Below are 72089 nucleotides of genomic sequence, written 5' to 3'. Positions count from 1 at the left end.
AACAACACAAGAGAAGACTCTATACATGGACATCACCAGATGGTCAACACCAAAATCAGATTGATTACATTCTTTGCAGCCAAAGATGGAGAAGCTCTATACACTCAGCAAAAACAAGACCAGGAGCTGACTGTGGCTCAGACCATGAACTCCTTATTGCCAAATTTAGACTTAAATTGAAGAAAGTAGGGAAAACCACTAGGCCATTCAGGTATGACCTAAATCAAATCCCTTATGATTATACAGTGGAAGTGAGAAATAGATTTAAGGGCCTAGATCTGATAGACAGAGTGCCTGATGAACTATGGAATGAGGTTCATGACATTGTACAGGAGACAGGGATCAAGACAATCCCCATGGAAAAGAAATGCAAAAAAAGCAAAATGGCTGTCTGGGGAGGCCTTACAAATAGCTGTGAAAAGAAGAGAAGTGAAAAGCAAAGGAGAAAAGGAAAGATATAAACATCTGAATGCAGAGTTCCAAAGAATAGCAAGAAGAGAAAAGAAAGCCTTCTTCAGCGATCAGTGCAAAGAAATAGAGGAAAACAACAGAATGGGAAAGACTAGGGATCTCGTCAAGAAAATCAGAGATACCAAAGGAGCATTTCATGCAAAGATGAGATCTATAAAGGACAGAAATGGTATGGACCTAACAGAAGCAGAAGATATTAAGAAGAGATGGCAAGAATACACAGAAAAACTGTACAAAAAAGATCTTCAAAATCCAGATAAACATGATGGTGTGATCACTGACCTAGAGCCAGACATCCTGGAATGTGAAGTCAAGTGGGCCTTAGAAAGCATCACTATGAACAAAGCTAGTGGAGGTGATGGAATTCCAGTTGAGCTATTCCATCCTGAAGGATGATGCTGTGAAAATGCTGCACTCAATATGCCAGCAAATTTGGAAAACTCAGCAGTGGCCACAGGACTGGAAAAGGTCAGTTTTCATTCCAACCCCAAAGAAAGGCAATGCCAAAGAATGCTCAAACTACCGCACAATTGCACTCATTTCACATGCTAGTAAAGTAATGCTCAAAATTCTCCAAGCCAGGCTTCAGCAATATGTGAACCATGAACTTCCTGATGTTCAAGCTGGTTTTAGAAAAGGCAGAGGAACCAGAGATCAAATTGCCAACATCCGCTGGATAATGGAAAAAGCAAGAGAGTTCCAGAAAAACATCTATTATCTGCTTTATTGACTATGCCAAAGCCTTTGGCTGTGTGGATCACAATAAACTGTGGAAAATTCTTCAAGAGATGGAAATACCAGACCACCTGACCTGTCTCTTGAGAAACCTGTATGCAGGTCAGGAAGCAACAGTTAGAATTGGACTTGGAACAACAGACTGTTTCCAAGTAGGAAAAGGAGTACATCAAGACTGTGTATTGTCACCCTTTTAATTGAACTTCTATGCAGAGTACATCGTGAGAAATGTTGGGCATGGTGAAGCACAAGCTAGAATCAAGATTGCCGGGAGAAATATCAATAACCTCAGATATGCAGATGACACCACCCTTATGGCAGAAAGTGAAAAGGAACTGAAAAGTCTCTCGATGAAAGTGAAAGAGGTGAGTGAAAAAAAGTTGGCTTAAAGCTCAACATTCAGAAAACGAAGATCATGGCATCCGGTTCCATCACTTTTGGGAAATAGATGGGGAAACAGTGGAAACCATGTCAGACTTTATATTTTTGGGCTCCAAAATCACTGCAGATGGTGACTGCAGCCGTGAAATTAAAAGACGCTTACTCCTTGGAAGGAAAGTTATGACCAACCTAGATAGCATATTGAAAAGCAGAGACATTACTTTGCCAACAAAGTTCCGTCTAGTCAAGGCCATGGTTTTTCCTGTGGTCATGTATGGATGTGAGAATTGGACTGAGAAAAAGGCTGAGTGCCGAAGAATTGATGCTTTTGAACTGTGGTATTGGAAAAGACTCTTGAGAGTCCCTTGGACTGCAAAGAGATCCAACCAGTCCATTCTGAAGGAGATCAGTCCTGGGTGTTCTTTGGAAGGAATGATGCTAAAGCTGAAACTCCAGTACTTTGGCCACCTCATGTGAAGAGTTGACTGATTGGAAAAGACTCTGATGCTGGGAGGGATTGGAGGAAGGAGAAGAAGGGGACGACAGAGGATGAGATGGCTGGATGGCATCACTGACTGGATGGATGTGAGTCTGAATGAACTCTGGGAGTTGGTGATGGACAGGGAGGCCTGGCATGCTGCGATTCATGGGGTCACAAAGAGTCGGATATGACTGAGCAACTTAACTGACTGACTGACATATTATGACAAGTGTAAATATAAATACAATAGATCCTTATTTAATACAAATGAAAGAGACGTGACCAATTCTCATATAAAAATGTTCTTTAAGCATAGATAAGCTTACAAAAATTATTAGAGGTAACAATACAAACGTATATTTATGTAAATTATCTTCTTTTGATAAGCAATAAACTATATTGTACCTTATTTATAATGTGTATTTTGTGATGGAAGTTGTGTTAATATTATGATGGAAATATTTACAGTCACTAATGTTTAATATTTTTTCCCTGGTATGTCCATGTTAAGTCAGTTTACTTGTGTCCGATTTTGTGAGCCTATGGACTGTAGCATGCCAGGCTCCTGCATCATGGGATTCTCCAGTCAAGAATACACAAGCGAGATGCCATGCCATCCTCCAGGGGATCTTGCTGACTCAGGGATCAAACCTGCCTCTCTTATGTCTCCTGGATTGGCAGGTGGGTTCTTTACCACTAGCACCAACTGGGAAGCTCTAATCCCCTGATACAGCTCCTCAAAATATTTTACAACCTTGTTTTCCTCAAAAATCCAACTGTCCCCTGTTTTCTCTCACCTTCTGTACATAATTGTACTGCCAAAAATACTGATTCATCATAGAAAAATGTCTGAGAAACCCTGAATTAATATTGCGTCTTTTCATATTGTCTTCCTTTTTTCACTCACCCTAAATGTAAAGACCTTTTACTCATTTATCTTTACTATATTCTGTGTTACTCTTTTTTTAAGGCTCTATCTTCAAATGCATATTCAGATTTTCTCTCTTCATGGTCTTTAGAAAAATATCTGAGTACTTGCTTCCTTGTATGCAAGAGACTGGCCTTGTATAGTCCTCTCCTAAGTAGTATCAAGCTTGGCCTGGGTAACCAATAACATTAAGTGAAAGTACTAGTGTGTCACTACTAATATTAAGCTATGATAGAATGTGCCTTCCATTTTGAATGCACTCTCATTTACCCTCGCTTTGTCTCAGAGAACTTGCTAGAGGAAGCCAGCTGCCATGGAGGCACTCATGTGATGAGGATCTGAAGCCTCTTCCCTGAAGCAACTGAGTGAACTTGGAAGCTGATACTGCAGCCCCGCAGCTGACTGCTTGACTGTTACCTCATGATAGACCCTGAACTAGAAGCATCCAGCTATGCTACTCTAGAATTCCTGACACATAGAAAGTATGTGAGATAATAAATGTTTGCTGTTTTAAGCTGCTAAATTTTGAGATAATTTGATAAGCAGAATATGTAACAAATGCAATCCCCAAATGACTCTATATGTTAACTTATTTATGGACTCTCCTCTGTTTCATCGGTTTATTTTTCTCTCTTTGCACCACTACTACACTGAATAATTGTCATAGTTTCAAAATAAATATTTCTATCTCATAGTGTGAGTACTTAAATGTTGTTGTTGTTCTTTGAGACTGCCTTGGCTCTTTCTGGTCATTAAAATGCACACGGGCATACATACACACACAGGTCCACAGTGATTCAGATTGGGGTTTAATTGAATCTGTAGATCAACCAGGGAGAATTGACATTTTCATAATACTAAATATTCCAAACCCATGAACACTCTTCAATATTTATCAATACTATTCAGTGCTATACACTGCAGAGATCTTACACATTTTCATTTAACTTAAAGTTTGTGATGTTGTGTGTTGTGTGCTGTGCTTAGTCACTCAGTTGTGTCTGACTCTTTGTGACCCCATGGACTGTAGTCCACCAGTCTCCTCTGTCTGTGGGGATTCTCCAGGCAAGAATACTGGCTTGGGTAGCCATTCCTTTCTCCAGGGGATCTTCCCGAGACAGTGTGTGAACCTGGCTACCGTCTGAGCCACTAGGGAAGCTTACACGGTAAAGAATCTGCTTGCAATGCAGGATACCTGGGTTTGACCCCTGGATCGGGACCATCCCTTGGAATAGGGAATGGCTACCCACTCCAGTTTTCTTGCCTGGAGAATCCCATGGATAGAGGAGCCTTGTAGGCTACAGTCCATGTGGTTAGAAAGAGTCGCACTGGAATGAGTGACTAAAGTTTTTGATGTTACAGAAATAAAAATACACCAGATTTTTTCTATTGTTTATTGGAAATACAAGTGTATTCTGTTACCTTAGTAATATTATTAATAATTCTAATAACTTTTCTTGTAAGTTCCCTTGGGTTTCCTCTATCACCGTCACATTTTCTGTGAAAAGTGACACTTTTATTTTTTCATTTCAAATTATTATTCCTTTTATTTCTTTATGGCACTGCCAAGACCTTTGTTCAATGTGGAATAGAGGTAGTTATATTACATATCAATCTATTTCCTTTTATAACTGTTATGTCTTCAACCTCAGAGGGGACTCTTTCAACCCATATATAGGGTTGCTTGATATAATTCTTTTTTTTTTTTTTTGGTAGATCTTCTTAATCAGATTAAAGATATTGCCTTTTATTTTTACTTTTATGAGAATTTTCAATCATTACTGAATGTTCAGTTTTGTCAAATAATTTTTCTGAATCTATTGAAATTATCATATAAAGGATCTTTCTCTTTCCTTTCCCTATATATAGTAATGCATTTCAGTGGTTGATGTTTAAAATTCTATATTTTCCAAACAGTTTCATAAAAACCCAAACATACAGAAAAGGTGAGATAATTTTACAGGGAACACATATATTAACAGCAACCACATCTTGTGATTGTTAAGATTTTTCTACAATTGTGCCATCACATAATTATCCATCTCTCCATGCACCAATCCATATTTTAAAAAAATTTTACTAAACGCTCAACCAATCCTGAACCAAATTCCCCTTGGTTTTGTATGTTATCTTTTGTTTTTCAATATTTCTGGGAAGACATCACTATTTTGTTAGATACTTAGAGCCATCTTTGGAAATCATCTGTATATTTTCTTTTCTTTTTGTACTGTCCTTTGTCAGGTTTTTGTATGCCAAGTATATTAACCTCATAAAATGAATCACCAAGCATTTCTCTTTTTCCTTGTTGAGAAACTTTCTTTAGTGAGGAAAGTTTACGTAAGATTCTAGGATTCAAATCTTTTTTAAATTTGGGGGACAAGTCAGTAATATAGTTAGCTGACACTAGAATTTTCTTTCCAGGAACGTTTTCACATGGATTCAATTAATTTAATAAATATAACTATTTAGAGTTTCTATTCTTTGTTTTGTTTTGTTTTTTTTAGTTTTAATAGGTTATGTTTTTCAAAATATTTGTCCTTTTCTAAATCATCAGCTTTAATGGAAGGAAGTTATTCATCATTTATTTCTTTTGAATTTTTAATGTCTGAAGTATAGTGATACTACCATTTTCTTTCTTGTTTATAATTTGTGCTTTCTTTATTTGTTCTTGACTGGTCATACTATAATTTTGTCAATTGTTTTAAGGAAAAAATATTGGAATTGTTCTTTTGTTACCTTTTGTCTTCCATGTTTTTGATTTCTGCTCTTATTTCCTTCTTCTATTTATTAGGTTTGAGTCACCATTTTAAAATTCATTTATTAAGGAGTTTTGTTTCTAATAAGTGTATTTAAAACTATTAACTTTTCCTCTTAGCACTGCTTTAAATGTATTCTATGGGTCTTGACATGTTCCATTACAGTAATCCAATGCAAAATACTAATTTCCTTTCTGATTTCTTCCTTGAAAAATGGCCTATTTTAAGCTGTACTGCTTAATTCCCAAATAGTTTGATATGATTTTGTTTCTTGTTGTTATTGTTCTTTATATCTAATGATTATTAAAAATATTCTGAATCATTTTATATTTATTAGGCTTTCATTATTATTCATCTTACTGGCTGTTTTGGTAAATATCTCATGTAAATTTCAAAGAATATGTATTCTGTTATGTTGGGGTAAAATACTCTTTAAAATAACTAAGTATTTTCAATATTCTGGGAGGTGGGTCATAGAGGATCCTGCTGTGATGTATGTCAGAGAGTGTTTTGCCTATGTTCTCCTCTAGGAGTTTTATAGTTTCTGGTCTTACATTTAGATCTTTAATCCATTTTGAGTTTATTTTTTGTGTATGGTGTTAGAAAGTGGTCTAGTTTCATTCTTTTACAAGTGGTTGACCAGTTTTCCCAGCACCACTTGTTAAAGAGATTGTCTTTAATCCATTGTATATTCTTGCCTCCTTTGTCAAAGGTAAGGTGTCCATATGTGCGTGGATTTATCTCTGGGCTTTCTATTTTATTCCATTGATCTATATTTCTGTCTTTGTGCCAGTACCATACTGTCTTGATAACTGTGGCTTTGTAGTAGAGCCTGAAGTCAGGTAGGTTGATTCCTCCAGTTCCATTCTTTCTCAAGATCGCTTTGGCTATTCAAGGTTTTTTTGTTTTTCCATACAAATTGTGAAATTATTTGTTCTAGCTCTGTGAAGAATACTGTTGGTAGCTTGATAGGGATTGTGTTGAATCTATAAATTGCTTTGGGTAGTATACTCATTTTCACTATATTGATTCTTCCAATTCATGAACATGGTATATTTCTCCATCTATTAGTGTCCTCTTTGTCTTATGGACTCTGTGGGAGAGGGAGAGGGTGGGAAGATTTGGGAGAATGACATTGAAACATGTAAAATATCATGTAAGAAACGAGTTGCCAGTCCAGGTTCGATACACAATACTGGATGCTTGGGGCTAGTGCACTGGGATGACCAAGAGGGATGGTATGGTGAGGGAGGAGGGAGGAGGGTTCAGGATGGGGAACACATGTATACCTGTGGCAGATTCATTTTGATATTTGGCAAAACTAATACAATTATGTAAAGTTTAAAAATAAAATAAAATTTATAAAATAAAAAAATAAATAAAATAAAATAACTAAGTAAAGTTAGTTAATTATCTAATTGCTTTTTTTAAACAACTTCTGTAATCTCATTATTTTCTGTTTATTTGCACTTGAAGCAATATTTAAATACATTTCTCAGATTTTGGATTTGAGCTCATTGCATCATACAGTAAATTTCCACTGGCTATACAATTTTACATATGGTAATGTACATGTTTTATTGGATTTATGCTGTCTTCCTCTACTTATATGCATTTTTGCTTGATATATTTTGAAGCTATAGCATTTGATTGAGCTAGATTTAGAAATGCATAACTTTTTCTAGTAGAATGATCTTCTTACCACTTCAAAATATTTCCTTTAGTCTCCATTAATAATACTTTCCTTGAAGTCAATTTTAATAACAGCATAACTTCAACTAATGCTTGTTTTGTTGGTAAATTCAAGGGATTAGATTAAATAGATTCAAGGGATTAGATAAAAGATTTAAGGTATTAGATCTGATAGACAGAGTGCCTGATAAACTATGGACAGAAGTTCCTGACATTGTACAGGAGGCAGTGATAAAAACCATCCCCAAGAAAAAGAAATGCAAAGGGCAAAATGGTGATCTGAGGAAGCCTTACAAATAGCTGTGAAAAGAAGAGAAGCAAAAGGTAAAGGAGAAAAGGAAAGATATACCCATTTGAATGGAGAGTTCCAAAGAATAGCAAGGAGAGATAAGAAGGCCTTTCTCAGGTATCAAGGCAAAGAAATAGAGGGAAACAATAGAATTAGAGATACCAAGTGAACATTTCATGCAAAGATGGGCACAATAAAGGACAGAAATGGTATGGACCTAACAGAGCAGAAAATGTTAAGAAGAGGTGGAGGGAATAACATAGAAAAACTATACAAAAAAGATCTTCACGACCCAGATAGTCACAATGGCAGGATCACTCACCTAGAGCCAGACAGCTGGAATGTGAAGTCAAGTGGGTCTTAGGAAGCATCACTATGAATAAAGCTAGTGGACATGATGGAATTCCAGTTCAGCTATTTCAAATCTTAAAAGATGATGCTATGAAAGTGCTGCACTCAATATGCCAGCAAATTTGGAAAACTCAGCAGTCGCCACAGGACTGGAAAAGGTCTGTTTTCATTCCAGTCCCAAAGAAAGACAATGCCAAAGAATGCTCAAACTAAGATTGCAACTGCACTCATCTCACACACTAGCAAAGTAATGCTCAAAATTCTCCAAACTAGGCTTCAACAGAACTTGAACCGTGAACTTCCAGATGTTCAAGCTGGATTTAGAAAAGGCAGAGGAACCAGAGATCAAATTGCCAACATCTGCTGGATCATTGAAAAAGCAAGAGAGTTCCAGAAAAACATCAACTTCTGCTTTATTGAGTATACCAAAGCCTTTGACTGTGTGGGTCACAATAAACAGTGGAAAATTCTGAAAGAGATGTGAATACCAGGCCACCTGATCTGCCTCCTGAGAAATCTGTATGCAAGTCAAGAAAAAACGGTTAGAACTGGACATGGAACAACAGACTGGTTCCAAATCGGGAAAGGAGTATGTCAAGGCTGTATATTGTCACCCTGCTTATTTAACTTATATGCAGAGTACATCATGAGAAACGCTGGGCATGGTGAAGCACAAGCTGGAATCAAGATTGTGAGGAGAAATATCAATAACCTGAGATATGCAGATGACTCCACTATTATGGCAGAAAGCAAAGAGGAACTAAAAAGCCTCTTGATGAAAGTGAAAGAGGTGGGTGAAAATGTTGACTTAAAACCCAATATTCAGAAAACTAAGATTATGACATCCAGTCCCATCATTTCATGGCAAATAGATGGGGAGAAAATGGAAACAGTGACAGATTTATTTTCTTGGGGCTCCAAAATCACTGCAGATGGTGACTGCAGCCATGAAATTAAAAGACGTTTGTTCCTTGGAAGAGAAGTTATGACCAACCTAGACAGCATATTAAAAAGCAGAGACATTACTTTGCCAACAAAGGTCTGTCTAGTCAAAGCTTTGGTTTTTCTTGTAGTCATGTATAGATGTGAGAATTGGACTATAAAGAAAGCTGATTGCTGAAGAATTGATGCTTTTGAACTATGGTGTTGGAGAAGACTCTTGAGAGTACCTTGGACTGCAAGGAGATCCAATCAGTCCATCCTAAAGGAAATCAGTCCTGAATATCCATTGGAAGAACTGATGCTGAAGCTGAAACTCCAATACTTTGGCCACCTGATGTGAAGAACTGACTCATTGAAAACGACCTTGATGCTGGGAAAGATTGAAGGCGGGAGAGAAGGGGATGGCAGAGGATGAGATGGTTGGATGGCATCACCAACTCAATGGACATGGGTTTGAGTAAGCTCTGGGAGTTGCTGGTGGACAGGGAAGCCTGGCGTGCTGCAGTTCATGGGGTCGCAAAGAGTCAGACAAGTGAATGACTGAACTGAACTGAATTGATCTTTGCATTATTGCTTCCAAGTCTATACTTTTACTTATATTTTAATTTGCACAGCATATTACTCTTATAGTTGTGTATTTTCATTTCTTATTTAAATTTGTCCGTGTATTTCCTCTTTGTATAATTCTTCAATCCTTCCTGAATGTGAGTTTCCTGCTGATAGTATTTTTCTCTGTGTTTAGTATTTCTTTTAGTAAAGCTATGCTGAAAACAAATGTTCTCAGTTTTTGTTGCTGTGTTCTGTTTTTTGGTCTGAAAACACCTTATTTTGTCACCTTTATTAAAACTGTATTTTCCCTGGGAATGGTCTCTTGATTGGATTTTCCAGCTCCCTTAATATAACATTCAATTTGGTCTGCTGCAAGCAAAAATATACAAAACAAAACAGCAAACAAAAACTAAACTAAATAAAAATCACCAAAAATCCCTCCCAATTTTAAATTTTCCATCACATATTTCTCCTTATTCTCTTCTTTACCAGAAACTGGAAGCTTTACCTATTTCCAAAATTACCTTTCTCATCCTTGTCTTTCTCCTTTCCTACATTCCTTGCTTTCTTTACAAAATCCTTTATTAATATTTATTTTTGACTGCTTAGTATACATATATCCCTGTTTTCTAGTAATAATATTCTTATTCTCTTTTATAGAATCCTCTTTCTTTTGAAAATAACTTGGATGGGATGTCAATCAAAATGAATCACCTTCTCTCCACCCAGGATGCCTACATAATCCAATCAAGGCCAAACTTTTTTTTATTTTTTTTGAAATATGAATCTTGAACTAGTTGCCTAAAGACTGAAAATGATTAGAATCGATTCTTCCTGATGATGATACATTATAAAAACATTATAATTGTCCTTGTGGCCTTGATATTTCCTACTTTTTTTCCCCTCAAGCTAATTCCTGTAAGTAAGTAGAAGAATAAAAACAATATAGTTTCCATTGGTAAGGTGTACTATAGAATTTAATTAACAAGTGAATATAGAGGAGTTTCTTTAAAAGAACAACCAACAGGTTGATGGGATTTTAGTCCATGATATTTGAAGACTAGGCAAAATATTTAGGACATCAAGATCAGAACCCAAAACTGCTGTCTTCTGAAAAGGTACTCCCTTTTGCATGTTTATATACTCAATCCAAAGATGGAAAAGAAACTGATTCAAATTTTTAATATCTATATTTACTTATTTTTTTCCAGAAAGCAAACAGATTTCTAGATGTAAAGAAACATTATTATTACTAATAACAGTGAATTTATTGGTTCCTTATACTCCATTCACTTCTTTTGGGTAACAGAATGAGAGCCAGATGGCTGGGCATAAGTATAAAGGGGTATATTTTAAAATTATGAATCTGGAATTTATATAAAAACTACTGGTGATCTGCTTTACCCCATCCTGTGAATGGGAGGGAAACCTTATCTCCCTAATATATTCTCTCTGAAGAGAAGTCAGTTCCTAGCTTGCAAATCTTTTGAACATAAATGAATCACTTCTGGTTTTATTATGTTTTGAAATGTATACCTATGGCTCCAGGTAGTGATATATCTATCTCTCTAGAGGCCTCTATCTATAATATTAACCTTTTAGCCTCCAAATATTTTCCTTTACTGCAGGTTCCAGTTTTCCATGTTCAGAAATTTCTAATTATGCAAAAACATTAAAACATTTTCTCTACAGTTGCACAGTTACTGCTGTTTTGCCATAAACAAGAGATTACATTCAGCTAGAGGTTGATTAAAGAGAGAGCAGGCTCCATATTACTATATTCATTCAAACATGAGGTCAAGACGATCATTTAGAAGACAAGTTATAAAGCTATAATGGGGATTCAAGCCTCTAACATATCATCAGGATATGGCAAGAAAACAGAATGGCACACTCAAATAGGGATACTGCCAACACTTTTATGAATAAACTCTTTGCAAAAGCATGGTTAAATCAAAGAAAAGCTAATAAGAAATGGTAGAGCATCTTGGGGCTAAGAACAATGGTGAGCCATAACCAACCTGAAGTTGAAGGAGAAAGGGGAATGATGGGTTGCCAGAACTCAGGGATCTCTATCCCTCCCTCTGTGGGAGAAGGTCACACAACAGGAAATAAGGCCTGATATGGAGAGCATATTGATGGTTTCAAATTGTGGTGTTGGAGAAGACTCTTGAGAGTCCCTTGGACAGCAAGGAGATCAAACCAGTCAATCCTAAAGGAAATCAACCCTGAATATTCATTGGAAGGACTGATGCTGAAGCTGAAGCTCCCCTACTATGGCCACCTGATGTGAAGAGCCAACTCATTGGAAAAGACCCTGATGTTGGGAAAGATGGAAGGCAGGAAGAAACGGGGGAGACAGAGGATGAGCTGGTTGAACAGCATCACTGACTGACTGGACATGAGTTGAACAAACTCTGGGAGAGAGTGAAGGACAGAAAAGCCTGGCATGCTGCAGTCCATGGAGTCACAAAGAGCCAGACATGACGTAGCAACTGATTGACAACTGAACAACAATGGAGAGCATGACCACTGCAACCTCCTGTAGCCTGATAGAGAGAAAGCTGGGGAGATAAATACCTTGACTGTTCTCTGATACCCTCAGCCTCCCAGCTTCAGCCTTCTGCTGGTGATCTTCATATGTCTAACTCATCAGGAGACCAGAAGACAAGAGAGCCCAATTAACTGAATCCACAAAGACCACCAACACATTCCATGCACAGACTCTTCTGGTAAGTGAATAAGGCACCGAGTATGCAGCCCAAACACTTCTAGGAACATGTAAACTTAACCCTAAAAGTCTCTGATTCTTTGAAAGATTACTCCTAATACATTCTTTCAAGAATAGTCTCACAGCCTGAAAGAAACACTTGAAGAATGGATGATCAATTGCTATATAGAAATGGATATTTAGAAGTCAACCATTAAATACAAATTGATATGACTTAATGGCAAAGGTTAAATAAATCTTTTCTAGTGGAGAAAGCTAAGCTTTACTTGTTCCTGGTTCCTTTGACCCATACGTGCTATTCTGAATTCATCAGTATAGACCATCAGCCAGTTTGCTTTCAGTACTTTTCTTATCTCAGGCAGACATTTCAAGAGTCAGGGATCCATACCATCTGGGCCAGATGAAAGGAGACCCAGTGCTGGGTGCCAAGACCATACTGCTGACACTACATTATGAAACATCTCACTCTTTCCCTCTGAGGCTTCACTGAAAAGACTTCACAGACAGTACCATATGTCAGTGAGAACTGAAAAATCTAGTCAAGAGTTTGGAGAAGCAAAGTGAAAAAGCTACTAGTTTCTCATGTTATTTTGTTTCAAATCTATACTCTACCAGTGATAGGTATAGCTGATCTAAAAATGCTTTTATCTGTCATTTTTTGTTTCATTTCAAATTTTGACTGGCAGTCAATAGTAATGCAATCCAAATATGCAAAGCAATTTTATGCTGCCTTCTCTCATAAATTAAAATGTTCCATTAACTAAACAAATTCTCAATGGCATAAATCAGCCCACACTAAGTAAATCACAGTTAGTGAAAACCAAATTGTAATTCCATAAAAGTGATTAAGTGCTGGCAAGACATACTGAGATATATTATCTGTGGTGGAAAGCATGATTATTTAATATCTATATGTTGTATTTTAGAGTGGCTAATTTCCTCCATGATAGGTATTTTTTACTGGAAATATTTAAAGAAAAATATATGTCACATAAAATTTTGTATTTTGTTCTTGCTTTGGAATGTTTTGTCATTGCCTCTTTATTAGAGTGTACTTTGAAATATAGCTGATGATTGGTTTACAATTTTGAAAACCAATAATGGATAATATATTTACCCTAAAATGTAAATAACCTTCCTGTAAGTAGAGTCAATCATTTCTAAATTTCAACATTTATTCTCTTGAATGTGTCATGAACACTATTGTATATGTTATGAACACTACTGGACTGCTTTCAGTTATTCTTTTTCCCCCCTAATCAGTTTGCTAACTACATAAAGCCTGGGGATTTTATAAATTAATATGTGAAGGTGGTGAATTTATATTTAATAGATTCTAAAAAATATTTATACAATCACTATGTTAGATGTAAAACACAACAGCAAATAATTATAAAATACTTCTCTGTGCAAAGCATTAAATTTGTTTACTTTTGATGAACTTTAACAAATTTGTCACATAGGGTATTTAAATATCAACCTAAGTAATCTCCTTGTTTCCATGTTTAACATAAATATTTTATTCTTTACAAAACAATCCAAGCAATCAAGTTTTAAAGAAATGTAGATGAGGTCATAGTATTCTTCACTCAAAATCCTCTAATGGTGGTCCATTTAAATTAACACAAAAGAGAGAATCTTTATAATGCTACATCCTTCCTGCTTTCCTCAAGGCTCATCCACTCCTATTCTCACATTTGCTCAGTGTGCTTCTTATGCACTCAATGTTTACTAAAAAAAATCACACATAACAGACATGTTTACCTTTCTGTACCTCTGACCCATTCTTCAATACTCTGCAAGCAGAAATGAACACATTAACCAGGATAGCACCAAATCCAAACTGTAGACAGCCATTCTGAGAGAGTTTTAGAATTGGCTCCAGATTTTTCAGGCTATTAAATTGTAAGGCACAACATGAGATTTGTCATCTGTTAAACTCTTCATTACCCAGGGTCATATTGTTGGGGGAGTGTGTAGTTTCCTCTGTTCTGTCTCATTGCAACAAAAATTTGAAGTGATGGGCCAGTGTTACAGCCCTCAGATGGACCAGTGTTAAAGCTCAGTTTTATCTAGAAAATAAACAAAATACATCCTCAAGGCATGAGGGCATGTCAACCCAAAAGATGCAAAGAGAAGAGAGGCCCCTGGCCCAATTTTGGCTCTTCTTCTTACATGCTTTTTTCTCTTCCCCTGGGCCTGCCTTATGTAAATTGGGCTAGCCAGGAGTGCTGTTTGTTCTACCCGAGGTGCTCACTCTGGTCCTTGGACCTTCCTTTGTTCTACATTTATGGGCTTTTCTCTTCCTCGTCTTTTAGCCACTGCCATTCTGGACTCCTTTTTCCTATTCTAATTACCTAACATCCCTCCCTCAAGAGATGGGAGGCGCAATTCTTTGGGAATAGGGGTATCGAGGTCTTTCTGGCTACTTCCTGCTGAACTGGGATAACGAGGGGTATTGGGCCTCCACTTCTTGTTAATCTCATGCCTCAGAGTCCTTATATCGTTATATTCTTATATCCTTATATCGGTGTCCATCTAAGGGTGACACCCATATTTTCTGTGGTCAACTGTAGTTTTAAATATCCTTTTTGAACTGGCACTGCATGTTGTAGCTTGTTGACCTGGGCAGAGACAAAATGGGTTAGACAATTGATAATACATGGAGCAATCATAAGCAGCATCAATATGGTGATAACAGGGACTAGTAGGGGCATTCAATTCAGTCGTTCTTTCGTGTCCGATTCTTTGTGACCCCATGAATTTTAACACACCAGGACTCTCTGTCCATCACCAACTCCCGGAGTTTACCCAAACTCATGTCCATCGAGTCGGTGATGCCATCCAGCTATCTCATCCTCTGTCTTCCCCTTTTCCTCCTGTCCCCCAATCCCTCCCAGAATCAGGGTCTTTTCCAATGAGTCAACTCTTTGATGAGGTGGCCAAAATACTGGAGTTTCAGCTTTAGTATCATTCCTTCAAAGAACACCCAGGACTGATCTCCTTCAGAATGTACTGGTTGGATCTCTTTGCAGTCCAAGGGACTCTCAAGAGTCTTCTCCAACACCAAAGTTCAAAAGCATCAATTCTTTGGCGCTCAGCTTTCTTCACAGTCCAACTTTCACATCCATACACGACCAGTGGAAAAACCATAGCCTTGACTAGACGGACCTTTGTTGGCAAAGTAATGTCTCTGCTTTTGAATATGCTATCTAGGTTGGTCATAACTTTCCTTCCAAGGAGTAAGTGTCTTTTAATTTCATGGCTGCAATCACCATTTGCAGTGATTTTAGAGCCCAGAAAAATAAATGTCTGACACTGTTTTCACTGTTTCCCCATCTATTTCCCATGAAGTGATGGGACCAGATGCCATGATCTTCATTTTCTGAATGTTGAGCTTTAAGCCAACTTTTTCACTCTCCACTTTCACTTTCATCAAGAGGCTTTTTAGTTCCTCTTCACTTTCTGCCATAAGGGTGGTGTCATCTGCATATCTGAGGTTACTGATATTTCTCCTGGCAATCTTGATTCCAGCTTATACTTTTTCCAGCCCAGCCTTTCTCATGATGTACTCTGCATATAAGTTAAATAAACAGGGTGACAATATATAGCCTTTACGTACTCCTTTTCCTATTTGGAAACAGTCTGTTGTTCCATGTCCAGTTCTAGCTGTTGTTTCCTTATCTGCATATAGGTTTCTCAAGAGGCAGGTCAGGTGGTCTGGTATTCCCATCTCTTTCAGAATTTTCCACAGTTTATTGTGATCCACACAGTCAAAGGCTTTGGCATAGTCAATAAAGCAGATAATAGGTGTTTTTCTGGAACTCTCTTGCTTTTTTCATGATCCAGTCGATGTTGGAAATTTGATCTCTGGTTCCTCTGCCTTTTCTAAAACCAACTACAACATCTGGAAGTTCATTGTTCACGTACTGCTGAAGCCTGGCTTGGAGAATTTTGAGCATTACTTTACTTGTGTGTGAGATGAGTGCAATTGTGCAGTAGTTTGAGCATTCTTTGGCATTGCCTTTCTTTGGGTTGGAATGAAAACTGACGTTTTCCAGTCCTGTGGCCACTGCTGAGTTTTCCAAATTTGCTGGCATTTTGAGTACAGCACTTTCACAGCATCATCTTTCAGGATTTAAAATAGCTCAACTGGAATCCCATCACCTCCACTAGCTTTGTTCATAGTGATGCTTTTGAAGGCCCACTTGACTTCACATTCCAGAATGTCTGGCTCTAGGTGAGTGATCACACCATGGTGATTATCTTGGTCATGAAGATCTTTTTTGTAGGGGCATTAGTCAACTCCAAATTTCCCATCGCCAGGAGAATCCCCCAAAGAAAGTTTGTAGCCACCCTGAGAACTCCTCAGCTCATTCTTTGAGATCCTGTAGGGTCTGAATGTTTTTCTTGAGGACTCTGAGACTTTTTTTTTTTTTTTTTTTTTAACTTAGCTGGAGGTATTTACCCAGAAACGACAAGTCTCATTCATGATGGCTCCTTGTTCAGGGATCGGAAGACATATGTCCTGTTTTGGAGTATAACCCCTGCCAAGCTGTGTTGGCTCGTAAGAGCTGTCCTGAGAAATCTTATCCCTAGAAACTTAATTATGGAGGTGTTCATTAGAGCGGTACTCATTTGTAGTTCTGAATAGGTATCTGAAATCTCCCAGGGGCTCACAAGGTGTATTCAGTGTCCTCTTCTGTTTTCTTCAATGGCTTGATTTGTGAGTAGTGAATTCAGGAGTCATGTCCTGGTACCTTGACTGCTGTGGGGGTAGGAAGTATTACAGGATAGGAGCCCTTCCATGTGGGCTACAGTTGAGTGTTTGGGGACCCATGTTTCCAGACTTTCATTAGGACTTGAGTCCCTGGAGCATATAGTGGTGACTTTTTAGAAGTTTCTGGGTCCTGGTTGGCACCCCACAAGAGTATATCTTGTTGGAATTGCCCAATGGCCATGGTATAAGACCAGAGGGTCTGGGCCTCTGTATCTAGGAAAAAGTCATTGACATAAACAAAAGGTCTCCCATATAGCATCTCATAAGGACTAAGACCAACCTGTTCCTTAAGGTTGTGGAGGAGAGCTATTGGTAAAGCCTCCTTTCTTCCCAGGGAGGCCTCCTGGGTTATCTTTTTTATTGCTGATTTTAAGAATTGGTTGGCTCTTTCTACTTTTCCTGAAGACTGAGGCCTCCAGGCACAATGGAGATGATGCATAATGCTCAATGCTTTAGAGACCTTAGAAGTAAATGATGTCCCATTGTCACTTTGTAGTGACTTGGGCATACCAAATCTCAGAATAATTTCATGGAGCAGTTTTCTTACCATCTCCTCAGCCTTCTCAGCCTGAGTGGGAGAGCCTTCAATCCATCCCATGAGTGTATCTGTCATGAATAATAGGAATTTATACCCTTGAGAAACTGGCATCTTGGTGAAGTCCAACTGCCAGTCCTCTCCTGGGTAGGTCCCAAGTTGTTGGACAGGCTGGGCCAGTTGGGGTCTTCAAACTCCTTGGGGGCTGTTTAACTGGCAAGTGGGACAAGAGGAGACCACTTGCCTTATAGTTGTTTGGAGGCCTAATCCTCTGAAGGACCTTTCTAGTAATCTTTGGAGGCCTTTTCCCCTAAATGAGTTGTGGCATGTAAGGAGTTAACCAACTTCCATTGGAGGTTTCCAGGAAGAAAAAGGAGTCCCTCCTTTTGGAATCACCCCATATGATCTTCTTGAGAGCCCTCACTCTTAATTTTAAGAGTCTTAACTTCAGTATATGAAGGAGTTTCTGACAAATTAGTCTGTGGAACTAAGGTGACAACTCCTATTAGGTCATTGGTCTGCAATGCTGCTGTCTTAGCTGCCTGATCAGCTGCTTAGTTCCCTCGTGCCACTTCCATGCTCCCTTTTTGGTGTCCTTTACAGTGGGAGACTGAAACTTCAGCAGGCAGATGGACTGCCTCCAAGAACCTAAGAATTTGATCACCATATTTGATTGGGGACTCTCAGGTGATCAAGTGGCCTCTTTCTTTCCAAATAGCAGCATGTACATGTAGCACCAGAATGGCATACTTAGAGTCAGTGTAAATGGCTACTCTTTTTCCTTTTCCTAGCTCTAAAGCTCAAGTCAGAGCTATGAGCTCAGCTAATTGGGCTGAAGTACCTGGCAAAGGTTTAGCCTCTATGGTCTCAAAATTGGAGACTACTACATATCCAGCTCTTCTTTTTCCATCCAAGACAAAGCTATCTCCATCAGTGTACCAGATTTCCTCAGGATTGGTCAGAGGATCTTCTGCCAATCCCTCTAGGGGCTTTGTCCAGTAGTCCAAGGTTTCTAGGCAAGAGTGAAAGGAGAGAGAGCCCTCAAGGGTAGGCAGGAGGGTGGCTAGGTTAAGAAACTCAAAAGGAAATATAGTGAGGCCTGGATTTTCTATCAGAACTACTTGATGTCTGAGGATACTTTGATCAGACATCCATAAATGGCCTCTCTCATTTGGAGTTGTTTAACTTGGTGACTGGTAAAAATAGTTAGTTTGCCCCCAAAAGAGAGTTTTAAAGCATCTTCTATCAGGACTGCAATAGCTTCAAGATTTCAAAGGCAGGGAAAGGTCTCTTCCCAATAAGGGAGGAAGACACTCAGGAACCACCAGAAATTGGTGGGAAAATATATGTCCATCCCAGCAACAAAGAAGTGTTCTGGTGAATCTTTTAGTAACTGTTTTTCCTGTAGCACCCAAAATGGTACAATTTTCAGAGGCAAAGGATCCAGAGTAGGAGGTCAGGGCAGAGTAAGTAGTCCTTGTGTCAATCAAAAAATTATCAGACCTTCCTGCTACATCTAGTTGCACCCTTTGCTCCAGCCCCATGATGGTTATCTGTGACAGGCAGGCTGGCTGAAGCAGGCCGCTTCAGTCCTGTTGAACCATAAAGAGGGAAGGCTTGGCACTTGACCTTTAGGCTCTTGGGTCCCGAGGGCAGAGTGCCACCCAATGTCCCAATTGATGGCATTTGTAGCAAGCCATTTTAGGAGACTTGTCAAGGTTTGGACACTCTTTGGCCTAATGCCCCACCTGTTTATAGATTAGGCATTTGCAACCTGCCTTGTCCTTGAAGGACTCGGGGTTTGCCATACATAGGGCTTCCCTGGAGGGCAGCCAGCATCTGGGCATGCCTTGTCTCTATCCCTTTCTCCCTTTCCTGGGCCTTGGCCTCCCTCTTCTGTTCTTTATTATAAAAGGTATTGGTGGCTGTCTGGACCATCTCATCTAAAGAGGCAGCAGGGTTCTGCTGCTGTAGCTGTTGTAACTGTATCCTGATGTCTGATGCACATTGGGACAGGAATGTGTCCTTTAAAATCACCTGTCCCTTGTAAGAGTCTAAGTCCAGATCAGTAAACTTTTGAAGGGTCTCTTTTAGTCTTTCCAGAAAGGCAATGAGGTTCTCATTGGGTTCTTCAGTTACTGCTGAGACCTGGGCATAGCTGATTACTTTTTGCTGGGCTGCTTTCAGTCCTGCCTTCAAACAGATCAGAAAATGACCCCTTTTCCAGATGTTCTCAGGGTTATTATAATTCCAAAGAGGATCCGAGGAGGGGACTGCAGTTTCCCTTACTGGGTATTTATCGCTTGACATGTGAAGCCCTGTCGCATACCTTCGGGCTTCCTTTAAGATCCTAGTATGCTCAGGATCAGATAAAGTTTGGCTAAATATGACCGTGATGTCCTTCCATGTCAAGTCAAGGGCCAAGGTAATATGTTGGAATGTATCTATATACTTGCCTGGGTCATCTGCATAGCTTTCCAGAACTTGTTGATCTGCCTTAGTTCTAAGAGGGAGAAGGGCTTATGGACCCGGGTTGGTCTGAATTCTCCTCCAGTTTTGACTAAGGGACATACTCAAGGTGGCTTTTGTGGAGGGGGTGCTCCCAAATATGGGGGCACATTTGGATACAAGGAAGGAGCACCAGGCAACTCGAGAGCTGTTGGAGGTGAGCCTTCACAGGGGGGTTCCTTCTGTTGGTTGTCTGTGCTTAACACCTTTTGCCTCCTAGGCTTACATTCAGGGCATACAACAATCCCATACTTAAGACAGAGTTGCTTCATATCTCTTAGTCGAAAGAAAATTTGGACACAGGTGATCTCTGTCCATTTACCTTGTCTTTTGCAGAATAATTCTAGCTGTAGGATGGTATTGTAATTTAAACTCCCATCCTCAGGCCAGTGTTCCTTGTCCCCCAGAGGATACCATGGCCACACAGTGGCACAAAATAATTAAAGCAACTTCTTAGAGTTAGAGGATCAAACAGCTTCTAGTTATCAAGGATGCATCTCAAGGGCATCTGCTGGGAAGTGGATTGGTTATTTCCCATCTGAAAAACAGCAATGAAAGGGAGGAAAAAAAAAAAAAAACTAATAGGCCTCCTTCAATTTCCATGGGAGGACTTCCTTAGGGGTGAGTCTTTTTGAAGCTTATCCTACACAGTACAGTTGTAACCTGAAAGCCAGGCACCTCCAGCTCAGGGTGCAAATCCCCAGGCAAGCTGAGGAGTGACAACCTTTTGCAGATTGAATCCCTGGGCACATCGAGGTATGTCAGCCTCCTGACAATTGGATCTCTGGGCAGGTCAAGGCATTTCAACTTCCTGAGACCCCTGGACTAGCAGATCCCTGAGCAGGTTGTGGCGTGACAAGCTTTCGAGGACTAGATCCCTAGGCAGGTCGAGGCAGATGGACCTTGTAGGAGCCCCGGATTAGACTTGGGTGTTCCCATGGTCACCAGCGTGACCATTGCTGGGTAAGATTAGTTCAGTTCAGTTCAGTTGCTTAGTTGTGGCCAACTCTTTGCGGCCCCATGAACTGCAGCACACCAGGCCTCCCTGTCCATTACCAATTCCCAGAGTTTGCCCAAACTCATGTCCATTGACTTGGTGATACCATCTAACCATCTCATCCTCTGTTGTCCCCTTCTCCTCCTGCCTTCAATCTTTCCCAGCATCCGGGTCTTTTCCAATGAGTCAGCTCTTCGCATCAGGAGGCCAAAATATTGGAGTTTCAGCTTCAGCATCAGTCCTTCCAATGAACTCCCAGGACTGATCTCCTTTAGGATGGACTGGTTGGATCTCCTTGCAGTCCAAGGGACTCTCAAGAGTCTTCTCCAACACCACAGTTCAGAAGCATCAACTCTTCGGTGTTCAGCTTTCCTTATAGTCCAAATCTCACATCTATACATGACTACTGGAAAAACCATACCCTTGACTAGACAGACCTTTGGTGACAAAGTAATGTCTCTGCTTTTTAATATGCTGTCTAGGTTGGTCATAACCTTCCTTCCAAAGAGTAAGTGTCTTTTAATTTCATGGCTGCAATGATCATCGGCAGTGATTTTGGAGCCCCAATAAATTAAAGTCTAACACTGTTTCAACTGTTTCCCCATCTACTTCCCATGAAGTGATGGGTCCGGATGCCATGATCTTCGTTTTCTGAATGTTGAGCTTTAAGTCAACTTTTTCACTCTCCTCTTTCACTTTCATCAAGAGGCTCTTTAGTTCCTCTTCACTCTCTGCCATATGGGTGGTGTCATCTGCATATATGGGGTTATTGATATTTCTCCTGGCAATCTTGATTCCAGCTTGTGCCTCTTCCAGTCCAGCGTTTCTCATGATGTACTCTGCATATAAGTTCAATAAGCAGGGTGACAATATACAGCCTTGACATACTCCTTTTCCTATTTGGAACCAGTCTGTTGTTCCATGTCCAGTTCTAACTGTTACCTCCTGACATGCATACATGTTTCTCAAGAGGCAGGTCAGGTGGTCTGGTATGCCCATCTCTTTGAGAATTTTTCAGTTTATTGTGATCCACACAGTCAAAGGCTTTGGCAATGTCAATAAAGCAGAAATAGATGTTTTTCTGAAACTCTCTTGCTTTTCGATGATCCAGTGAATGTTGGCAATTTGAACTCTGGTTAGTCTGCCTTTTCTAAATCCAGCTTGAACATCTGGAAGTTCACAGTTCATGTATTGCTGAAGCCTGGCTTGGAGAATTTTGAGCATTGATTTACTAGCGTGTGAGATGAATGAAATTGTGCGGTAGTTTGAGCATTCTTTGGCACTGCCTTTCTTTGGGATTGGAATGAGAACTAACCTTTTTCAGTTCTGTGGCCACTGCTGAGTTATCCAAATTTGCTGACAGAGTGCAGCACTTGCACAGCATAATCTTTTAGGATTTGAAATAATTCAACTGGAATTCTATCACTTCCACTAGCTTTGTTCATAGTCATACTTCCTAAGGCCCACTTGACTTCACATTCCAGGACATCTGGCTCTAGGTGAGTGATCACACCATCGTGATTATCTGGGTCCTGAAGATCTTTTTTGCATAGTTCTTCTGTGTATTTTTGCCTCTTATTCTTAATATCTTCTGCATCTGTTAGGTCCGTACCATTTGTGTCCTTTATTGAGCTCTTCTTTGCATGAAATGCTCCCTTTGTATCTCACATTTTCTTGAAGAGATTGCTAGTTTTTCGTGTTCTATTGTTTTCCTCTATTTCCTTGCATTGATCACTGAGGAAGGCTTTCTTATCTCTCCTTGCTATTCTTTGGAATTCTACATTCAGATGCCTATATCTGCCAGGGTCCAGCCCCGGCTGATCCAGGGTATTCAAAGGGGAGATGGCGTCGGCGACTATTTAAATATTCATCAAAGATATAAAGAGTAATAGAATGACGATAGCTCAGCAGGAAAATTCAGTGGAGAAAAGAGGCTGAGTAGCTTGGTTTACGCAGGAAACCAATAAAACTTCAAGACAAGAAGCTTGCACCACTTACATAGGCCGCAGGCATCCTTCCGTTCTCCTGAAGGAGAGGAGACGCTGAGCCCTCCCTGGTCGGATCTTAGAAGCCCAGGCATAATTAGTAAGCATGGCTGGCTCCGGGCTCCAGATGGAAACTCAGCCAGAGTTTGAGAGAGAGAGAGACATGGGGAGACCAGTCTTTTGAGGAACTGATCCCAGTTCTTTATTTTCCAGGGTCTGTTTTTATACACTGAGATGTTATACAAAAGTCACGCGGGGACAGCAGTCCTGACTTTTATTAAAGTCAGGTGCTTCATACAAATGTATACAGAGGTCTTAGGGGCGTTACATCATCTTCTGGCCAGGGGGGCCTGCTGACAATTTATGACCCTCTCCTTGTGACAGCGGTCAGTCAACCAGAACACTTATTTCTCCAGGGGTGATTATTTTTGAAACAGACGCCACCTTCCAAAGGTACCAGATAAAGTTACATTCCTATAGGGTGAGGGTGTAGTGGGTTTTAATTAAGGAAAGAATTTACTTAGCCTAAGGTCCAACGTGGTTAATATCAAAGGTTAATACTTATTTCTTCTATATATTCATTAATGTGTATAAGGGCAGGGGATGTGGAGACTTAGCAGTAAACATTGGCTCAACAAATGAAAAACTCTTCACCAATACAATTTCTAATCAGCCCACTATACTTATACTAACAGTTTTCTAACTTCTGTAAAGAACCTGTTTTTAGAAGGTTTAAAGCATCTCGTGCCTCTCATGGTTGGGAGGCTGTGAGCAATCACATGTGGCCGGACAAGCCTGTCAGACAGGCTAGAGAACCTTCAGAGGAGTTTGTAGGTTGAAACACTCCTATCACGCCCAGGAATTATTATTAACTGGAGCTCTAAGTTAACTTCTTCTCCAAAAGAGGTGGTGGGGGACAGCCCCCAGTAAAGTCAGAGGTGTAGGTGAGAGCACAAAGTAGTAAAGTAGGCAGGCTCTGGTTATGGGGGTAGATGCTCGAGGATTTCCAGGGGGACTCCTGAGGCTCGATCCCGCCTTTGCGTATGTTGAGCCTCCTTCCTCATGACCTTTGCCATGGGCGGAGGTCCTCCCGCTGGCTCTCCGCATATATCTTTCCTTTTCTCCTTTGCTTTTCATTTCTCTACGTTTCACAGCTATTTGTAAGGCCTCCTCAGACAGCCATTTTGCCTTTTTGCATTTCTTTTTCTTGGGGATGGTCTTCATCCCTGTCTCCTGTACATTGTCATGAACCTCCACCCATAGTTCATCAGGCACTCTGTCTATAAGATCTAGTCCCTTAAATCTATTTCTCACTTCCACTGTATAATCATAAGGGATTTGATTTAGGTCATACCTGATTGGCCTAGTTGTTTTCCCAACTTTCTTTATTTAAGTCTAAATTTGGCAATAAGGAGTTAATGATCTGAGCCACAGTCAGCTCCCAGTCTTGTTTTTGCTGACTATATAGAGTTTCTCCATCTTTGGCTTCAAAGAATATAATCAATCTGATTTTGGTGACCATCTGGTGATGTCTATGTGTAGTGTCTTCTCTTGTGTTGGTGGAAGATGGTGTTTGCTATGACCAGTGCATTCTCTTGGCAAAACTTTATTAGCCTTTGCCCTGCTTCATTCTGTACTCCAAGGACAAATTTGCCTGTTACTCCAGGTATGTATTGACTTCCTACTTTTGCTTTCCAGTCCCCTATTTGGATTGGATTAAGGGGTTTTAATCTTCACTCATTGCCAGTTTGTTCATTGCAGATGGGAATAGATATCATGATATACAGCAATCCAAGCCTGTACCCTAAGACTGAGAACCTGGTGAAGCAGCCATAAGCCTTATCTTTTTACTTCTCTAAGGGAATGTAAGTCAGTGATTTCCTCCCCTAGTCCTCCATAAGAGCAGGTTAGGGGGTATGCAATCTTAAACATTTCATTGTCATAGACCCACCGTAGGTAATAACAGAAGTAATGACAAACGAGTGGGTTGTGTGGCCTTGTCAGGGCTTTAAAGTATTTAATAATAAGCAGGGTGGAGCAACGTTGCCTACAAGGGGTCAGGGTCCTGGTTGTAGGAGGTAGTAATTGGCTTAAGAACAAATTGATAAGAGGCAACAGACCAGATGTTCCATAAAAGTGGAGTAGAGATTTGATCTAGGAGTAAGCTTTTAACTTTAAAGAAAGAAAGAAAGTCACTCAGTCATGTCCGACTCTTTGTGACCCCATGGACTGTAGCCTACCAGGCTCTTCCATCCATGGGATTTTCCAGGCAAGAATACTGGAGTGGGTTGCCATTTCCTTCTCCAGGGGATCTTCCCAACCCCAGGATTGAACCCGGGTCTCCCGCATTGTAGGCAGATGCTTTACCGTCTGAGCCACCAGGGAAGTCCACCTTTTAACTTTAGGAGAAGGGTAATATGGGTTTGGGCCCAAATGGCCCACAGGGCTAACTCCAAAAGTGCAAAACAGTATCCCTGGAAGCCCAGTTGCCTTTGAAGGGATGCCAACAGATGGACTTCTATCAGGCATTGTGTGCCTATCACGCACCCTAGAGGATTCACTGAGAGATACTGTTGTTGCAGAAGTTGTAGGAAACATGGAAGATGAAGGCTTGAATATCTAGAGTGATTGGATATTATATAGTATTTCTCTCCCATGGGCCAACTATTTTCTGGTTGTCTCTCCAGAAGATTGTAGAGGCAAAATTGTGGGTCCAGATGCGGCTCAGGAAAAGAGCATGAAACAGAAGGAAAGAGGGCAAGGCACAACTTTTGAAAGAATGACATAGACCAAGGGTATAACATAAACTGATTAAAATCAAATGGGTCCAAGATGACAAATCAAATTCAACTAAACCTTGATCCCCATTCTGTAAGCTAAATGACACAGCCTGAGGTGGCAGGATAGTTCCAAGGCACCAAAGATGGAGGAGTGGGTTGTTCCCCAATGGCTGGGATGATCCTCCCCCTCATTAGCATATGAATTTATCCAGCTTGCAAAAACTAGCCACACCAAATTCCATGGTCAAGTACTTGCCCTGCAATGGCCCACACCCTGTGGAGGGTGCTTCTCTATGGATCAGAACAAATCCATCTCTTATCTATTGCTGTTTCTCTAACTGAATTTTTGCAATGAGACATCAGAGCCTGAGCTTCATTAGGTCCTGAAGCCAGGCACCATGGGTTTTGGCCAGACTCAAGTCCCGGGAGAGAGGAGCTGAAGGACAGGAGGAAAAAGCAGTGGGAAAATGTGCCAAGTAATCCCTTTCATAACCTGCCTGAAAATCTGCTAAATACTTGACCTGTTCTCACAGTTTTCATTAGCCTGATCCTTGGCACAAAGAAGATTAAGGACAGAAGAACCCCCACTGGCTTGGGTAACAGCTACAAGAGCACACAGGATAGTGGAGCCTTCAGGACACACTGAGGAGTAGCCTGTCCAGAGTCCTTCAGTTGCACCCACTACCGTTTGCCTGTTTGTGGGGGTTTGAGGAAACAAGAAATGAGAGATTGGAAAGGAATTAAGATTTTTTTAGGCATATGTTCTTCCAGCCATAGGACCGAGGACATCCTACCCTAACTGAAAGTCTTCTGGAATCTGAGACTGAACCTCGTGAGCTTTCTGCTGAGTTTGTTTTTCTGCTGTCCCAGTTTTCAGCATGCTGGGCTTCTTTTCACTTCCCCTGCACTGGGTTTTCTTTGCATTCAGTTTTCACTGTGGGAGCTTTCATGGAGTTGGGCTCCCACTGTGATTGGCCTCCTCCTTGCAAGGCCTGCACCGAGGTTGTTTGAACCATGTTAAATTCAAGAAATGGCACCATACATGTTGGGGAAGTGTGTAATTTCCTCAGTTCTGTCTCATCGCAACAAAAATTTGAAGTGACGGACCAGTATTACAGCCCTCGGGTGGACCAGTGTTACAGTCCTCAGATCGACCAGTGTTACAGCTCCGTGTTACAGCTCAGCTTTATTTAGAAAGTAAAGGAAAACACATCCTTGAGGCATGAGGGCATGCAGACTCAAAAGACGTCAAGAGAAGAGAGGCTTCCAGCCCAATTTTGGCTCCTCTTTTAATATGTTTTCTCTCCTCTCCCTGGGCCTGCCCTATGTAAATTGGACTAGACAGGAGTGCTGTTTGTTCTGCCTGAAATCCTTGCTCTGGTCCTTGGACCTTCCTTTGTTCTACCGCTTCCTTGTCTTTTAGCCACTGCCATTCTGAACTCATTTTTCCTATTTAACTACTTAACAATATTTTACTCACATTTTCCATTTCAAAATGCCCTCAAAATTCAAGTCTATCTATGTTCCACTCTTTCTGCCATTACTTACTAATCAGTTGCCATATATTAATATAGTTTTTTATATATGTTCCATTCCGCCTATGCAGAGATCTAACATTAGTTATTGTCTACGGATCTTGAAAGAAATCAGGAAGGAATATTTTGGAGAGAAATACCATCTTCTATAGAAATAATGGTATGAGAGTTCTTTGCATAGTCTCTAGGCAGAGAAGAATGAGAAAGTTATCTCTGCTGGCTTATCCTGTTGGTGGAATCTACTCTCAAGTGTATGCACCCAAAAGTCACTGTTCCTGTCCTCAGGGTTTTCATCTTTCCCTATAAAGACATGATATTTAAAAGAGTCCTATCAAGGTTGTGTATTCTGTCTCCTTAGCAATTTTGCCCCCTTTTAAATTAAATCCTTGGCTTGATTATCAGAACAGTCATCACTGCAACTGCAAAAGATAAAGATCTTTTTAAATATGGTACTGGAGCCCTTCACACAGCACACACATAATAGAGAACTGGCTAACCTGTAACTGTCAGTCTTTTTTAAAGGCTTTTACAGATATTTTTAAAAGGCTTTTACAGATATTAACAAATCCAAACAACGGACAATTTTTATAATTATCATTTCCCATTACCTCCAAATGCTAGAGAATTTGTACACAAATGAGTGTTACCTCTTCTTCCATATCTTCTAATCATAATATGGAGAGATTAATAATTTTTATTTGACAGTATGCCAGAAGTTAATAGTACCCATTTATACCAGTAATGGGGTCCTTGTGGCCATCTAATCAGGGAGTGATCTAGATCTAAATTTCAACCTGAGGGTTGCCTTCCAATTCTTCCACAATCACATGTACTCACTGGCAGCACCTAAAAGCAAAGCCTTAGAAAAAAAGATTTAGATGTGGTAGTTTACATGGAAAGAGATTACTTAAAACAAAAGTGAGGAAGATAAGCAGAGTGCGAGAGAAAAGTAGGGTAAAGAAACTAAAGATGTCTAACTAAACTCTTAGTAGTACGTGTAACTGGAATTAACTCCCTCTGTGACTGAGTGAAAGTCATTCAGTTGTGTCTGACTCTTTGCAATGCTATGGAATATAGAGTCCATGGAATTCTCCATGCCAGAATACTGGAATGGGTAGCCTTCCCCTGCTCCAGGGAACTTTCCAACCCAGGGATTGAACCCAGGTGTCCAACATTGCAGGTGGATTCTCTACCACCTGAGCCACTCCCTCTAGTATATTCTAAATCACTCTGTAGAATATACTTCTGGTCAATTCCTGTGCATAAGAAGGCTTAAGTTTTATCTCTCAACCCCCTTCCAATTATTTGAGAATCACTTACCCACAATTCTTGTCTGACTTCTATGGTTTTGAAGACAGAGAGCAACAAAATGATCTAGAAAATCTTCAAACTCAGCTGCAGCTCAAATGGGATGACAGAATATTGTTTACAGCATCACAGGAATCTGCTACAAGAGCCAAGCTGCATTAAATGCAAAGATTTCTAAATTTTCAATGTACAGTCATCATTTTACACAAAGTATTCAGAGTAATGAAAAAGAACTGGGCTAACAAATTTATAAAGCTAGTAAAACCTTAAAAACATTGGGAAAGAACAAAAATAAAAATCATACGCTCAAGAGGAGAACAAGATGGAGGAGGAGTAGGTGGACGTGGAGTATATCTCTCTCCATGGATACATCAGGGATAAAATTTCAGACACAGAAGTGCATGCAGAACACCAGCTGAGAGCTGACAGGAGTACCTGACCAGTGGAAAAGAATATATAGAACCATGGAAAACTTGGTAGGATGAAGGAACCAGGGGGAAAAACAGGAGTGTTAGTAGGACTGGACCTGTCCTCGACGGGTGGGGGAATGGAAGCAGGGGTCCAGTCCCCACTTTGGGGCAATTGTCTGAGTCAGAGGAGAAATATTTAAGGCTGAGAGTGAAACAGCTGATCTGTGGCAGGCTAAATGAAATGAGAATCAGACAGTTCTTCCTGAAGCCATGCATACCCTGGACAGGGACACAGGTCCTCTAGAGGGGCAACAGCTGGGAGCTGGAGTTTAGGGATTGTGGAACAATCCCAGGGCGAGGGCTGATGTTGACTGCAGAGAGACAGATTGAGGAGATGTAAGGGAGGAGTTTGTAGTGGAAAATGCCTGTTGAGGAAAGCCAGGCAGCCATGGAAACAAGGCAATACTGCCGAGTCACACAGAGGGCTGGAGACATCACCATAGCCTCTCCCCATATGACAGCATTGGCAGCTGAACGATATAGAGGCTGGCCCATCAAATGCCTGGTGCACTGAACTACAGAGTAGGACCACACCCAGAGTGCTCCTTTAAGTGACTGATTTGCTGAACAACAGAGTAGGACTCCAGCCAGGGGGCCCCCTCTACATGCCTGACATGCCAAACAACAGAGAAGGACCCCAGACAAGTGAGTCCTCTAAGTGCCTGAATGGGCAGAGCTACAGAGAAAAACTGGCCAAAGAGGCCTTCTGATTGTCAGCTACAAGAGGCTCAAAAAAAGACTCTGATAGGGCCATAACTCCTGTGGCAGAGGCAGGCCGTGTCTCTGTACACTTGGTGCCTCCAGGGTCCCCGCAACCCAAGCAGTTGCACCACCTTCACACTCAACACTCACTGGAACAGAGCTGCCACAGGCAAAAGAGTCTTGGTTCTATGCACACAGGGTCACTTCAGTCATGTCCAACTCTTTGGGACCCCGTGGACTGTGGCCTGCCAGGCTTCTCTGTCAGGGGGTTCTCCAGGCAAGAATAATGGAGGGTATTGGTCAATATTGGTTTCCATACTCTTCTAGAGCACTATATTTTCTGCTGCCCTATCTGTCTCCTCTGAGTACCTGGTGCTGCCAGAACCCCTGAAACCCAAGCGGCTGAACCACCCCCACACCTGGCCTTCACTGGGACAGACCCAAGTCCTCCAGGGCAGCCCCAGGAGCAAATCCTAGTGAACAACCCACATGCACAGGTGGAAATAAAACCACAGTTGAAACCCAGGGGCAATGTGGCTAAGGAAGAAGACCCCAAACCCTACCAGTTATACAAGCTGCAGATTAAATCCATGTAATGAATTAGGCAGACTCTGTGTCTATGGAATACATAAAAGGGCATTGAGAGCTCCCACAAAAGAAAATGCACTAGTTCTGGTAGCTGTAGAAACTGGAGGAAAGAACACACAAGAGTAGGATCAGATTAGAATGTGCGCTGCCCCCACAACAGGTCCAGAGACCACCAAGTTGGAAAGCATCCTAGGAAGGTGAGGTGGACTGTGACTCCCAGCGAGGGAAAGGACTCTGACAGCAGTGATTTAAGAAAAACATTTATTATTCTTATGTTTTGACTTATTCTGTAGATCTTTTGGGTTTTTTTTAAACTTCTTTCTTTTTTTTCCACCCCTTTGTTGTACTTGTCTATTTTAGTGGCAGTATGAAATCTAATTAATCTTTTGAGCTTTTTTTCCCTCAGTCACATTTTTTATTGTTGTTATAAACCTCTGCCTCCACGTTGGGCTTTTGCAGTGCTGTGGAGTTTTCCTATTTTTTTTTCTTTCTTCTTCCTTTTTTCCCCTTTACTCTTTTTCTAATTTTAATTTTTTAAGCCTATTATTATTTTCTACATTTATTCCTTTGTTTGCTTTTCCTACTAATCTTTTCCCTCTTGTAATTAATCTTTAATGCATATAAATCTTCTTTATTTACCTCTATTTAACTTTGCATATCTATTCTTCCTTTCTTCCCTTTCTTCTCAACATATTTGTTAGTTTTGTTTTCATTGCATTATTCCCAACTTGGTACCTTGCTTTAGTTTTATTTTCTAGTTTGTGCTTTAGTTGTGCTCTTAACTGGTAGATATAATTTTTTATTTTCTTTGTTTGCTGGGTGAATCTACTGTACTTTATTTTTGTTGGACCGCTTTGATTTTGCTTATGGGTATATATGTATATGTGTATATTCCATTATTTTAATTACTATTTGCCTGATTTTATAACTTTCATTTGTCTGAGATTCATCTTTGGTTTCTCATTTTTGGATACTTGTTTTAATTTCACTTAATTCCATAACAAATCACTTGTGGAATCTTCGTTCCTGACCAGAGATCAAGCCCTGAGCCTTTGTAGTGGGAACACTGACTCCAAGACCCTAGACTACTAGAGAACTAACCCTAGGGAGTATCAAATAGTGAGAATTCACACAAAAGAAACCACTTGAATACAAGACCCTGCATCACCCAACCACCAGTATCACCCTGTGCAGGACAAGTCATCTAAACAACAAACAAAACAAAAAGACAAACCCAATCACCAGCAGACATGATTATTACCTCACTCAGCCTTGCCAATCGGAGGAAAAACAAGCAAACCAATAAACAAACAAAAACTCAGCACAAATCTCACCCTATACAAGCTTACACAAACCACTGGACCAACTTTAAGAGGGCAGAAACCAAAAAGAAGAAAGAATTCAACCTTGAAGCCTGGGAAAGGGAGGCCTCAAACACAATAAGTTGAAAAAAAAAAGTGAAAGGGAAGATTAAAAACTACACAAAAGAAGGAACAAACTAGAAACACAGAAGTCCAAATAAATGAAGAGGAAATAAGCAAACTACCTTAAAAAGAATCCAGAATAATGATAATAAAGATGATTAAAAACCTTGAAAACAAAATGGAGAAAAATGCAAGAATCAATTAATAGAAACAGAAGAATTAAATAATAAGCAGACAGAGACAAATAACACAAGTACTGAAATTAAAAATACTCTAGAATGAATCAATAGCAGAATATCTGAAGCAGAAGAACAAATCAGTGAGCTGGAAGATAAAATGGTGGAAATAACTTCTGAAGAGCAGAATAAAGTAAAAAGAAGGAGAAGAACTGAGGATTATCTCAGAGACCTCTAGGACAGTACCAAATGTACCAACATTCCAATTATAGGGGTCCCAGAAGATGAAGAGTAAAAGAAAGGGTAGAAAAAATTTTTTGAAGAGATTATAGTTGAAAATTTCCCCAACATGGAAAAGGAAATAGTCGATCAAGTCCAAGAGTCACAAAGAGTCCCATACAGGATCAACCCAAGGAGAAACATGCCAAGACAAATACTAACCAAACTAACAAAGACTAAACACAAAGAAAGAATATTAAAAGCAGCAAGGGAGAAACAACAAGTAACATACAAGGGAAACCCCAATGCTTAACAGGTGATCTTTCAGCAGAAACTCTGCAGGCCAGAAGGGAATGGTAGGATATATTTAAAGTACTAAAAGGGGGAAAATCTACAGTCAAGATTACCATGTCTTGCAAGGATTTCATTCAAAATTGATGGAGAAATAAAAAGCTTTTCAGACAAGTAAAAGTTAAGAGAACCCAGTACCGCCAAACCAGCTTTACAACAAATGTTAAAGGAGCTTATATGGTCAAGAAATTCAAAAGAAGAAAAAAATCTACAAAATCAACCCCAAACAATTAAGAAAATGGCAATAGGAACATATATATCAATAATTTCTTCCAATGTAAATGGATTACATGCTCCAACCAAAAGACACAGACTCAGTGAGTGGATACAAAAACAAGACCAATATATATGCTATCTACAAGAAACCCACTTCAGATCTAAAGACATATATAGACTGAAAGTGAGAAGATGGAAAAATATATACCATGCAAATAGGAAGCAAAAGAAAGCTGGAGTAGCAATCCTAATATCAGACAAAACAGACCTTAAGATAAAGAATATTACAAGAGATAAAGAAGGACAGTACATAATGATCAAGGGATCAATCCAAGAGGAAGGCATAACAATTGTAAATATCTATGTACCCAATATAGGAGCACCTCAATACATAAGACAAACACTAACAGACATAAAAGGAGAAACTGACAGTAGCATAATAATTGTAGGAGACTTTAACACCCCACTCACACCAGTGGACAGACCATCAAAACAGAAAATTAATAAGGAAACACAAGTCTTAAATGATACATTAGATGAGATGGATTTCACTGATATCTTCAGGACGTTCCATACAAAAATGCAGAAGAATACATCTTCTTCTCAAGTGCACATGGAACATTCTCCATTAGACCACATCTTGGGTCACAAATCAAACCTCAGTAAATCTAATACAATTGAAATCATATCAAGCATCTTCTCTGACCACAATGCTATGAGACTAGATATCAATTGCAAGGGGGAAAAAAATGTAAGAAACACAAACACATGGAGATTAAACAATACATTTCTAAATAACCAACAAATTACTGAAGAAATCAAAAGGGAAAAAAAATTCTAGAAACAAATTACAATGAAAACACAAGAACTTAAAACCTATGGGATGCAGCAAAAGCAGTTCTAAGAAGGAAGTTCATAGTAATACAATCCTACCTCAAGAAACAAGAAAAACATAAAATAGACAACCTAACTTTACACCTAAAACAACTGGAAAAAAAATTAGTAGAAGGAAAGGGATCATAAAGATCTGAGCATAAATAAATGGAGAAAATGAAAGAAGCAATAGTAAAGATTAACAAAAGTAAAAGCTGGCTCTTTGAAAAGATAAACAAAATTGATGAACCTTTAGCCAGACTCATCAAGGGCAAAGAGAGAAGAATCAAATCAACAAAAGTAGAAATGAAAAAGGAGAGGTTACAACAGACAATGCAGAAATACAAAGAAATCTAAGAGACTCTTATGAACAACTATATGGAAATAAACTGGATAACCTGGAAGAAATGGACAGATTTTCAGAAAATTTCAATCTTCCAAGACTGAAAAAGGAAGAAATAGAAATTATGAACAACCCAATTACAAGCACTGAAATTGAACCTGTAATCAAAAATCTCCCAAAAAACAAAAGTCCAGACCAGATGGCTTCATAGGAGAATTCTATCAAACATTTAGAGAAGATCTAATGCCTATCCTTCTAAAACTCTTTTAAAAAATTTCAGGGGAAGGAATACTTCCAAACTCATTCTACAAGGCCACCATCACCCTGATACCAAAGTCAGACAAAAACAGCACAAAAGAAGAAAATTACAGGCCAATAGCACTGATGAACATAAATGCAAAAATCCTCAACAAAATTTTAACAAACTGAATTCAGCAACATATCAAAAAGCTCATACACCATGATCAAGTTGGGTTTAATCCAGGGATACAAGGATTCTTCAATATATACAAATCTATCAATCTGATACACCATATTAACTAATTGAAAGATGAAAACCCTATGATAATCTCAATAGATGCAGAAAAAGCCTTTGACAAAATTTAGCCCCCTTTATGATTAAAAGTCTTCAAAAGATGGGCATAGAAGGAACCTACCTCAACATAGTAAAAACCATATATGATAAGCCTACAGCAGATTTTATTCTCAATGTTGAAAAACTGAAGGCATTCCCCCTAAGATCAAGAACAAGACAAGAGTTCCACTTTCACCATTATTATTCAACACAATTCTGGAAGTCCTAGGTATAGCAATCAGAAAAGAAAAAGAAATAAAAGGAATCCAGATCAGAAAAAAGGAAGTAAATCTCTCACTGTTTCCAGATGACATGATATTGTACATAGAAATTCCTAAATATTACTGTACATAGAAATTCATAAATACAGTATCAGAAAATTGCTAGAACTAATCAGTGAATTTAGAAAAATCAATACACAGACGTCACTTGCATTTCTATATCCTAACAATGAAAAGATTTATATGGTCTGAAGAGAAACGTGAACTGTGAACTTCCTGATGTTCAAACTGGTTTTAGAAAAGGCAGAGGAACCAGAGATCAAATTGCCAACATCCACTGGATCATGGAAAAAGCAAGAGAGTTCCAGAAAAACATCTATTTCTGCTTTATTCACTATGCCAAAGCCTTTGACTGTGTGGATCACAATAAACTGTGCAAAATTCTGAAAGAGATGGGAATACCAGACCACCTGACCTGCCTCTTGAGAAATCTGTATGCAGGTCAGGAAGCAACAGTTAGAACTGGACATGGAACAACAGACTGGTTCCAAATAGGAAAAGGAGTACGTCAAGGCTGTATATTGTCACCCTGCTTATTGAACTTATATGCAGAGTACATCATGAGAAACGCTGGACTGGAAGAAACACAAGCTGGAATCAAGATTGCCGGGAGAAATATCAATAACCTCAGATATGCAGATGACACCACCCTTATGGCAGAAAGTGAAGAGGAACTAAAAAGCCTCTTAATGATAATGAAAGAGTAGAGTGAAAAAGTTGACTTAAAGCTCAACATTCAGAAAATGAAGATCATGGCATCCGGTCCCATCACTTCATGGGAAAAAGATGGGGAAACAGTGGAAACAGTGTCAGACTTTCTTTTTTGGGGCTCTGAAATCACTGCAAATGGTGACTGCAGCCATGAAATTAAAAGACGCTTACTCCTTGGAAGGAAAGTTATATCTAATCTAGATAGCATATTCAAAAGCAGAGACATTACTTTGCCAACAAAGGTCCGTCTAGTTAAGGCTATGATTTTTCCTGTGGTTATGTATGGATGTGAGAGTTGGCCTGTGAAGAAGGCTGAGCGCCGAAGAATTGATGCTTTTGAACTGTGGTGTTGGAGAAGACTCTTGAGAGTCCCTTGGACTGCAAGGAGATCCAACCAGTCCATTCTGAAGGAGATCAGCCCTGGGATTTCTTTGGAAGGAATGATGTTAAAGCTGAAACTCCAGTACTTTGGCCACCTCATGTGAAGAGTTGACTCATTGTAGAAGACTCTGATGCTGGGAGGGATTGTGGGCAGGAGGAGAAGGGGACGACAGAGGATGAGATGGCTGGATGGCATCACTGACTCGATGGACGTGAGTCTGAGTGAATTCCAGGAGTTGGTGATGGACAGGGAGGCCTGGCATGCTGCGATTCATGGGGTCGCAAAGAGTCAGACAAGACTGAGCGACTGAACTGAACTGAACTGAACCATGAAAAATCAGAAAGAGAAATTAAGAAATCAATCCCATTCAGCACTGCAAAAAAATAATAAAATCTGTAGAGTAAACCTACCCAAGGAGATAAAAGAACTGTACACAGAAAATTATAAGACACTGATGAAATGAATCAAAGATACATAAACAGATGGAGAGATAATCCATGTTCCTGGGTAGGAAGAATCAATATTGTGAAAATTGTAATAGTACCAAACACAATCTACAGATTTGATGTGATCCCTATTAAATTACCAAAGGCATTTTTCAGAGAACTAGAATAAAAAATTTCACAATTCATATGGAAATACAAAACAAAAAAAAAACAAAAAAAAAAACAGAATAGCTAAAACATTCTTGAGAAAGAAGAATGGAACTGGAGGAATCAACCTTCCTGACTTCAGATTATACTACAAAGCTACAGTCATCAAGACAGTATGGTACTGGCACAAAAACAGAAATATAGATCAATGGAACAAGATAGAAAGCCCAGAAATAAACCCATGCGCCTATTCTGCTGGTGCTAAGTCACTATAATCATGTCTGACTCTGTGTGACTCCATAGACAACAGCCCACCAGGCTTCCCCTTCCCTGGGATTCTCCAGGCAAGAACACTGGAGTGGGTTGCCATTTCCTTCTCCAATGCATGAAAGTGAAAAAAGAAAGTGAAGTCGCTCATTCCTGTCCAACTCGGAGCGTCCCCATGGACCACAGCCTACCAGGCTCCTTCATTTTGGGGGTTTTCCAGGCAAGAGTACCGGAGTAGGCTGCCATTGCCTTCTCCAAGCAACTATGGTTACCTTATTTTTGACAAAGGAGGCAAAAATATACAATGGGGCAAAGAAAGCCTCTTCAATAAATGGTTCTCGGAAAACTGGACAGCTACGTATAAAATAATGGAATTAGAATACTTCCTAACACCATACACAAAGATAAATTCAAAATGGATTAAAGACCTAAACTTAAGACCAGAAACTATAAAACTCTAAGAGGAAAACATAGGCAGAACACTGCCATAAATCAAAGCAAGATCTTCTATGACCCACCTCCTAGAGTAATGGAAAGAAAAGAAAAGTAAACAAGTGGGACCTGGTTAAGCTTAAAAGCTCTTGCACAGCAAAGGAAATTATAAGCAAGGTGAAAAGACAACTCTCAGAATGGGAGAAAAGAATAGCTAATGAAACAACTGACAAAGTATTGATTTCCAAAAGATACAAGCAGCTCATTCAGCTCAATGTCAGAAAAACAAACAACCCAATCAAAAAGTGGGAAAAAGATCTAAACAGACATTTCTCCAAAAAAGACATATAGTTGGCTAACAAACACATGAAAAGATGGTCAACATTGCTCATTATTAGAGAAATGTAAATCAAAACTACAATGCGATATCACCTCACACCAGTCAGAATGACCATCATCAAAATGTCTACAAAGAATAAATGCTAGAGAGGGTGTGAAGAAAAGGGAACATTCTTGCACTGTTGGTGGGAATATAAATTGATACAGCCAATATGGAAGACAGTATGGAGATTCCCTAAAAAAGTAGGAATAAACCACCATATGACCCAGCAATCCCACTCCTAGGAATATACCCTGAAGAAACCAAAATTGAAAAAGATACATGCATCAAATTATTTATTGCAGCACTATTTACAATATATATAACATGGATACAATCTATATGTCTGTTGACAGATGAATGGATAAAGAAGTTGTGGTACCTATACACAATGGAATATTCAGTTCAGTTCAGTTCAGTTCAGTCGCTCAGTTATGTCTGACTCTTTGTGGCCCCATGGACTGCAGTATGTCAAGCCTCCCTGTCCATCACCAACTCCCAGAATTTACCCAAACTCATGTCCATTGAGTCGCTGATGCCATCCAACCATCTCATCCTCTATTGTCCCCTTCTCCTCCCACCTTCAATCTTTCTCAGCATCAGGGTCTTTTCCAATGAGTCAGCTCTTCACATCAAGTGGCCAAAGTATTGGAACCTCAGCTTCAACATCAGTCCTTCCAATGAACACTCAGGACTGATCTTTAGGATGGACTGTTTGGATCTCCTCACAGTCCAAGGAACTCTCAAAAGTCTTCTCCAACACCACAGTTACTCAGCCATAAAAAGAAATGCATTTGAGTCAGTTCTAATGAGGTTGATGAACCTAGAGCCTATTATACAGAGTGAAGTAAGTCAGAAAGAGAAAGATAAATACCATATTGTAACACATATATACAGAATCTAGAAAAATAATACTGAAGAATTTATCTACAGGGTAGCAATGGAGAAACAGACATAAAAAATAAAATTATGAACATGGGGAGAGGGGAGGAGAGGATAAGAAATATGGAAAGAGTAACATGAAAACTTACATTACCATATGTAAAATAGACAGCCAACAGGAATTTGCTCTATGGCTCAGGAAACTCAAACAGGGTCTCTGTATCTATCTAGAAGGGTGGAACTGGGAGGGAGATGGGAGGGAGGTTCAAAAGGGAGGGGATATACATATCTACCTATGGCTGATTCATGTTGAGGTTTGACAGAAAACAACAAAATTTTGTAAAGCAATTATTCTTCAATTAAAAAATAAATTAAAAACATCTTATGCTCATTTTGCTTGCCATCACAGATAAAAAAAATTCTAAAGAAAAGATCCCAAGTTACATTTGTTCAAGTATTAAAAATGGTACTACCCAGTAGTCAAGTACAACTGCAGAAAAGTTTCAAAATTCAAAAAAAAAAAACAAAAAACAAAAAAAACTACGAATATATTTCTACATATTAAAAAATCAGGGAAAAGTTCATATCATTATTTTATTAAATGTAGAAAAATCATCCAGTGAAATGCAGTACTTATTCACATGTTTTAGAAAGCTTAGCAAATTAAAATTACAAAATAACTTATTTAATCCTCTAAAGATAGATGCCAAAAGCCCACAGAAAACATGGTCTACATTATGACTTAAGAATTATTTCCACTAAAGGTAATTATTATAGCTCTTGTTTATTTAATATTTTAGTAGAAGTTCTATCTACTACATTAATCAAAAATAGGAGTAGGCAAATAATTTATAGAAATATATGCAGTTACTCTTATTTGCAAACAGTATAGTTGCTTGGAGATAGTTCATCAGGACTGTTGTTAGCATATTAAAATTTAAACAGTTTATATATTAAGTGAATGACTGATTAGAAAAAATCAAAATATACATTCAAGATAGCATAAAAACATATGTGGAGTGAATTCTGATAAGAAGAGGATCTTTATAAAAATATTACAAAACATTATAGTAACTTTAAAAAATGCCCAAATAAATGGAATATTACAGCATACTCATGAAAGAGAAGACACAGTTTCATAAAGATGTTAATTTTCCCCCATTCTATAAATTCAAGGCAATTACAATCAATATCACAAAATGAGCTTTGCAGAATTAACCACATATGATAAAATTCATATGGAAATTTAAAACCTAATAAAAGTTAAGGGAAGACAGAAGAAAGGTAAGACATAACAAGATTAAACATAATAGGTATCAAAATGAAGTGTAAAAGTATAGTGTGGTTTGACCTACAGACAATAAATATATTGATCAGAGTTAAAAGCCCAGAAATACAACAAAGCCTGTACAAGACATTTTTATAAGAACACTATCAATCAATGGATAATGATGAACTAGCTAAGCAATGGTGTTAAGATAACTGATTTTTCTTATTAAAATTGTCATTAGATCTCTACTTCAGACTTTACTGAAGTGTAACTTCTAAATAGCTAAAAGGTAGGAATTAAAGGAAACAATAATGTAGGAGGTAGCTGTTTTGACCTTTGAGAAAACAAAGAACATTGCGATACATTTGATTACATGAAATTAACATTTTACAGGACACAAGATATCATATATTATGTTAAGAACCGAAGTGAGATGAGAAGATATTTGCAACACAGAAAATTTAGATAACATTAGCATACAGAATATACAACATCTATAATTTTTCAGGGAAAGGTAATAGAAATGACAACATATATGAAGGCTCATCATAAAAGAAGAAACATGTTCAGCAGCACAGGAAAACACATTCAATTACTTTAGTTACCAGTTGTTAAATGTTTAAAAAAAAAAATTATCAAAAGGAAACAAAAAAATGTTATACTTTTGTTTTGGTAAAAAACTCATAATCCTGATGGAGATTAATAAAATCAACATACTATATATACTAAAATTTCTAATTTTGATTGTAGGTGGAAGAGAGAAACCATAAAGAAGCTTTTGTTCACATATACCAGAAAATGAGATAAAATGAAACAAAATTTTGATTATAGGAAAACCCTAAAACAATTTAATGGGAAAATGTAAATGAAGCAAATTTGTATAATGTAAAATACAGAAAAATTAAAAGTAATAAAACAGATTATATAAATTAAAAATTAAAATGAATGATAAAAGTAACTTGGAAGATAATAGCTAACTTATATCATTAATGTAGTTAAGAAAATCTATGATATGATACTACTTGTTGGTCTTCAAATACATATATTTAATAAAATATAAAATAATATGGCTCACAACAAAAAGAAAGAAAGCTAGCATTCTTCACTATGATTAAAAAAGTAATTTGAGTTAGTAGGCATTTGAAATAAATTAGCTGAATAACTATAGTCTTGTGACAAGTTTATAATCCAATGGGAAATAAAAAGAGAAAAATTTAATTTTAATGTTAGGGCAATGACCTTGGTGCTAGAGTCCTAAAAAGGAAGCCAATCCACAGAACTTTGTGGATGTGTGGGGGTAAGGTTGCCATAAAAAAAATCGATTTATTTTTTTAAATTTTTAAGCCATTTTACTTTGCAGTATACAAAGAAACTTCTATCATTCCAACTTCTTTTAATGTAGACCACCATTGGGCATGGTTTTCAGGCACACAGCAGAGCAATAGAGACACTTCCAGTTTAGCTGCTTCATAAACACTAAATTCAGAATCTCTGGGCCATTCCTCCATATCAGTAATTTGACTCAATCCATCAGGATTTTCCATTTTCCCTGGTAAAACAGCTTTCCAATCCATTCTTAACATAGTCTTCAGGGTTCTACAGATATTAAATAAATAATAATTATAAAAATATTGGAAATCTTTTGTTGAGTATAGTACTTCATGCCAGTTCACACTGAAGTGTGTACTCATCCCACTGTGGTGAGTATTTGCTCTCCTGTGGCCTGTTGATATTTAAGCCTAGTTAATGGATCTAGGAACAACGAAAGGTGGTAAATGTGGGTCATAGGGAGGGTCAGTATTCACCTAAATGCAATTAACTCATACTTCAGTGATTATGTTTTTGAAACAAGGGAACACAGAGTTGCTGCTGCTGGCAAGGGAGGTTTGCATCTGTGAAGACTGAGTGGAATTTAGGTAAGAATACAAGTGAGAGAAGGAATTTTCTGAGGAGCCAAGACAAAGCAAGAGATCAAGAGCATGAAAGAGCACATTCAGTGTGAGGGTACCCACCCCCCATAAAGTTCAGCATACAATAATACAGCAAAGCTTGAGACATGGATTGTCAGTAGTTAAAGGAAGGCCAGACCTCAAGTGTTTGTGCACACATGTAGGGTTCAGATTTTGGACAGAGAGGTATCAAATACTTTTGAGTAGAAGAGAGACATAGTCATATTAGAAATTTAAATGTAACAATGGCTGCATTGTGAAGGATAGATTTGAGAGATTTAAAAAAAATGCATCAGATAGCAATATTATCTCAGGCCAAAACTTAATATTTCTGAAGCTAATATTTGGAAATGAATTTTTCCCCAAAAAAGAGCATATATAACTGATTTAATATAAGAAGAAGATATTCCTTACCAGCAGAAGTTAAAATTAAATGGCATAGTTAAAAAAAAAAAAAAAAAGAATCCTGAAGTAGATGTTAGAACACCTTTTGTTAGGAACTATTTTTTAACTATGTGATCTTGAACACTGACTTAAAAAAAAGAAAAAAAGCAGTTATTTGGTGACTACTGTATGCCAAACTTTAGGCAAGAGAGCAGATGAAGGAAGCAAGTAAACTCATGTGAAATAAAGAAATCAGGAATATGGCTGTTGCATTTAACAAGGGAGTTTGTAGCACAGATTTTCTGATTGAACACAGATTTGCTTGAAGAAGTAGGGCAAGTTTTGTATAACTTGTTAAAAACAATAGAGAAGGAACCCAAATGTCCATCAACAGATAAATCGAAAAATCAAATGTGGTATACATATACAATAAAGTATTAAGCAGCAGTTAAAAAGAAGAAAAAATATCCAATGCTACAACATCCCTGAAACTCAAGGACAAAGGACAAATGCTGTATGATCTCACTCACAAAGTATCTAAATAGTCAAAGTCATAGAAACAAATTAGAGAGATGGTTGCCAAGGACTGGTGGAGAGGGCCAAGTATTGTTTAATGGATATAAAACATTTTATCTAATGTTTATTCAAAACACTTTCAGTTTTGCAAGATCAAAAATTCTGGAGATCTGTTGCACAACAATGTAAATATACTTAATATTTCTGAGCTGTACACTTAAAATGGTTAAGAAAGTAAATTTAATGCTGCATGTTTTTTATCACAATTTTTTTTAATGGAGAACACAGTGTAGAATTTGTTCCATGCTCAGCATGACAGATTGATTTTGATATCTTTTACAGAAAGAGTTCATCCATAGGAGCTGTATTAATTATTTTCCTGAAAGATATTTGAGGCTCTGGATAAAACAAAACTCTCAAAACCATGGGGGAGAATAAGGAACAGCAGCACTTGTAGAACTCGGCAACATGGTAGGGGAGGGAGAACTCACAGAGGACAAAGCTGCCTTTGCAATGGTGTATTACCTCCTACAAACAAAAACTATGAGGCCAGAGAGAAAGAAAATGAGTAGACTCTGAGATACACCTTAGGACCTCCTGGGAACACTCAGAGAGGGGAGGTAAAACCTGTGTATTTTAGGCATTACTCCTTGGAAGCAAAGTTGTGATCAACCTAGACAGCATATTAAAAAGCAGAGATATTACTTTGTCAACAAAGGTCTGTCTAGTCAAGGCTATGGTATCTCCAGTGGTCATGTATGGATGTGAGAGTTGGGCTATAAAGAAATGAAGAATTGATGCTTTTGAACTGTGGTGTTGGAGAAGACTCTTGAGAGTCCCTTGGACTGCAAGGAGATCCAACAAGTCCATCCTAAAGGAGATCAGTCCTGGGTGTTCATTGGAAGGACTGATGCTGAAGCTGAAACTCCAATACTTTGGCCACCTGATGCAGAGAGCTGACTCATTTGAAAAGACCCTGACGCTGGAAAAGATTGTGGGCAGGAGGAGAAGGGGACAACAAAGGATGAGATGGTTGGATGGCATCACCGACTCAATGGATATGGGTTTGGGTGGACTCCAGGAGTTGATGATGGACAAGGAGGCCTGGAATGCTGCAGTTCATGGGGTCGCAAGGAGTCAGACACGACTGAGTGACTGAACTGAACTGAATTGTAGTAATGGTAAAGAGCTTGGACTCTGGACCCAGACTGCCTGGGTTTGAATCTTGGCTTTCTTAAACTCCATATCTTCATCTATGAAACATGGATCATTACAGTATCTATGCCATAAAATTACTGTAAACATATATTCAAAGAGGAAATTTTGCAGAAACCAGTAACTGAGAAACCAAGCACCACACTTGGAGAGTTGGAGAAATCAGATTTATTATGCCGGTAGGCCCAGAGGAGTTAACACTCCAAGCTCTGAGCCCCAAACAAAGGGGTTACAGAGTTTTTATAGACAGACTATAGTGGGCAACACTAGCTGTTAATAGATTGTTTTAAACTAAGGAGTTTTGCGCAGACAGGAACAGCAGTCAAGATGGGGAAGGGGATGCCTGACCTTTACATGGACAGGCATGACTAAGCATGTTTGCAGGGGCTGGGCAAACTGCAAAGAACAGGACAAGGGTGAGCATGATAAGCTCCAGTTCCTAGTATTGTAAGTCCCCAATTTCTGAGACTACGTGACCTATGTGATCCAGACTTTGCAAGGAGCAAGTTGAGTTACAGAGGCAGAAAAAGCAGGAGGTTATGTAAATTTTTAACATTTCCTCTTCAATACCTTGTATGACGCACTTAGGTAAAAGATTATCCTGGATCATGTCAGCTATTACAATTTTCATTTATCATCTTATTCAGGGAGTCTTGAATTTATATGGGTAATAGTAAGCTAAAAAGTGCATGTTTTTAGGGTACCCAGGCTAATTGAAGAGAAAGACACTTAATCCAGCCTAAGACAATGAGATAAAAGATATAACAAATGGTAAGTGCAATGAAAGGACATGTGACAGGATTGTATTTTAAATCTTTTTGGGATATTGCCACATCTAGGATGGGACAGATGAATAATGATTGGCAGAGGACCAGTTGTTTAATGTTATAGTGACTTCAGATTGCATGGATACTAGGGGATGTTGTGGAATTAAGTGTGTTGTAACTGGAGTTTAAAATGTGAGGATGAGGGGAAGGGAGGCAGAAATATCAGGATATAAGACTAAAGAGGCCAGAGGTCATAAAATGTAAAAATTGTAGTTCACAACAAACAAACTTTAGAAATTTGACCATATTAGTTGTTCCATATTAGTGTTCTCAAACTTTAACAGGGATTAGATTCACTGGCAGAAATTTCAATATATCATTTGGAAAGATCTTTCCCTCTTTTATGAGGTGCTAATCTGGTGGGCTTGAAAGAAGCCCAGGAACTAAAACAGGTGTTCTGATCCCCACAAAATTTTGAGAACCAGGTCTGTAGAGGTGGTTCTCAAACTGCAGCATGTGTCAGTCTCCTGCAGAGCTTCTTAAAATACAGATTACTACACAGCCTCAGGCTTTCCAATTCCATGCAATTGGATGGAGCATAGAGATTTGCATTTCCAATAAATCCCATCCTGTGAAGTGAGGCTGATGTAGGGAGCTCATTTTGAGATCTACTACTGTGGGTTATATGCAGAGTACCTCATGCAAAATGCTGAGATGGATGAACCACAAGCTGGAATCAAGATGGTGGGGAGAAATATCAACAACCTCAGATACACAGCTGATATCACTCTAATGGCAGAGAGAAAAGAGGAAGTAAAGAGCCTCTTGATTAGGGTGAAAGAGGAGAGTGAAAAAACTGGCTTAAAACTTAACATTCAAAAAACGAAGATCATGACATCCAGTCACATCACTTCATGACAGATAGATGGGGAAAAAGTGGAAACGGTGGTAGATTCTATTTTCTTGGGCTCCAGAACCACTGTGGACAGTGACTGCCTCCACAAAATTAAAAGATGCTTGTTCCTTGGAAGAAAAGTTATGACAAATCTATGTATTAAAAAGCAGAGACATCATTTTGCTGACAGAAGTCCATACATTCAAAGCTGTGGTTTTGCCAGTAGTCATGTACAGATGTGAGAATTGGACCATAAAGAAGTCTGAGCACTGAAGAACTGATGCTTTCAAACTGTGGTGCAGGAGCAGACTCTTGAGAGTCCCTTGGATGGCAAGGAGATCAAACCAGTCAATTCTACAGGAAATCGACCTTGAATATTCATTGGAAGGACTGAGGCTGAATTTGAAGCTCCAGTATTTTGGCTACCTGATGAGAAGAGCTGACTCACTGGAAAAGACACTGATGCTGGGAAAGACTGAGGACAGGAGGAGAAGAGCGAGACAGAGGATGAAATGGTTGGATGGCATCACTGACTCAATGGACATTTGAGCAAACTCTGGGAGACAGTGAAGGACAGGGAAGCCTGGTATGCTGCAGTCCTTGGGTTAACAGATTTGGACATGACTTAATGACTGAACAATATTTTGGGTTATTGATGTAGACCTCATTCAGATATCTATTGGAGAAGGAAATGGCAACCCACTCCAGTATTCTTGTCTGGACAAAGGAGCCTGGTGGGCTACAATTCATGGGGTTGCAAAAAGTCAGACATGACAGAGCGACTGAGCACTAAGCACAAATATCGATGATAGAAGCACTGCAGCTGCTGCTGCTAAATCACTTCAGTCATGTCAGACTCTGTGCGACCCCATGGACGGCAGCCCACCAGGCTTCCCCGTCCCTGGGATTCTCCAGGCAAGAACACTGGAGTGGGTTGCCATTTCCTTCTCCAATGCATGAAAGTGAAAAGAGAAAGTGAAGTCGCTCAGTCGTGTCCGACCCTCAGCGACCCCATGGACTGCAGCCTTCCAGGCTCCTCCGTCCATGGGATTTTCCAGGCAAGAGTACTGGAGTGGGGTGCCATTGCCTTCTCTGGATAGAAGCACTAAAGAATCTTAATGAAAATGTCTTCATAAAAGACCCTGTATTTCTTATACTTCCACTTTCTCATAATCCCTTCTGCCCCTACCTCACCCTTACCTCTACCTATGATATGCCCAGGAATCGAACATGTGTTGTTTAAAGCACTTTCTAAGTTGAGTCGTTACAGAATCAAGTGTGACATCATAACTAAAAGTACTTTGCAACTGCAAAGGTCAAGAAGTATGAAAGGGAATAATTTTGTTTCTAATTCAGTACACCTACACTCAACACAATCTTATATTCAGAACAATTCCCATGTGGCCCATGTTACCAAACTGTATGTTTAGAATGAGGAGGAAAATCTAGAGAGGAACAATAGAAATTTAATACATTTTAGAAACAGTTATTGAGGATCTATTCTCATGCCCATTCCTGTAAATGTTAGTTTGTTCCTTACACTGTGGGCTAAGCAGACGACAGCAGTACTTGATAACTCTATGCCCCATATGCCTTGTTGCCTGATATTTAGAAATACTTTAGTCTAAAACATATCAGACCTCAGACCCTGAGTGTTTGTAGAGTGGGAATTGTTTTCACAGGCACTAAATAATAAAAGGTTGATAGAAAAACAGAACTAGCTCACATGCTGCAATCATCATGGAGAGAGCTCAATGGAAAAAAAAAAGGGGGGGCAAAGACTAGCCTCATTCAAATATTACCTACTGAATAAAAGCAATCTCTCTGTGATAAACTGAAGAAAATAATTGTGGGGTAGAATAAGTTCTTTATTCAGAAAATCCCTCCCTATACAATGAGAATGCAGAGAATGCATGGCGAGCTCATAAAAGGTGTCAGCTGAAGATGGTCATAGTATAAGGTTATTGTTATAATTTCTCAAGTTCTAGTAAAAAATTAAAATAAATAAAAAACAACTACTTGTAACTTACTTTGATTACACTGTAATGGGAGAGTAAAAAATAAACCACCACCAAAACAGAACAACTTATTTTGGTCAATTTCTCATTACAATAGTTTTACCAAACAACAAATGCATTTTCCTTTAAAATGCTTTGGATAAAAAATAAATTTCTCAGTATTGCTTTTGTTTTTTATTTTGGAAATTTTCAGATCTGTCTTTAAAAGCTAAGATTGGCAGAAAAGAGTCAGATAAGAGAGAAAATAGGCAAATACCCAAAGAAACCAAGGTAGGCACAGGAAATAGGGAGCCTTTATATTTAATCACTGACAAATGTGCCCTCAGTGATACACACATAAATTTTATATTTTATTTACTTTTTTTTTGTTATTGTTTTAAGCCCTAGAAAGCTAAGGTGGTAATGCTCAGTTCTGTACAACTCTGTGACCTCATGTACTGTAGCCCACCAGGCTCCTCTATTCATGGAATTCTTCAGGCAAGAATGCTAGAGTGGGTTGCCATTCCCTTCTCCAGGGGATTTTCCCAACCCAGTGATCAAACCCTCGTCTCCTATGTTACAGGCAGATTCTTTACCATCTGAGCTACCAGGGAAGCCCAGTGTTTTTTAATGAATATTTATTAAACTTCATTTGATGTCGAGTGGATATACAGACACTAAGATGATTAAAACTAGAAGGTAAATGGATGTTATAATCTTACTTTCAATATTACTTCCAGTTGCAATCAGGCCCTACCAGAAGTCAACACTTTTCCAGACTTGAACTCACTTTGAGATAGATAAAGTAGTATAATTAAGTGAATGGTTTGATTCCCATGTCTTAGCATGGCAAAGAGCAGGTGAGCTATCGGGAAATAAGGGAGCCGGAGCCAGCAAGAGCATAAACCATTTTAGAAGACTGCAGATGTAAAAGTAAGGGTGAGTGCAACTAGATTAAATCAGTCTAGGTTAAGATGGGTAACTATTGGCAACTGTCTCTGGGAGAAATGAGTTAAACATAATCATGACAAATTAAAATGTCTGGCAAGATACATTCATTATAATCTTTCTTTAAAACTATCACTTTACTCTTTCTAAAGTGAACAGATTATTCCCATTTCTGTTATATACAAAATGACTTCATGAAAGTAACCTCTTGCTCATTTCTGTCAGAAAAAGGTAAATATATTTATCAAAAAAGTGCATCATATTGTGGAACTTTGGCCTCATTTCCAATTTCTGTTTTATAAAAAGTATGAATAAGTCTTCATTCAACAACACAGAATACAACACTTGGAAAACTCACAATATAATCTTGAATGGACTGTCCTGTTATATACTAAAGTGTATCTGAGAGTGTGACCTTTAAAGAAGATATTCAAAAAGACTTCAGCAATTCAACTCAAGTTCTTCCCTTTAGGTAGAAGTAGACTAGCAGAATATTGTGTACTTAGAACGAAGTGGTTAGTTCCACACAGTATCACCTTCTCTGAGGTGCTTTCTAATGTTACGTTCTCCGCTTTAGCTAAAGGCTATTTTAAGAAATAGCCATGTGGAAATAAGTTTGTCATTCACCACAAAGCTGTTGTAAGGAATGTGGAGAACTAAAATGCTTATATAAGATCTTAAAAGTGATGGCAGGTGAAAAGTTTCTTTTGGGATTTAACTCTAGCAAGAACTTTTATTTCAACTAAGTTTTCTAAAGAAAAGCCAATGTAACCTTTCCTCAAGGACAAATAACTAAATGGTTAAGAAAATAGACTATAAAGACTAGCTCTATGAGCATATATCCTAGATATGATTTAGGTAAGTTTTTCTGTGTTTTATTTCCCATTTGCACTTGCTTTTGAAGATGACATTCACCTTCTGTTTGTAAAGGAACGTGGCTTCTGGCAGTTTCTTGACTCCTCTTATTAATTAGTCAAGACAAATTCATATTATACTTCTCAAGTAAATTATCTTTATTTCTATATTATACTCCTCTTCCTTCTTCCTCTAACCCACAATAGTATTCCTCAATTCAATTTCAGGGCTTTCTGACTCAGAAAGTTTGCTTCAGATATTGTCAAATCAATACGGCAGTGATGACAATAATTCATAGCATGATATAACATTAAGACTGTGTGTTTAGAAGAAGACATAAAAGTTATTTAAATCCAATCACTTGATAGAATCCTATCCAGATTCTATATCTATATAGAATATAGAGTATATCTATATTCTATATAGATCTATATCTATATATAGATATAGAATATATATATATATATCGTATAGCTGTTTACCTATGGATTTTGACATCTCCTAAGACTACCCAATTCACTTTGTCATCTCTGTATAATTTACCCACCACTACAGTCATTCCACTTTAGAATATTTATTTAAAAGTATTAACTCTTAGCTATTAACATCCAGTTATTTTCAACCCAAGGAAGCAGATTGGTAATTTTTAAATATGTATGTATATATTTTATGTACTATATATTTATAATACAAAACATTATTAAAATATATATGCTTGATAAAGGCTTTTATAATTAAAAAAAGAAAAGATGATGAGTCTGACGACAAAACAAAAATAAAATACCTCAGTAGGACAGCAAGATTTTCTGACCTGATCCCTGTTGACTTTTCCAGTAAAATCTCCCACTGCTTTCTCCACAATTTTTTTTCGTTTCAGTAATGCCTATTTGATATTTCAATGTGCACAATTCTTTCTCAAGCCTAGCTGCTTTTATATATGTTAGGAAATATAATGGGCATATAATGAGTTTTCAATTCTTTTTTCCAGCTTCCTCTCTCTAGTTATTTCCTATGCAAGTATCTAAATATAGATTTGGTCATGTTACTTCACAACTTAAAAGTCTCCATTAAACCTTCACCTTAACAGGTATGCTCTAAACTTCTTAGCATGACATGAGAGATTCTTCAAAATTTGGTTCCAGTACCATCTCCTCTTACTCTCAGCACATCTGACACAGTTTCTCAGACACACTGCCTGCTATCTAAAACATATTTCTATCCGTGCTGTTTGCTTTGTCTCATTCATCTTTGTATTATGAAAGTCGCTTAGAAAACAGGGATGGTAAATAAGTATTTGCTAAAAAAAAAAAATGTAAGATTGAATATATTAACTTGTTTCAGACTATATATATGATAGCAATGAATAGCTATAACAATATATTTCCACATTAAAACTGACAACTCACCACATCTACAGAATTGAAATTTTGACAACACAGGCAATTCTACCATAGAATCCTAAAGTAATGAGAGAAACAGGGATAAATCATAGGCTGAGAAATGCTTCTCTCCTTTGAAACACCTGTGAGTTTTCCAGGTGATTCAGGGATACCTGGCATAGATTCAAGAGTTAAATCATCTTTTAGCCTAAAAGTAGTATTTTTTTGTCAGTGTTTTCCCTGACAGGTTATAGACTGAAGAAATGAATACATGGCTTGTTTACTGAGATAACAATGAAGCAAACGTTAGTAAGTACAAAATGTAATGTTATTTTCCTGTGTAACAGCATTAACAATAGTATTGGATCATTATTTTATTATTATGTAATGCCACATAGTTCTAAGTCATATGCCTAATACATGCAAATTCACCACAGTGGACATCTGCTCTTTGCTGCCCAGAATGTATTCCCCTTCCATACTTGCCAAAACATCCCTTCTCCATTCATCATGCCCTCACTGCATGAACAAGTTCATGATTTTTTAAGGAATGAGACCATTATATTTCCCTGGTGGCATGGGTACCTCAGGTTTAGGCACTTTCCTTTAGATAGCATAACTGGTATTTCAGAATTTCCGCTATCATACAGAGTTATTTTTTCTATGTCTTAGTGATATTTTCTAAACATGATTCCCAATTTTAATGAGCATATTTTTCAGAGATACAGTGTCAAAGAAGGAGAAGGAATATATTACCAAATGTTTTATATAATATCAGAATGCTTGTTCACAATATTTCAACAATCTGAAAATTGTCACTCTGAATTTGTTGATTTAAGAGGATTATCCAAATTTCAGAAAAAACAAATTTGTCTACCTATAATAGATAATGAAAAACTAATGTACACACTAAAAGTTCTTTACATAAGTGTATGGATGATGTAAAAAACAAAGCACTATAAACCTTAAGGCAGAATTAATTTAGAGTATGTTTAACTGATATAGTTAAGTACACTTTAAATTAGAAATGCATTAAAAAAATAATAAAAAATAAATAAATTAGAAATGCATATAATGTTTACATATACCCAGCATATCTATAGTATTAAAATGATGAATTCTAAAAGTTCATGATATTTTGTTTACTATCAGGAAAATTTAAATTTTCACGGCATGTGAACTTTTAATTTCTAAAACCACTGGTTAGAGGATTACATCCATGTGTTTTAATATATCTTTACATATAATGCTGGATATATTAAAATATCACTAATGAAGTATAAGAATATAGTCATTTTCCTTTCACAAATCAACAGTATAGAATTTAAGTTTTTCAAGGAATATCCCAACCCTTATTTCAAATATAAATGAACTCCAGAATTGTTCACATCGGAAGAACAGCCAATACTAAATTGTGGAAAGTTATTCTAATCTTATTTTTTTTATCTTGCAACTCAAACAGTTCCTATTAATCCCTTTCTTATGTTTAAATTCTGTTTCTCTTTTCTGACTCCTAACAGCTAGAATGATACCTCAATTAGGTGATTTTATGGTGAAGGATTTACTGTGTCAGTATCCTACCACACTCTTGTTTCCATAATTCCTAGATCATATTTTATCCTCATTCCTTGCAACAGGTGCTCTTTGAATAGTAACTCCCAACCCTTTCCAGTGTTTGAAACTGCTGTTTGCATTTTTCTTTTTCATCAGCCCTTTCAGTGAACAATTCCAACTCTGTCATCTTTTCTACCACCATATTTATTCCTAAATAATCTGATACTTGAGTATTTATAATATAATAAGAATGTATGGTGGTACGGATGAAATATGCTTGAAGTACACTTGAAGTAAAACATGTAGTGTGAGAAGAGAAGTAAACTGAGAAATGAACACTACAAGGAATACAGAGATGAAGAGGAGTCATTAGAAAAGTCTCAGGAAAGCAGGTGTGAAAATCAACATAAGGACATGTGAATTAAACTAGTAAAAAGTTGTAAGAAGTAAAACAAATTAGACCATGTAAGTCAATTCATAAAGGTAAATAACATAAAGAGTAAATGAAAAACTTGGAAACTTGAATTTTGGCAACAAGGAGGACCTTGGCAACCTCTGAGTTAGTGACAACAAGAGGTAGTATATTATAATGTTAAGTGGTAGATTCTAGAGTCAGACTGCTTGAATCCTCAAGATTTACCACTCTGTGGTCTTGGGCAAGTAACTTAAATTCCATGATCCCCACTTTCTGTATAATCTAAAGGAGTATCATGCTAGTGATTTTCTCATATGATTATGGTTTTGTATGAGTTAATATATGTAAAGAATTCAGAACAATATTTGGTGCATATCTATATAAATGGGGGTGTATTTGGATATGGGTTTCCCAGCTGGCACAGTGATAAGGAATATGCCTGCTACTACAGGAGACGTAAGAGACACAGGTTAGATCTTAGGTATTTGGATATGCACTACCTGGTTTCTCCTTCAAGGGAGGACTTGACACCCTAGCTTCTAGGAGAGCTGTTAAGGGGTACTTTCAGCTGTCATCTCCTCCAGGAATTGCATCAGTAATAGAAATTCACCATACATCAAGTCATGCTCTTCCAAGGACAGCCTATGTTAGATGACTGATCAACAGAAAGTATAAAATCCCAATCAGTCCAGCACAGAAGGTCTCTGACAGCTATGTTAGCTTAAAGTTTCCCATGGAGCAGGCTGAGGAGGTTGGTCTGGTCCCATTTCCTTCTTTTCTTTTCCATGGTGGTGATTCAAAGGGCCACCTCTCTGTAGTGAACATCTTGAATACTGAAATTTGCCTCAGAGTCTGCTTCTCAGTGGAACTCAAACTGTGGCATGGATGCAGTTTGCTTTTTCAGTAAGTCCCCTATATACAAACAAGTTCTGTTCCTAGAGCACATTCATAAGTCTGATGATATTAACCTTGGTACCCAACTAGCCAACACAACTGGCTATATAGTAATGTACTATAATAGGTTTATAATACTTTACACACAAATAATACTTAAAAACAAACACAAAAAAGAAAACATTTTTAATTGTATAGTACAGTACCTTGAAAAGTATAATAGTACAATACAACAACTGGCATAAATTGGTTGCCATCGAGTGAAATGGCAAGAAGAGTTACCAACTAGAGGAGGGAGAGGAGATGGGAGATATTAGAACTGAAGAATGGAAATGGAAACGAAGTGAAGTGAAATTTGCTCTGTCGTGTCCAACTATTTACAATCCCATGGACTATACAGTCCATGCAATTCTCTAGGCCAGAATACTGCAGTGGGTAGCCTTTTCTCTTCTCCATGGGATCGTCCCAACCCAGGGATAGAACCCAGGTCTCCCTCATTGCAGGTGGATTCTTTATCAGCTGAGCCACAAGGGAAGCCCATGGACATGGAAGGTAAGCTTCAATTTCACTCATGCCCGAAGTTGATGGCACAGGTTCTGGTTCCTTGCTGTATTCAATTATATCTACCCTCCTGAAAAAATGATCCAGTGATGTCTGGGTAGTCTATTTTTTTTTTTTTTTTTCATGTCATAGATGACTTTGGATTGTATACTGAATAGCTGCTGCAACCTTCGTGTACCGTTCTACATTCAGGTCCTGTGGGTCAAAAACTAACAGTGCCTCCTCAAATAAAGACAATCTCCCTGCGATTTCCTCATCATGAATCTCTTCCTAGCAGTACAAGTCTACATCACCGCTGCTTTTACACTTGCTTCCTGACATCCTGGGCTTGAAATAAAGATACTGTATTTCTGTACTCCATACAGTACTGTGCAGTAAAGTACATAAAACCACAGCTACTTGTAGAGGATGCATACATGGAACAAGGTACATCAGACATGTGAATTAACTTATGTGATTGGACATGTGAAGGCACATTCGCATCTTTGAAAGGTTCCTATGTAGGAGGCTTATTGTATATTTTTAGTTGTAGGGACAGAGTCAGAAGATAGAAGTAGCACTAGATTTCTTTTCATGCTTTTTACTTAATGAGAATGTGTTATTAAATTATATTACTGTGAACCCTAAAGTTTTGAAAATGAATTTATTTTCCTATTTATAAGCATAGTACTTCCTAGAGAGTTTGCATAATAAATAAAACCTACTTATTCTGGCAAACTGAATCCTTAAAAGATAATCTATTAAAAAAATAGCTTAAAAAAGTCCTGTTGACTGATAGGTAGAGAAAGTAATTTATACATAATCTATCTAATCACTTTCATTAAGCAACATCCAGTATATCACCTACCCATGTGTATGCTAAAAACATTATTTATTTTTGGTAAATTAATATAACAGATTAAAATGTTGGGTGTAAACTAATGTTATGCTCATTAAAAGAGGCACATCATTAAAAAAAAAGCAGAATCCATAGGAACAAGAAACATGCTGAACAATGTGAGGTTTCTATAATGAATGCAAAAGGTGTCATTTTGGTACAAGTGGTTTCCAAAATAAAGAAAAATCATTACAAACCCATAGAGACTGAGTTTTTATTTTTAGCTTCTGAATGATAATGCTTCTTTTATTTATAATTTTATTTTATAAAATTATACCTCTTTTATTCTAAACCCCTATCTAGGATCTCAGGTTTTATTATTATTTCCTTTTTAATTTCTAACTTCTTTTAGTAAATGCCTGAGTTCAGAGCAGGAGGAACAGGAGGAGAAGGGGACGACAGAGAATGAGATGGTTGGATGGCATCACCGACTCGATGGACATGAGTTTGTGTAGGCTCCAGGGGTTGGTTATGGACAGGGAAGCCTGGTGTGCTGCAGTCCATAGGGTCGCAAAGAGTCGGACATGACTGAGCGACTGAACTGAACTGAACTGAGTTCAGATGGTGAGAACTTCATGCTAGTAAGTCACAAACAAAGGGAAACAAGCAACAGAAGGTGCATAAGGGATAATTTAGTGATCATCTTCTCATCAGTTCTCCTTCTGAGGAGCACTGAGGACGAAACTGTAAATGGCTCTAGATTATAGCATGAGTGATTTAAGTTAACCATAAGGAAGATTTCCCTGAAGGGCAATGGCTGTTAAACACTGGAATAGGTTTCCAAAAAGAGGTTGTAGAACAGAGAAGAAAGGGCATACCTTTAAATACAATCTACATTATACTGCTAAATGTTGGATGAATAATAAATAGTTCTGCCTAATGAGAAATATGTATGCGTGTGTGTATGCGTGTGTGTATGTGTGACAGAGTGACAAGAGTAGGGAGACAGAGCGAGATAGTGAGTGTCAGGGAATGCATCTCAAAACTCTTCCAATCCTTATTGTATTTATAATATGACTTCTGATATTCTGTTTCTTAAAAAAAAAAAAAATCAACACCACAATAAACATTAAGACCACTTAATATTGGTCTTAATAATAATATTATATAAAAATATTTTAAGTATACTTAATGTATCTTATTTTAAATATTGGGGGCTAAATTTCAACTTTGCTATTATATAAATGAAATCCAAGCTTTTTAAAATAGCACCTATATATTAAAATATTGTTTTTTAAACAAATTTGGGGTGCAGTTGGTTTATAATGTTAATTTATGATGTACAGCAAAGTGAATCTGTTGTGCACATACATACACCTACTCTTTATCAGATCCTTTTCCCATATAGGTCATTATAATATGCTGAGTTGAGTTCCCTGTACTACACAGCAGGTCCTTATTAGTTATCTATTTTATATATAGTCCTGTTTATATGTCAATCCCAATTTCCTGATTTATCCCTCTTACCTTCTTTTCTTACTGGTAACCATAAGTTTGTTTTACATCTGTGACTGTCTTTCTGTTTTGTAAATAAGTTCATTTGTATAATTTATCTTTTTTTGTTAGATTTTGTTAGATTTTTTTGGTTAGATTTTGCATATAAGTTATATATGACATCTGCTGTTCTCTGATTTGCTTCATTCAGTAAGACAGTCTCTAAGTCTATTCTTTTTGATGCAAATGGAATTATTTTCTTCTTCTTTATAGCTGAGTGATATTCCATTGTATGTATGCACCACATCTTCTTTATTTATTCCTCTGTTGATGGACATTTAGGCTGCATCTATGCCCTGGCTATTGTAAACAGTGCTGCAGTCAACACTGAGGTGCATGTATCTTTTTGAATTATGGTTTTCTCTGGGTATATGCCCAGAAGTGGGATTCCTGGATCCTATAATAGCTCTATTTTAAGGTTTTTTTTAAGGAACCTCCATACTGTTCTCCATAATGGTTGCATCAATTTGCATTCCCATCAATAGTATAGGATGGTTCCCTTTTCTCCGTACACTCTCCAGCACTTATTGTTCATAGATTTTTTTTTTGGGTGGGGATGATGGCCATTCTGAGAAGCAAGGGGGATACCTCATTGCCATTTAGATTTGCATTTCTCTAATAATAAGTCCAGAGGTAAACTCATACACACCTATGGTCACCTAATTATGACAAAGGAGGCAAGAATATACAATGGGGAAAAGAAAGTTTCTTTTATAAGTGGTGCTGGGAAAACTGGACAGCTACATGTAAAAGAATGAAATTAGAACATTCCCAAACATCATACACAAAAATAAACACAAGATGGATTAAAACCTAAATGTAAGACCAGCTACTATAAAACTTTTGGAGGAAACACAGGCAGACCACTCTCTGACATAAATTGCAGGAAGATCTTTTATGATCTGCCTCCTTGATAATGAAGATAAAAACAAAAATAAACAAATGGGACATAACTAAACTTAAAAGCTTTTGAACAGCAAGTTCAGTTCAGTTCAGTTGCTCAGTTGTGTCCAACTCTTTGCGACCCCATGAACGACAGCACACCAGGCCACCCCGTCCATCACCAACTCCCAGAGTCCATACAAACCCATGTCCATTGAGTCGACGAGGCCATGCAACCATCTCATCTTCTGTCGTCCCCTTCTCCTCCTGCCCTCAATCTTTCCCAGCATCAGGGTCTTTTCAAATGAGTCAGCTCTTCATATCAGGTGGCCAAAGTATTGGAGTTTCAGCTTCAACATCAGTCCTTCAAATGAACACCCAGGACTGATCTTTAGGATGGACTGGTTGGATCTCCTTGCAGTCCAAGGGACTCTCAAGGGTCTTCTTCAACACCACAGTTCAAAAGCATCAGTTCTTCAGTGGTCAGCTTTCTTTATAGTCCAACTCTTACATCCATACATGACCACTGGAAAAACCATAGCCTTGACTAGATGGACCTTTGTTGGCAAAGTAATGTCTCTGCTTTTTAATATGCTGTCTAGGTTGGTCATAATTTTCCTTCTAAGGAGTAAGTGTCTTTTAATTTCATGGCTGCAATCACCATCTGCAGTGATTTTGGAGCCCAGAAAAATAAAGTCAACCACTGTTTCCACTGTTTCCCATAAACAAAATGAAAAGACCATCACAGAGTGGGAGAAAACAACTGCAAAGGAAGAAACTGACAAGGGATTAATCCTCAGAATATACAAACAGCTCCCCTACTTCAATGCCAAAAACCAAACAGCCGAACCAGGAAATGGATAGAAGATTCAAGTAGACATTTCTCCAAAGAACACCCACAGATGAGCAAAGGCACATGAAAAGATATTAAACATAACTAAAATACTGTTTTTTAATGGAGTTTTAAAATATGTATTTTCTCCCGATATCCATATTTTGATGGATTACTGCTCTAGATATATTCTGTTTTACTTAGAGCAGTTCAGTTCAGTTCAGTCGCTCAGTCGCGTCCGACTCTTTGCAACCCCATGAATCGTAGCACGCCAGGCCTCCCTGTCCATCACCAATTCCCAGAGTTCACTCAAACTCACATCCATCGAGTCAGTGATGCCATCCAGCCATCTCATCCTCTGTCGTCCCCTTCTTCTCCTTCCCCCAATCCCTCCCAGCATCAGAGGCTTTTCGAATGAGTCAGCTCTTCACATGAGATGGCTGAAGTATTGGAGTTTCAGCTTTCGCATCATTCCTTCCAAAGAAATCCCAGAACTGATCTTCAGAATGGACTGGTTGGATCTCCTTGCAGTCCGAGGGACTCTCAAGAGTCTTCTCCAACACCACAGTTCAAAAGCATCAATTCTTCGGCACTCAGCTTTCTTCACAGTCCAACTCTCACATCCATACATGACCACTGGAAAAACCATAGCCTTGACTAGATGGACCTTTGTTGGCAAAGTAATGTCCCTGCTTTTAAATATGCTATCTAGGTTGGTCATAACTTTCCTTCCAAGGAGTAAGCGTCTTTTAATGTCATGGCTGCAAACACCATCTGCAGTGATTTTGGAGCCCAGAAAAATAAAGTCTGACACTGTTTCCCCATCTATTTCCCATGAAGTGATGGGACCAGATGCCATAATCTTCGTTTTCTGAATGTTGATACTTAGAGCAGAAATGGCGTTAAAAGTGAGCCAAAATATTAATGATAAAAATAATAAATTATATGGGTCAAATTTTCCTTTAAGACTGAGTTCTCCAGGATCCACAGAGAGAATAGTGGAAACGGTTTTTCAATCAGGCTCAAGAATGCAATCAATCCTTTTGCCTAAGAACTGATGTTCTAAGCGGTTGGGTGGAATACAATTTGAGAATATAAAATTAGTTCTCCCTCAGAAACACTAACTATGGTTCATTCTCATCAAAAAATATTTCTCTTTTTCAGGGTTCTTTAGTTTCTTATAAGCTTATCAACCTTCACATGAATAAATCCCAGCAATCACAGCAACCCTGTAACATGATGTCATTATTGGCTTGCATAAGTATAAATATATTTTAAGTACATTATAATGAGAAATTTTGAAAACAACAATTGGATTTTAGATGAAAAACTTCATTTTGAATGCCAATGCAAGAAGATACAGTTGAAAAAGTTCTTCTTTTCAAATTCTCACAAGGGGAATCAAGAATGAAATGTCAGTTGAACTAATTTTCTAGGGGCGAGGAGTACACACAGAAACCATTATTATTCCTTATATACTTCTAAATCAGCTAACTGCTACTGCTAAGTCACTTCAGGCATGTTCGACTCTGTGCGACCCCATAGACGGCAGCCCACCAAGCTCCCCCCTCCCTGGGATTCTCCAGCCAAGAACACTGGAGTGGGTTGCTATTTCCTTCTCCAACGCATGAAAGTGAAAGTGAATTCACTCAGTCGTGTCCGACTCTTAGCGACCCCATGGACTGCAGCCCACCAGGATCCTCTGCCCATGGGATTTTCCAGGCAGGGGTACTGGAGTGGGATGCCATTGCCTTCTCCAAATAAAGAAAATATTCAAGGGTGAATATTTTCTGCTGCAATTTTCAAATGCATTGGGCAAACACAAAGTCCAGTAATCCACAGGTTAAAAAAAAAATGTTTCTTCTAAGATAAAGGAGGTTATTAAAAACAAAAACATAAAAGAGAGCTCTCTTCATTAAAAAAAAAAATTCATTGGAATATGGTCGATCTTTTAATTGACTTTAAGCAATAAATTCCATATCACAAAAGAGAATTTACTAAGATATTTGTTTATGTCATTGTGAACTAACTTATCAAGATACATTTGGTTAAATACACATCATTCTTCTCTTGTTTCTCCATCTACTTTTCTCTCCCTGACCCCCATTTCATTGATCCAATTCATTTGTTTTATCAAATTTTAGACAGTGTCTATGAAGTATCAAGTAATGTGTGTTTTAGAGCTAAAACAGTTTTCTTGTGAAAAAGAAATGATGTCTGTATGGCAGACATCAATAGACAGCCACAAGGTAAGATACAAGCACAAAGGGCTAAGGAAACAATCAGGAGGAATCTGACCAAGGTCAAGTCCTAGAAAGACTCCCAGTGGAAATAAAGCCTGGTTTGAATTCTGAAGGATATAAGGAATTGTGAGCAATACAAGTCTGTTGGGTTGGAAGGGAGGTGAGCTCGATCTCTCAAGAAAGGTGTGAAGATGTGCCAAAGCTAGGAGTAAACAGGAATTGGAGTTTTGTTCCCCCGCCTCCCCGGGACCCACAGATAATTAACTACTGATGCAACACAGTGCAGAGTGCACAAAGTTGATGGATGACACTGGGAAATGGGTAAAAAAAAAAAACCTTGCTTCAGATGTTATGATTTAGCAATAAGTAACAATAGAAAGATTTTAGGTAGAGATATGATATGATCACATGACCTGATTAGAAGTGATTTAGAAGGGGCAAAGATGGTGAAGTATTACCTCACTTAACAATTGTAGAAGTGTGTTAAATTGCATAACTTTTCTGAGCCTCAGCTTTCTCATTAAAAAAAAATATATATATATTGGCTATACCCTGAAGTTGTGAAGGTTAGATAATATGTATATAAAGCAGCTAGTGTAGTGACAGAAATCTATTAGGCACTTTACTAGTAGATTCCCTTCATTAGTTCTTAGCCTCTAGTAAGTTAGTTTCCAATTTTATAAGGAAGATGATTTTTCTCTATAACATAATTCCTCTCTCTCTCATGACAATCCCTCTTTCAATGAGCAAAGAATGAGGAGAAGCTCTGCTGCTGGAAACTGATTAACATGTACATTTATGTGCTTAGAAAAAGAAACATGCCATCTTTAAAAAGGTATCTCAAAAGAAGTTCATATATTGCATGTGTTATGCAGTTTGGACTAAAAATCCAGGCAGAAATAGTGATTAAAAAAAACACACACACACTCTAATACTGCTATTTTGCCATGCAATCACAAAAGCGATGTGTCTGCTAGAGCCATCCTAGTGAAGAATGCTAGCTAGCACTGAGCAGCTCTAAATATATTTTTTGCAGGTGGATAGATAGTTTCCAAGTTGGCTTGTCATGGTGAATGATATTTAAGTGTGAAGATCAGCTGCAAAGTTGTTCACATTACCACTTTCTCTTTCTTGGCTATCATTTCACAAGACAAAGTCAGTGAGCCAGATAAGGGAGAATGTGGATATGTATGTTTGCATATGTTTGTCTTTTTTACCCTTTCCTTCTGTATCCTGTTCTCCAGTTGGTTTATCTCCTCTGAATCAGTGCTACTTATTACAAAGATATAAAAATGCTTCTACACAAACACTTTCTGTTTGACCTCAAATTAGGCTTTGAAGGAGGAAGAAAATATTTTCCAATACTTTCAGAAAAGTAAGATTCTTATGTTGAAGCTTTAATATGTTTTTCAAAGCTATGCCTAAGGAAATTTTCAGAAAATTAGCAACTGGACTGACTGGTTGAAACTGTCTCCCTTGTGGAATACAGTGTTAATTTCAGGCAAATTTAACTGTGTGATTGAGTGGCAATTAAGCAGTGTAGAGACTGCTAGTTGTGGGTTAAAATAATTTATAAGGCTTAATTAATTGTTAGAACAACTGATAGCCCTGTCAAATTGGCAAGCAAGTTCATTGATCTTAAAATTCAGCTGAGCTCAAGAGAAAGACTGACGAAATAATTTGTAGACTATGACAGAGATTGCTAGAGAGAAGTTAACATGTGAAGGTAGAGGATATACCACCAGAAAAGATAAAATAGAGACAGTATTTTCAAGGAAATATTATGCCCACATATTTCCAGAGACAAGACTCCAGGAGCCCAATATCTATCTTTCTCATATATTGCACATTTTTTAAATTACTTTTAATGACTTCCTACTTTTTCGTTTGTACTGAGCACATGATAAATAGGTCAAATCCTGTGCCATGTCCACTTAATCTCAAGTTTTGAAAGAATAGCCACAAATCCAGCTAAGTGTCTTCTTTCCTATTAACCAGCAACATTTAGGCTTTCGTGTAATCCTCTCAAGGCTGAAATAATGCTACCCTGTTCCTCTTTTTTCAGAGAAGGCAATGGCACCTTACTCCAGTACTCTGGCCTAGAAAATCCCATGGACGGAGGAGCCTGGAAGGCTGCGGTCCATGGGGTCGCTGAGGGTCGGACACGACTGAGCGACTTCACTTTCACCTTTCACTTTCATGCATTGGAGAAGGAAATGGCAACCACTCCAGTGTTCTTGACTGGAGAATCCCAGGGACAGGGGAGCCTAGTGGACTGCTGTCTATGGGGGTCACACAGAGTTGGACACGACCGAAGTGACTTAGCAGCAGCAGCAGTTCCTCTTTTTTATATTAAGGATGAATGAGTATTTTTTTCACCCTGTAGATTGGACAACTTTTAAAAACTCAAGACATCCTGAAATCTAAAATAACAGGCCACCCCTCCATGGTGTTCACTCATCTTTAATTGATGAAATGAGAGACAAAGGAAAAAATAGGCAATATCCTTACTTCTTTCAAAGTTTTATAAACAAGAAAAGCCAATCCTTGAAAGAAGGGACTGAGCTGTGGTACAGAAGTTCTAATCAATGTCAGCTATTCCTAAAAATAGAAGTAATCTTCTAATTTGTCAGGGGACACACTACATCATCCATAGAGAGGGCTACAGTAATCACATAAGCTATGTTACATTTTATAATTTTGCAGTCATAGAGTATGTAAGTGGTAATGAACATGAAAGCAGTAATTAGAAAGAAGGAGTCGAATACTGCCTATAGCAAAGCCATTCCAGAAAAAAGAAATGGATAAAACTGAGATATTTTACATCAGATATCTCTTAAGTACCACTCGGTGTCTTCTGTCTTGGGGACCTCTTTCACTTCCTACATCCAGTCATGACTACTGTGCTCAACTCTGAATAAGTCCTTCTCCAAATTTTAATATCTGTCTAAAGGGAAAGTCATGTCTGTGGCCTTTTAGATGATGATCATGCAAGACTGAACAACCAGTCACAAATGAATTGATACCAGTACCTGGTCCTTGATTTGACATTTCTTCTTCCCTGTTTCAATCCCCTTTGCCCTAGTGTCTGCTCCATAAAATTGCATTCCATTATGTTAGTAGCCTATAAACATTTTCCTTGAACTTGCTTTCCAGTAATAAAACATAGTGAAACATAATTTCTTTTAAAATTAACCAAAGAAAAATAAATACAGAATAGCATGTTGTCAATAGATGTGAAAACTAAAATACTATGACTTCTCTGTATTGAAACTTACAACTCTAAGTGTTCCAAGGCAATAATGAGATATCCAGGAGTTTGACATTACTCATAGATTTAACTGGGGCAAACTATTTGGACAACAAGGATGTTCATACTATTGTGAATTTCAAAAGGAAGAGTATAAGATATGTGAATTGCCACACTCTATCATAGCTAGGTCATTTTGTCTTTGTGTATTGATGCCTCCTTGCTTTAGGATTAAGAACTGTTAGTTCCAGTGAATATGTTCGTATCCAAAAACTATAGCTATTAACAGCCTCAATAGTTGTAGCAAAAATCATGTTTTAGACCCTAAAGTTTATACTGTTATCTCTTCTATCCACTTCTCACACTCTTAGGCAAGAGTCATCTTGCCTAAAGGGCTTCTTTCCACTGGTGTGAAACAAAATTTTTTATTTCTCATTCAAACTTACAGTATACTACTTTTAGTCATGACTATCTTTCCATTAGAGTGTTTTTAAATCTCCAAGGAGGCGTCAAACCCAGAGAATTAATGAACTGGAGCTTTTTGAATTTTTGTTTAAATATATATAATTTTAACAGGAAATCTAATTTTTAAAAGGCAAGATCAAGGAACTAGGGAAAATATGACATTGGCAAACATTGGGATGAATGATCTTTCTCAGTCCTTGACAAAGCTTTGAAGATGTAGCTTAGCAATCTCTCGATACAAACTTGGAAAAGTGCACAATCAATAAAATGCGTTGTTACATTTTCATACCACTTATTTGTTTTATTTTCTGTAAATTATTGGGTTTAACTTGCGTGTGTATAGTCATTTCAACTGGAAAAAAGGGGGAAAGGTGATACCACACATGCCATATTAATGCTTAACTTTTAAAGTTTTAACAATTTGATTATTTTAATCACATAAACATTTATTAGGTAATTTTGAAATGCCAGAGTCATGCTTGACATTAAGATTCTAAGAACTTCTTAAACATAGTTTGAATCCACAACAACTGAACATCTAGTATCTGGAGTCAAAAAATAAATGTTATGAATTTATTATAATTCAGGTAATGGCAGATTTATATGTGGAAGATAATTAGATTATGGGGTGGAAGCATTTGTATTAGGAACCTTGGAAATGGCAACCCACTCCAGTATTCTTGCCTGGAAAATCCCAGGGACGGAGAAGCCTGGTAGGCTACAGTTTGTAGGGTTGCAAAGAGTTGGACATGACTGAGCGACTTCACTTCCTTCCTTCCTTTGGGGATAAAAGTTTAGGATCAAGAGATATTCCTCTGAGCAAATAAAATTTCAGTCTTTAAAGATAAATTGAAGTTGTTTGGGCACATACTGGGTGTTGAGTTTGCAGAAGAGTGTATACCACATTATGCTAAGAGTCATGCTGTTGTTAAATGGTATCTTGCAAATAAAGAATCTGTAAGTTTTTGTTTATGGCTGGATCAAATGCTGAGGGGTAAGGCATGAGACAAAGCATGTGAGATGGGAGTATCAAGTTAAACTGTGGTAGTGGTTGTCTCCCAGTCATGTCTGACTCTTGTGATCCCATGGACTGTTGTCTGTCATGCTCCTCTGTCTATGGAATTTTCCATACTGGAGTGGATTGCCATTTCCTTTCCAGGGGATCTTCCTGACCCAAAGATCGAACTCAGGTCTCTTATGTCTCCTGCACTGCAGGAGGATTCTTTACCGACTGAACCAGGAGGGAAGCCCAAACTAGCAGTTCTGAAATCTGTGGGAAGCACCGGAAGCCTTTTTAAAATAACTGTTTATTGTAATTAGGTTTGTGTTAGAACACATCCCTTGATTGGTGTCAGGGAGGTAGAAATTTCCCTATACATTTAAATTAACATGAGATAGATTAATAAGAAAAATAATCAAACACAATTAATAACATGTAAACATGGGAGAGACCCAGGAAAATTCACCAAAATGGCTGAAATAATCACCTTAAATACCATCTTCAGTTAAAGACAAGAGGATGTTGGGGGTAGTGGTTTGGAACCTCAAAGCAGTTCACATGGAGATGGAAAAGCAAATATTTGGCAATCTGGTAATATTTGGTAATTTGGTAATTTGGCTTTATGTCTCACAGTGCAACACAGAGTAAACACTTATCTCTGGGCCCTGCAAGTTTCCCCCACCACACCTAAACTCATATTCTTTTCAGGTACCTCTGGTTTAATACCTGTATTTCAGGAGCAGGTCTTGTTTCTAAATTCTTCACACAGCTAAAGTGGAGGTTAAAAAAAAAAAAAAAAAAGACACCCTGAACTGTCTGTTTCTTAAAAATAACCAGCCTAAATTAGTTCTCATGCCAAAGAGACATTTTGGGGTTGCAAATTTTATCCCCCAAATTAGTATATCTAGGAAGACTGGAACAGAGCTCAACTGGAGACAGAGACCAGTTAAGTATCTATTACTCTGTTCTAAGCAAATAAAATGAGTGTTAGAAGAAAAGGAGAGGAAGTGGAAATAGCAGGAGATCAATAGAATATTTATTAGAAGGGAAAGTTGATTGGTCTTAGTGACAAAATAAAGGAAGTAATTGAGATAATGTTATTAATTTGAATAATAAATTTCTGCTAAGGCAACTTTATGGCGGGTACTGGTGCCTTTAACTAAGAAAGCAAAACCAGACCTACAAGGGTGTGTAGAAGCAAGAAGCAATTTTGAGTTCATTTTTAAACTATGTTAAACTTGAAAATTATTTGGGGAAATACAAATGTAAAGCCTGATAATGCAGGTAAATGCATGGTTTTGAAATATAAAAGAAGGAACTGAACATAAAATATGTATTTGGAAGTCATCTGCAGTTAAGTGATAACTGAATGGATACAAGTGGATGAGGGTGCCCAGTTAGAGATTTAAAATTTTGAAAGTACAATGGAACACCTCAGAAAATCTTAGCATAGGAAGGACAAGTAGTGAGGAAAACTGAAAAGCAGCATGTGCAATGGTAGTAATATCTAAGGTGGATAACGTTGGCAGCTACCAAGTACTTAATGCTCAGCATGTGTTAGAGATTGAGTTATATGTCTTAAATATTATCTCCAAAAACTTTGCAGAAATATAAAATAATTATCACTCATATTTAATGAGGAGAAACTAGGACTCAGAATGCTTTTTAATTAATGTAGATGTCACAGCTAATATGGGGTACACTGACTGAGGCAGACTGTAGTTTTCAGAATATCAACAGTTACAGAAATATTCTTCCTTCTAAATGCTCTCCTAGTAACATGTCACCTCTCCATCAAAAGAAAGCTATGTCTCATACCTTTCAACATAGACTTTCTTTGACATTTGCTTCCACCAAGAGCTTATGGTGAAAGGATACAATGTGATTTTGGAGATGAGATGATCAAAATGTTATGCAATTCCTCCTTGTTCTTCTGAAATGGTCATTTTTAGTAACAGTCTGCATGGTGTGAGGAAACCCAAGCAGCAGGTATAGAGGTCCACATGAAGAATTAGAACCATAGGCCCACAGTCCAGCTTTCATTGTTAGCAGCACCAATTTTTTAGTAATTTAAGTGAAGCATGATTTCCGTTATTTTAAGCCACTAAGTTTCCGGTTGGATTTTTATGCAACAATCAGATCAGATCAGATCTGTCACTCAGTCCTGTCTGACTCTTCGCAACCCCATGAATCGCAGCACGCCAGGCCTCCCTGTCCATCACCAACGCCTGGAGTTCACTCAGACTCACGTCCATCGAGTCAGTGATGCCATCCAGCCATCTCATCCTCTGTCATCCCCTTCTCCTCTTGCCCCCAATCCCTCCCAGCATCAGAGTCTTTTCCAATGAGTCAACTCTTCTCATGAGGTGGCCAAAGTACTGGAGTTTCAGCTTTAACATCATTCCTTCCAAAGAAATCCCAGGGCTGATCTCCTTCAGAATGGACTGATTGGATCTCCTTGCAGTCCAAGGGACTCTCAAGAGTCTTCTCCAACACCACAGTTCAAAAGCATCAATTCTTCGGTGCTCAGCCTTCTTCACAGTCCAACTCTCACATCCATACATGACCACAGGAAAAACCATATCCTTGACTAGATGAACCTTCGTTGGCAAAGTAATGTCTCTGCTTTTGAATATGCCATCTAGGTTGGTCATAACTTTCCTTCCAAGGAGTAAGCGTCTTTTAATTTCATGGCTAAAGTCACCATCTGCAGTGATTTTGGAGCCCAGAAAAATAAAGTCTGACACTGTTTCCACTGTTTCCCCATCTATTTCCCATGAAGTGATGGGACCGGATGCCATGATCTTCGTTTTCTGAATGTTGAGCTTTAAGCCAACTTTTTCACTGTCTACTTTCACTTTCATCAAGAGGCTTTTTAGTTCCTCTTCACTTTCTGCCATAAGGGTGGTGTCATCTGCATATCTGAGGTTATTGATATTTCTCCCGGCAATCTTGATTTCAGCTTGTGTTTCTTTCAGTCCAGCGTTTCTCATGATGTACTCTGCATATAAGTTAAATAAACAGGGTGACAATATACAGCCTTGACGAACTCCTTTTGCTATTTGGAACCAGTCCATTGTTCCATGTCCAGTTCTAACTGTTGCTTCCTGACCTGCATACAAATTTCTCAAGAGGCAGATCAGGTGGTCTGGTATTCCCATCTCGAAGAATTTTCCACAGTTGATTGTGATCCACACAGTGAAAGGCTTTGGCATAGCCAATAAAGCAGAAATAGATACTTTTCTGGAACTCTCTTGCTTTTCCATGATCCAGCAGATGTTGGCAATTTGATCTCTGGTTCCTTTGCCTTTTCTAAAGTTCACGGTTCACATATTGCTGAAGCCTGGCTTGGAGAATTTTGAGCATTACTTTACTAGCGTTTGAGATGAGTACAACTGTGCGGTAGTTTGAGCATTCTTTGGCATTGCCTTTCTTTGGGATTGGAATGAAAACTGACCTTTTCCAGTCCTGTGGCCACTGCTGAGTTTTCCAAATTTGCTGGCATATTGAGTGTAGCACTTTCACAGCATCATCTTTCAGGATTTGGAATAGCTCAACTGGAATTCCATCACCTCCACTAGCTTTGTTTGTAGTGATGCTTTCTAAGGCCCACTTAACTTCACATTCCAGGATATCTGGCTCTAGGTCAGTGATCACACCATCGTGATTATCTGGATCATGAAGATCTTTTTCATACAGTTTTTCTGTGTATTCTTGCCATCTCTTCTTAATATCTTCTGCTTCTGTTAGGTCCATACCATTTCTGTCCTTTATCGAGCCCATCTTTGCATGAAACGTTCCTTTCGTATCTCTGATTTTCTTGAAGAGATCCCTAGTCTTTCCCATCCTGTTGTTTTCCTCTATTTCTCTGCATTGATCGCTGAAGAAGGCTTTCTTATCTCTTCTTGCTATTCTTTGGAACTCTGCATTCAAATGTTTATATCTTTCCTTTTTTCCTTTGCTTTTGGCTTCTCTTCTTTTCACAGCTATTTGTAAGGCCTCCCCAGACAGCTATTTTGCTTTTTTGCATTTCTTTTGCATGGGGATGGTCTTGATCCCTGTCTCCTGTACAATGTCACGAACCTCATTCCAAATTTCATCAGGCATCTATCAGATCTATCAGATCTATCAGTTCTAGGCCCTTAAATCTACTTCTCACTTCCACTGTATAATCATAAGTCATTTGATTTAGGTCATACCTGAATGGCCTAGTGGTTTTCCCTACTTTCTTCAATTTAAGTCTGAATTTGGCAATAAGGAGTTCATGGTCTGAGCCACAGTCAGCTCCTGGTCTTGTTTTTGCTGACTGTATAGAGCTTCTTCATCTTTGGCGGCAAAGAATGTAATCAATCTGATTTCGGTGTTGATCATCTGGTGATGTCCATGTATAGAATCTTCTCTTGTGTTATTGAAAGAGGGTTTTGTTATGACCAGTGCATTTTCTTGGCAAAACTCTATTAGTTTTTGCCCTGCTTCATTCCGTATTCCAAGGCCAAATTTGCCTGTTACTCCAGGTGTTTCTTGACTTCCTACTTTTGCATTCCAGTCCCCTATAATGAAAAGGACATTTTTTTGGGGTGTTAGTTCTAAAAGGTCTTGTAGGTCTTCATAGAACCTTTCCACTTCAGCTTCTTCAGCATTACTGGTTGGGGCATAGACTTGGATTACTGTGATATTGAATGGTGTGCCTTGGAAACGAACAGAGATCATTCTGTCGTTTTTGAGACTGCATCCAAGTAATGCATTTTGGAGTCTTTTGTTGACCATGATGGCCGCTCCATTTCTTCTGAGGGATTCCTGCCCACAGTAGTACATATAATGGTCATCTGAGTTAAATTCACCCACTCCAGTCCATTTCAGTTCGCTGATTCCTAGAATGTTGACATTCACTCTTGCCATCTCTTGTTTGACAAACTATATAAATGTGTGTACCTAGAAGTAGGGAGTTGACATGACAATACTTAAGACTGTGACACTGGTGTCAAAACTGGAAAAAGAGTGGAAACTGAAAATGCCTTAAGGAAATTCTTAGAAAAAGATCTAAAGGACCTCAAGAAGCTATGAGTGAAAGCAGAAAAGTAATGAAAACATGATCAGAAGTTAGATGAAAGGAAATAATTGTTATGTACTTGTTGAGTTTTCGAGTCCTTTATACATCCAGGATACATTAAATTCTTTGTTAGGTGATTTGCAAATATTTTCCCCTAGTCTGTGACTTTAATTTTCAATCACTGTTTGTGTTTTAGTGGAACAGTGTCTTTCAAACATAAGTTCCTAATCTTGAGGAAGTACAATTTATGGCCTTTTTCTTTTAATTTTGGAATGTATATTTAGTGTTACATGCAGGAAACTATTTTTTTTTCAATATCACAAAATTTTCACCTATGTTTTCTTATAGACATGTTTTGCATCTATGTCTTATATGTCTATATAATACATTTTGAGTTATTTTCTGCATATGATGTAAGTTCAGGAACTGGATTAAGGTTCTTTTTGTTTTGTTTTGTATATGTGTACCCAATTGTACCAGCACCACTTGTTTAAAAAAAAAAAATCCTTCTCTTTTCAATTGTGTTTGCACATTTGTGAAAATCAACTGACTGTGTATAAGTGGTTCATTTCTCAACTCTATTTTGTTGCATTTATCCATTTTCTACCTTTTACCAATACTACACTCTCTTGGTGGTTATAACTTTATAATAAGCTTTGAAATGAAGTTGTGAGAGAGAGTTGTCCAACTTTATTCTTCTGTTTAAGGATTCATTTTGGCTTCTAGTTCTTTATCCTTACATACATATTTTCATATTAATTTGACTTCTAAAAAAAATCCTGCTAGGTCATGAATGGAATTTTGTTGAATCTATCACTTTGATAAGAAGGTATGTCTTGACAATAAAGGGTGAGTTGTCCAACCTACAAAATATTATTTCCCTGCATTTATTTTGGTCATATTTGATTTTATCAGAGTTTTATAGTTTTGAGCCTACAGATCTTGTACATATTTTGTGTCTTATATTTTTGCTATTATATAAATGTTAGTTTAAAAAACAATTTTATATTGTTCATTGCTATTACATAAACATATATTTCTTTTACATTGTTTGTATTCTCTAATCTTGCTAAAATCACTTGTTACTTGTCATACTTTCTGTAGATTCTTTGAATTATTCTATAGATAATCATGTTGATGCAGAGAGAGACAGTTTTAGTTTTTCCTTCTCAATCTGTATATCATTGCTTTCTTCTACTTGTTATATTGCTTCAGATCAGTTATAAGAGAATGGTGAAGAGCAGCAGTGAGACTGAACATCTTGCCATTTTCTTGATGATAGAAAGAAAACATTGAATCTTTCAACTTTATGTTAGCTGTAGGTACATGGTAGATGCCCTTACACACACTTGGCAAAGTTATTTTCTATTTCTTGTCCACTGAGATTTTCTATCGTTAATGGATATTGAATTTTGAATACTTTTTCTGCATCTGTTGGAATGCTCATATAGTTTTTCATCTTTATTCTGTTGATATGATAAATTAATCTTTCAAATATGGAAGTAATCTTGCATTCCCAGAATAAACCCACATTGCCATACACTGTTATCCTTTATATACATTGTTGGATTTAATGTACTAAAATTGCATCAGATATAGAAAGATAAACAGATATTTTTCTCTTTCAAGGTCTTCCTCTGGTTTTGGTATGAGGGTAATGATAACTTCACTGAAAAAGCAGGGATGTATTTCTCTTCTAGAATTGCTGTTTTTGTTGTTGTTGTTGCTTCCTTTATGTTTGGTAGAAGCCATCAGTGAAGACATCTGTGCTTGACATTTTGTTTTGGGGAAAGTTTTAAA

The sequence above is a fragment of the Bos indicus x Bos taurus genome, chromosome 8 (assembly GCF_003369695.1).
Source record: "Bos indicus x Bos taurus breed Angus x Brahman F1 hybrid chromosome 8, Bos_hybrid_MaternalHap_v2.0, whole genome shotgun sequence".
In the NCBI taxonomy this organism is placed as follows: Eukaryota; Metazoa; Chordata; class Mammalia; order Artiodactyla; family Bovidae; genus Bos; species Bos indicus x Bos taurus.
The sequence above is the reverse complement of the archived record's forward strand: the minus strand, read 5'-3'. Positions refer to the sequence as shown.